This window comes from Garra rufa, chromosome 4, assembly GCF_049309525.1.
Source record: "Garra rufa chromosome 4, GarRuf1.0, whole genome shotgun sequence".
Taxonomy (NCBI): domain Eukaryota; kingdom Metazoa; phylum Chordata; class Actinopteri; order Cypriniformes; family Cyprinidae; genus Garra; species Garra rufa.
This window is the reverse complement of record NC_133364.1, coordinates 37,748,365-37,820,453: the sequence shown is the minus strand read 5'-3', so window position 1 is coordinate 37,820,453 and position 72,089 is coordinate 37,748,365. Positions and strand designations below refer to the sequence as shown.

The 72,089-nt window shown below is 39.1% G+C and overlaps 2 pseudogenes; both read right to left on the bottom strand.

Moving 5' to 3' along the window:
- Positions 1-61,053: 61,053 nt before the first annotated feature.
- LOC141332928 (NACHT, LRR and PYD domains-containing protein 3-like) lies at positions 61,054-65,589 on the bottom strand (annotated as a pseudogene).
- Positions 65,590-69,969: 4,380 nt separating this feature from the next.
- The window catches only part of LOC141332927 (meprin A subunit beta-like), a 29,511-nt pseudogene continuing 27,391 nt past the window's right edge, over positions 69,970-72,089 (bottom strand).

Genomic DNA, 72,089 nt, shown 5'->3' with positions numbered 1-72,089 from the left:
GTTTAAGAAATATTTTTTTTTTCTAAATTCAAATCAGGCCCATCATAAAGCCCTTGTCTGCATATACAAAACATTCTAACTGTCCATAAAACTAACAGTTCTTAACTACAGCCTAATAATTTTTGGTCACCAGATTTTTTTTGCAAAAAATTTACACCCATTAGCTACGACCAACAGGAAGTCAGCTATTTTGATTTGAATGTGGATTTTTGGAAAAATATAGCTGAATAAATTCATATCACTCATAGCAGAATCAGACACCAAACTTTGTTAACATGGTGCCAAGATACTGAAGATGTTAAAATGTGAACGGCTTTGGGATATCTTGAACGGTGTTGATGTGGTGATTCATGAAAGTAACAGTAAAAAAGATGGAGAGTTATTTCCATATATCTTTAAATTGCATTATTCTAACTCATCAAAACTTTTTACATATAAAGAACAAGAAATTCTTAGGAAATACGTGTAGTTTCAAAATGTTATCATGCTCAGAGGCCCCAAAAACATTAAAAGTGTCATATAAATTGTCAGATTAAAGCTCTAGTACCAGGGATGAACACTAGAGGTCCTCATAAGATAAGGAATCGTTTGAACAATAATGCTATTTAGCTCATTCTCAGTGTATAAGAATGAAAATAATCCATAGAATCAGTTGATATATACTGTTCTGTCAGTGTACTTTTACATAATTACTTTGTATAGGTGCTTAAAGAGCATTAAAATCTTTTTTTTAATCTTTTAAGGAAAAATTATATGATTTATATACATATATAGACTCTCACTGATAGAACAAAAAATCTTATAAGTATGACACTATACTGCTCAGTTCACTTAATTAGAATGAGAAACAAATACATCAACTAAGTTAATATGTATTTATTTTTAATATATTTGTTTATAATTATTTCACAGATGCTTATGGATCATTAAAATAATATTTAAAAATGGTTGTAGATCATAAAACATGGTAACTATTTAAAATAGGGTCTCTTTTGTTAACAATGGTTAATGAACTAACACACGAACGAACAACGAACAATATATTTGTACTCGATTTTCTTCAAACTTCATCAGAATGATGTAAAAACACGGCCGATGAGAGTCTGTAAAGGCGTCTCTGATGCATCAAATGCTGTTGCCATGGCAAATAAATAAAAATACAAAATACATTCAAATATTTGTTTCCTGGGTTTTTGAGGCAGATAGCGTGCCTAGAAGTTCATTTTCCATTTTCAATTTTCAATAATTTATTATATATTTAAAGTGCAGCATCCTAACTCTTTGAAACTTTTTTCATACAAATAACTATTCATTCTGATTAAACACAGTTCATTTCATAATTATACAAAACTCCACGAATGAAAGAAAATAAAAAAACATATCTGATCTCACTCTGCTCTGCACTCTATGTGTGTGTTTGTGTGGTAAGTGGCTGAGTGTAAGGAGGGGGGGATGGGTGGTAAGAGAAAGAGTCAGACAGGAGGAGAGACAGTTAGGGTTAGTCCAAAGGGTTACTGTGAATGCATGTGCCAACTGGGCACCGTTTTCCTGATGCTATCGGGATGGCGACTGCCAGACGGCGAGGGCCCGGTCAACGCTGCTTGCAGCTTTAATTTTTTTTTTTAGGGCCCGAGCCCAAAAGGGCGAAGGCCCTATTGTTTTTCTAAGGATTATTATTATTATTATTATTATTTTTTCAATGTTTTGGGGGATTTCGGGGACCTTAACATACACGAAAACTCTTGAAACTTTGCACACACATTGGAACCTGCGGCCATCAGGGCCGGACAGACTTTGACATGGGGGGATCACCTGGGGGGGGGGCATGGCACAGTGTTAAAAATTGCGACTTTTAAAGGGCTCTGGAGCACACAACGGTTGACCTACAGTCACCAAAATTCATACACATATAGACCTCATCGGGCCGAACAAATTTCACAGTCATAGTTCGTGCTTCGCTAAACAGGAAGTCGGCTGTTCAGGGATGTCTAAAAAGTGCATGCAATGGAATTTGAAATACTCCTACTAGGCCTTTCCACCGATGGCCACCAAACTCGGTCAGCATGATCTCAAGACATTGGGGATGCAAAATTGCCAGGGGATTTTTGATATCTCGAACGGTTTGACCGTGAGGGGGCAACAAATTTATGGCGAGAAATGAGAAACAGGAAGTGCCTAATAACTTTGGCATACTTTGTCTGATTTTGACCAAACTTCAGCAGTTTGTTCGTCGTCTGATGCCGATCACAGAGATGTGACTATTATGAGTCAAAGTTATAGCGCCACCAACTGGCAGCAGAAAGCATGACGTTTTTGAAACGCTTTAAACTCAGCCTCTTAATTTTACTCAATTTGCTTCAAACTTCATCACAATAATGTCAAAACACGACCGATAAGAATCTGTGAAGGGCATTATCCATAACTTTTATCATGTTGCCATGGCAACATGTCAAACTTTAACTTTAGTTTTTTGTGTTTTTGAGACACTTAAAATGCTTAGAATTTCATGAAACACAACACACACATCTGTATTAATGACAGTTAAACACTGATAAAAGCCCATAAATGGGCGTGGAGCAGGCGCTCCATAGCGCCACCTTTTGACAAAAGTTGGGGGGTTACTTTGTCCTACAGTCACCAAACTCGGTACATATATTGGACTCATCAAGCCGGACAACTTTCTAATTTACACCCATTAGCTACGACCAACAGGAAGTCAGCTATTTTTCGTTAAATATGGATTTTTGGAAAAATCAAGCTGTGGAATTTGAAATACTACTCCTAGACCTTTCCACCGATGGCCACCAAACTCGGTCAGCATGATCTCAAGATATTGGGAATGCAAAATTGCCAGGGGATTTTTGGTATCTCGAACGGTTTGGCCGTGGCAGGGCGACAAATTATGGCGAGAAATGAGAAACAGGAAGTGTCTAATAATTTTGACACACTTTATCTGATTTTGACCAAACTTTAGCAGTTTGTTCGTCCTATGATACCGATCACAGAGATGTGACTATTATAAGTCAAAGTTATAGCGCCACCAACTGGCAGCAGGAAGTGTGTTGCTTGCAAAACGCTTTTAAATCAACCTCTTAATTTTACTCAATTTGCTTCAAATTTCATCAGAATAATATCAAAACACGGCCGATGAGAATCTGTGAAGGGGTCCTTGATACATCAAACGCTGTTGCCATGGCAACGTGTCAAACTTTTACATTTGTTTCCTGTGTTTTTAAATATAGCTGTGAATAAATTCATATCACTCATAGCAGAATCAGACATCTCACACCAAACTTTGCCAACATGATGCCAAGATACTGAAGATGCTAAATTGTGAACGGCTTTGGGATATCTTGAATGGTGTTGATGTGGTGATTTATGAAAGTAACAGTAAAAAAGATTAAGAGTAATCTTCATATATCTTTAAATTGCATTATTCTAACTCATCAAAACTTTTTAACTTATAAAGAACAAGACATTCTTAGGGAATCTGAGTAGTTTCAAAATGTTATCATGCTCAGAGGCCCCAAAAACATTATAAAAGTGTAATATAAGTTTGTCATTTTAAGGCTCTAATACCAGGAATGAACACTAGAGGTCCTCATAAGATAAGGAATCATTTGCCTCTAATGCTATTTAGCTCATTATCAGTGTATAAGAATGACAATAATCCATAGAATCAGTTGATATGTACTGTACTGTCAGTGTACTTTTACATAATTATTTTGTATAGGTGCTTAAAGAGCATTAAAATCTTTTTTTTTTATCTTTTAAGGAAAAATTATATGATTTATATACATATATACACTCTCACTGATAGAACAAAAAATCTTATAAGTATGACACTATACTGCTCAGGTCACTTAATTAGAATGAGAAACAAATACATCAACTAAGTTAATATGTATTTATTTTTAATATATTTGTTTATAATTATTTTACAGATGCTTATAGATCATTAAAATAATATTTAAAAATGGTTGTAGATCATAAAACATGGTTACTATTTAAAATAGGGTCTCTTTTAACAATGGTTAATGAACTAACAAACACGAACGAACAACGAACAATTTATTTGTATTCGATTTTCTTCAAACTTCATCAGAATAATGTAAGAACATGGCCGATGAGAGTCTGTAAAGGCGTCCCTTATGCATTAAATACTGTTGCCATGGCAAATAAAAAAAATAAAAATACATTCAAATATTTGTTTCCTGTGTTTTTGAGGCAGATAGTGTGCTTAGAATTTCATTTTCCATTTTCAATTTTCAATGATTTATTATATATTTAAAGTGCAGCATCCTAACTCTTTGAAACTTTTTTCATACAAATAACTATTCATTCTGATCAAACACAGTTAATTTCATACTTATACAAAACTCCACGAATGAAAGAAAATAAAAAAACATATCTGATCTCACTCTGCTCTGCACTCTATGTGTGTGTTTGTGTGGTAAGTGGCTGAGTGTAAGGAGGGGGGATGGGTGGTAAGAGAAAGAGTCAGAGAGGAGGAGAGACAGTAAGGGTTAGTCCAAAGGGTTACTGTGAATGAATGTTCCAACCGGGCACCGTTTTCCTGATGCTATCGGGATGGCGACTGCACAGTCGGCGAGGGCCCGGTCATCGCTGCTTGCAGCTTTAATTTTTAATTTTTTTTTTACACCTTCCGGGCACTTTTGGGGGCCTTAACATACTCAAAAACTCTTGAAAATTTGTACACACGTCGGAATCTGCGGCCATCAGGACGCCACAGAGGCTGGGACCCGGGCGTGGTTCAGGGCCTCTACAGCGCCCCCTGGAACACAGTTTGAAAACTTGATGTACTGCGCACACATACTTGCACGTACTGATATGAAACTCGGTACACATATAGATCTCACTGAGCCAAACAACTTTTGTACTCTATGTCATAGGCTCCACGCAACAGGAAGTGAGATATTTAGGGCTGTTTAAAAAGCGCATGCTCTGGAATTTAACGTACTCCTCCCAGGGTTTCCATAGGATTGTCACCAAACTCGGTCAGCATGATCTCAAGACATTGGGGATGCTAAATTGCGAGGGGATTTTTGATATCTCGAACGGTTTGGCCGTGGCAAGGCGACAAAGTTATGGCGAGAAATGAGAAACAGGAAGTGTCTAATTACTGTTGCACACATTGCCTGATTCTTATGAAACTTCACCAGTTTGTTCGTTGTATGATGCCGATTCCATAAATATGACTATTATGAGTCAAAGTTATAGCGCCACCAACTGGCAGCAGGAAGCGTGTCATTTTCAAAATCCTTTGAAATCAGCCTCTTAATTTTACTTGATTATCTTCAAACTTCATCAAAATAATGTCAAAACACGGCCGATGAGAATATGTAAAGGGGTCGATGATAAATCAAAAGCTGTTGCCATGGCAACATGTCAAACTTTAAAATTAGATTCCTGTCTTTTCGAGGCAGATAACATGCTTAGAATTTCATGAAACTCAACACACACATCAATATTAATGATAGTTAGACACTGGCAAAAGGTCATAAATGGGCGTGGAGCAGGCACTCTATAGCGCCATCTTTTGACAAAAGTTGGGGGGTTAGTTTTTCATACAGTCACCAAACTCTGTACATATATTGTTCTCATCAATCTGGACAACTTTCTAAATTAAACTCATTAGCTAAGACCAACAGGAAGCCAGCTATTTCCATTTGAATGTGTTTTTTTGGAAAAATCAGGCTGTAAACAAATTCACACTCCTTCTAAGAACAACCAGCTATTCACACCAAACTTTTTTAACATGAAGGGAAGATTCTGAAGATGTTAAATTGCGAGCGGATTTTGGATATCTTGAACAGTGTTGACGTGGTGATTTTTTAAAGATATAGTAAAAAAGATGAGCGTAGTTTTTTACATCTTTAAAGTGCAGCATCCAAACTCTTTAAAACTTTTTTCACACAGAGATCTTATCATTCTGAGCAAGTGCTGTCAATATAAATTTTATACAAGCTTCTATGAATTAAAGAAAATTAAAAAATGAAATCAGAAACCTGCTGTCACTCAGCAGGCTGAATGTCTCTATGTGTGTGTGTTCAGTCACCACAGAATGACAGTCTGAGTGAGAGAGTGCAGGGGGGAGGGGTGAAAGGGAGAGAGGGAGAGAGACTGAAACTGTTTTGCAATAGACCATCTTTGAGGAAGAAATACACATATGTAGAGTAATTTACATAAATATGTCTGATCTTTGAGAGTCGGCTATTTTGAGAAAATATAAAGGGTCACTAAGTCTTTCATTGTTTGTATTTTGCAGTTGTTGCAGTTTTTACTGAACTGTACCATGAACTTGTCCTATTCAGTCACATAGCAAAAGATTAAGAAAAATACAACTTTTTAGCATGAGCAATTTATCTTCATTGATAGACATTTATTTTCATTGTTAATTAAAATTTTATATTCAATAAATAAAACTATTTCAAGACAAACTTTGACAACAAAACAAACTTTGCTGTTATCTGTTCAAAACATCTGAAAATTGTACCATTTTAAGATGAGTTTTATATATATATCTATATATATATCTCGCCCCATTACAATACTCAACTTGATTTTTAAAGATATTTTGAATGAATTGAGCACTTTATTGTGTATTGCTGTACACCCACATGAACTGCGTTCATGTTCATGTTAATTCACAGTACATAAACTAATGTTAAAAGATACTAATTTACCTTTAAACAATATATGAATAATTTTTTTAGCTTAATATTAATTAACATTAATAAATGCTATTTAATTATTGTTCATGTTAACTAATATAGTTAATGTTAACAAATAAAACTGGATGGTAACATTTTATATATTGTGTGTATGTGTCTGTGTGTTGATTTTAAAGTGTAACCCTTTCAATTCTGTAAACTTTAAATCCAAACTGGCTGAGGGTTACTGTGAATGCATGTGCCAACTGGGCACCGTCTTCCTTATTGATTCTTAGTTATGTAGCGCTTAAGAGTGATGTCTTATAACAGGAGTCACCAGCAAAGCAATATCCACACACAAATTGTACAGATAGGTAACAATGACATTTAAGCAGAAGTGGTGGACGTAATGCAAGCAATAATAACATTTTGTTATCATCATGAATTGCATGTTCTTATCATCATCATCAGAATATAGGGAAAATGTAGCATATTGGTTCACAGTTGGCATTTATCTGAAGTCCTTGCAGGGGATTAGGTTTATAGCAAACTCCTTCTAGAGATTTAATGAAATCAACATTATATTTGATCAGTCTGTTCTAGAGGCCTTAGAGATGTTAAATTGTGAAGATCTTGAGTTTTCATTAAAATGCGTGTCCGCGGCGGACTGACAAAGTTTGATGATTCGCCATGGACATAGAAGTTGTTATAACTTAGCCATAAAATGTCCGATCTGCCTCAAACTTCACAGGTTTGGTAAGAATCCTGGCCTGAAGACACCTAAAGGCCAATATTCAGATATTATCATAGCACCACCTGTTGGCAGCAGGATATATCATATCTTTCACTAACTCAAACATACCAAGGTCAATCTGCACCAAACTTCATATGTTTGATAATAGTGCTGGCCTGAACACATCTACATGCCAATAATCAGTTATAGGCATCGCGCCACCAGCTGCCAGCGGGAAATTTGGCACATTTAAGTGACTTTGACATATTTCTCCTACATTTACTGTATTAAAAGCATACTGCCCACCGTTTGCCATTTTCCAAAAGCCACCGGTCGGCGGTGAGCCCGGGTGCGAGGGCCCGTTCATCGCTGCTCGCAGCTTTAATTAGGGCCCGAGCCCAAAAGGGCGAAGGCCCTATTGTTCTTCTAAGGATTCTTATTTAGGGCCCGAGCCCAGAATGGGCGAAGGCCCTCTTGTTTTCCTAAGGATTCTTATTAGGGCCCGAGCACTACAGTGCGAGGACCCTATTGGAATTGCTCCGTTTATTAGGGCCCGAGCACCGATGGTGTGAGGACCCTATTGAATCTGCTCCGTTTATTATTATTATTATTATTAGGGCCCGAGCACCGATGGTGTGAGGACCCTATTGAATCTGCTCCGTTTATTATTATTATTATTATTATTAGGGCCCGAGCACCGATGGTGTGAGGACCCTATTGAATCTGCTCCGTTTATTAGGGCCCGAGCACCGATGGTGTGAGGACCCTATTGAATCTGCTCCGTTTATTATTAGGGCCCGAGCACTACAGTGCGAGGACCCTATTGGAATTGCTCCGTTTATTATTATTCTTCTTCTTCTCCAAAATGAAAAGTCTTTTTGAGGGCCTAAACATGCCCGAAAACTCACGAAAGTTTGCACACGCATCAGACCTGGCGAAAATTTACATCTGATATGGTTTTCAAAAGTGGGTGTGGCAAAATGGCTCGATAGCGCCACCTATAAAATTTCAACGGAGTGCGCCTCGAGCTACGTTTCACGTACATGTACGAAACTCGGTACACATATGTAACACACCAATACCTACAAAAAAGTCTCCTGGTGCAACATCCGAAACCCAACAGGAAGTCCGTAATATTGAATTTCCTGTACGATTTTTGTGCAGTTTTTGCCATTTTCAGGCCTCGTACTTTAACGAACTCCTCCTACAGTTTTTATCCGATCATCTTCAAATTTGCTGAGTGTCATCATAAGGCCTTCGCGATGTTAAATTGCGAAGCTTTAGAGTTTTCGTCGATGGGCGTGTCCGTGGCGGCCTGACAAACTTTGATGTTTCGCCATGAAAAAGGAAGTTGCTATAACTCAGGCATACGATGTCCGATCTGCCTCAAACTTCACATGTTTGATGACAGTCCGGTCCTGAACACATGTCAGTGCCCAAATTCAGTTATAGTCATAGCGCCACCTGCTGACAACAGGAAATGACATGTTTAACACTGTTACGGACTCTTAGCAACATATTGAAAAGCGTTAACAAGTCGTAAATAGGCTAGCAACATGCTACAAACATGCTAAAACATGCTAGCAACACTTAGCTAAGAGCTAAAGCATGCTATTAATAAAAATACAAAAGGAAATTGCTGTAACTCATGTATATACTGTTGAATCTGACCCAAACTTAATATTCAACATGCTACAAAAATAATAAAGCATGCTAGCAACACTTAGCTAATATGCTAAAGCATGCTAATAATACAATAAAACAGGAAGTTACTCTAACTCAGGCATACCATGTCCAATCAGCCCCAAACTTAACATGTTTGATAAGAATCCTGGCCTAAACACACGCCCATGCCTGTATTCAGTTATAGTCATAGCGCCACCAGCTGGTAACAGGAAGCCATATGTTTAATACTGTTGTGGATGACTAGCAACATTTAAAAAAAAATCAACAACTGTTAAAAAGGGTAGAAACATGCTAGAAACATGCTATAACATGTTAGCAACATTTAGCTAAGTGCTAAAGCATGCTCTTAATGCAATGAAACAGGAAGTTACTGTAACTCAGGCATGCAATGTCCAATCAGCCCCAAACTTCACATGTTTGATAACAGTCGTGACCTGAAGATGTCTACATGCCAATATTCAGTTATAGTTATAGCGCCACCTACTGTCAACAGGAAGTGACATGTTTAACACTGTGACACACTATTAGCAACACACTAAAAAAGCCATTGAGTGCTAAACTAGTTTAAAACGTACTCAAACATGCTAGCAACACTTACTTAGTGCTAAAGCATGTTGTTAAAGACATAAAACAGGAAGTTACTGTAACTCAGGCATGCAATGTCCAATCAGCCCCAAACTTCACATGTTTGATAAGACTCTTGGCCTGAAGATATATACATGCCCATATTCAGTTATAGTCACAGCGCCACCTGCTGACAACAGGAAGTGATGTTTAATGGTGTTACGGACTCCTAGCAACATATTAAAAAGCTTTAGCGAGTTTTAAATAGGCTAGCATCATGCTAGAATCATGTTAAAACATGCTAGCAACACTTAGCTAAGAGCTAAAGCATGATATTAATACAAAGAAAAATAAGTGTAACTCATGCATACAATGTCCAATCTGACCCAAGCTTAATATGTTTGATAAGAGTGCTGGTCTGAACACAAGCCAATGCCCATATTCAGTTATAGTCATAGTGCCACCTGCTGGCAACAGGAAGTCACATGTTTAATACTGTTGTGGATGCCAAGCAACATTTTAAAAATATCAACAAGTGTTAAATAGGGTAGCAACATGCTAGAAACATGTTAGCAACATTTAGCTAAGTGCTAAAGCATACTCTTAATGCAATGAAACAGGAAGTTACTGTAACTCAGGCATGCAATGTCCAATCAGCCCCAAACTTAATATGTTTGATAAGAGTCCTGGCCTGAATACATTTACATGCCAGTATTTAGTTATAGTCATAGCGCCACCAGCTGGCAACAGCAAATTACTTGTTTTACACTAACATAAGCATGCAATGTACAATTTGCACCAAACTTGACATGTTTGCCAATAGTCCTGGCCTGAAGACATCTAAAAGCCAATATTTCGTAATAGCGCCACCTGTTGGCAGCAGGATATGTCATGACTTACACTCAAGCATGCCATGTTCAAGCTTCACCAAACTTCATATGTTTCATGAAAGCACTGGCCTGAACACATCTGCATGCCAATATTCAGTTATAGGCATAGCGCCACCAGCTGGCAGCAGGAAGATTGGCACATATCAATGACTTTGACATATTCCTCCTACATTTACTGTGTTAATAGCAAAGTGCCCACCATTCGCCACCGATCGGCGGTGAGCCCGAGTGCGAGGGCCCTACCATCGCTGCTTGCAGCTTTAATTATTATTATTATTCTTATCCGGAATGAATCGCATTTTTGAGGGCCTAAACATACCCGAAAACTAACGAAACTTTGCACACACATCAGACCTGGCGAAAATGGACGTCTGATATGGGTTGCAGAAGTGGGTGTGGCAAAATGGCTCAATAGCGCCACCTTTACACGTTCCGCGGTGTGCGCATTCAGCTGTGATTATCATACATGCACAAAAATCGGTACACACATGTAACACACCAATACCTACAAAAAAGCCTCTTGAGATGAAATCCGAAACCCAACAGGAAGTCGGTTATCATTAATTTTCTCAGCAAAATTTGTGTCATTTTTGCCATTTTCAGGTGTCATACTTGAACGAACTCCTCCTAGAGATTTATTCCGATCAACACCAAATTTGGTGAGTCTAATCTAAAGCCCTTTGTGACGTTAAATTGTGAAGATCTAGAGTTTTCATCGGAGGGCGTGTCCGTGGCGGCCTCGCAAATTTCGATGTTTCGCCATGAAAAAGGAAGTTGCTATAACTTAGGCATAAAATGTCCGATCTGTCCCAAACTTCACATGTGTGATAACACTCCTAACCTGAAGACATCTACATGCCCATATTCAGTTATAGTCATAGCGCCACCTGCAGGCAATAGGAAGTGTCATGCTGTACTCTTCAACCAACTCCTCCTAGAGATTTATACAGATCAACTCCAAAATCGGTCAGTCTAATATAAAGGCCTTAGCGATGTTAAATTGTAAAGATCTTAAGTTTTCGGTAAAGGGCGTGTCCGTGGCGGCCTGACAAATTTCGAGGTCTCGCCATGGATATAAAACTTGTTATAACTCAGCCATAAAATGTCCGATTTGCCTCAAACTTCACATATTCGATAAGAGTCCTGGCCTGAACACATCTCAAGGCCAACATTCTATTATAATCACAGCGCCACCTGTAGGCAACAGGAAATGACTTGTATCAAACTCCTCTTAGAGATTTAATGATATTAACATTATATTTGGTCATTCTGATCTAGAGGCCTTAAAGATGTTAAATTGCGAAGATCTTGAGTTTTCGTTAAAGGGCGTGTCTGTGGCGGCCTGACAAAGTTTGATGTTTCGCCATGGACATAGAAGTTGTTATAACTCAGCCATAAAATGTCCGATCTGCCTCAAACTTCACAGGTTTGGTAAGAGTCCTGGCCTGAAGACACCTAAAGGCCAATATTCAGATATTATCATAGCGCCACCTGTTGGCAGCAGGATATATCATATCTTTCACTAACTCAAACATACCAAGGTCAATCTGCACCAAACTTCATATGTTTGATGAAAGTGGTGGCCTGAACACATCTATATGCCAATAATCAGTTATATGCATAGAGCCACCAGCTGGCAGCAGGAAATTTGGCACATTTAAGTGACTTTGACATATTTCTCCTATTTTTACTGTATTAAAAGCATACTACCCATCATTTGCTGTGTTCCTAAAGCCACCGGTCGGCGGTAAGCCCGTGTGCGAGGGCCCGTTCATCGCTGCTTGCAGCTTTAATTAGGGCCCGAGCACCGATGGTGTGAGGACCCTATTGAATCTGCTCCGTTTATTATTAGGGCCCGAGCACCGATGGTGTGAGGACCCTATTGAATCTGCTCCGTTTATTATTATTATTAGGGCCCGAGCACTACAGTGCGAGGACCCTATTGGAATTGCTCCGTTTATTAGGGCCCGAGCACCGATGGTGTGAGGACCCTATTGAATCTGCTCCGTTTATTATTATTATTAGGGCCCGAGCCCAAAAGGGCGAAGGCCCTATTGTTCTTCTAAGGGTTCTTATTTTTTTTTTTTATTTTTTTTTTTCAACCTTCCGGGCACTTTTGGGGGCCTTAACATACTCAAAAACTCTTGAAAATTTGCACACACGTCGGAATCTGCGGCCATCAGGACGCCACAGAGGCTGGGACCCGGGCGTGGTTCAGGGCCTCTACAGCGCCCCCTGGAACACAGTTTGAAAACTTGATGTACTGCGCACACATACTTGCACGTATTGATATGAAACTCGGTACACATATAGATCTCACTGAGCCAAACAACTTTTGTACTCTATGTCATGGGCTGAACGCAACAGGAAGTGAGATATTTAGGGCTGTTTAAAAAGCGCATGCTCTGGAATTTAACGTACTCCTCCCAGGGTTTCCATAGGATTGTCACCAAACTCGGTCAGCATGATCTCAAGACATTGGGGACGCTAAATTGCGAGGGGATTTTTGATATCTCGAACGGTTTGGCCGTGGCAAGGCGACAAAGTTATGGCGAGAAATGAGAAACAGGAAGTGTCTAATAACTGTTGCACACATTGCCTGATTCTGATGAAACTTCACCAGATTGTTCGTTGTATGATGCCGATTCCATAAAGGTGACTATTATGAGTCAAAGTTATAGCGCCACCAACTGGCAGCAGGAAGCGTGTCATTTTCAAAATCCTTTGAAATCAGCCTCTTAATTTTACTTGATTTTCTTCAAACTTCATCAAAATAATGTCAAAACACGGCCGATGAGAATATGAAAAGGGGTCGATGATAAATCAAATGCTGTTGCCATGGCAACGTGTCAAACTTTAAAATTTGATTCCTGTCTTTTCGAGGCAGATAACATGCTTAGAATTTCATGAAACTCAACACACACGTCAATATTAATGATAGTTAGACACTGGCAAAAGGTCATAAATGGGCGTGGAGCAGGCACTCTATAGCGCCATCTTTTGACAAAAGTTGGGGGGTTAGTTTTTCCTACAGTCACCAAACTCTGTACATATATTGTTCTCATCAATCTGGACAACTTTCTAAATCAAACTCATTAGCTAAGACCAACAGGAAGCCGGCTATTTTGATTTGAATGTGGATTTTTGGAAAAATCAGGCTGTAAACAAATTCACACTCCTTCTAAGAAAAATAAGGTATTCACACCAAACTTTTTTAACATGAAGAGAAGATTCTGAAGATGTTAAATTGCGAGCTAATTTGGGATATCTTGAACGGTGTTGACGTGGTGATTTTTTAAAGATGTAGTAAAAAACATAACCGTAATTTTTTTATATCTTTAAAGTGCAGCATCCAAACTCTTTACAACTTTTTTCACACAGAGATCTTATCATTCTGAGCAAGTGGTGTAAATATCAATTTTATACAAGCTTCTATGAATTAAAGAAAATTAAAAAAAGAAATTAGAAACCTGCTGTCACTCTGCCTGTGCCTGTCTGTGTTCAGTCACCATTGAGTCACTGAAGAGTGACTGAAGGGGGGAGGGGTGTAAGGGAGAGAGACCAGTGGAACATGCTGTTTTGCTTAAGACCATCTTTGAGGAAGATGCACATTGCTGTAGCGTAATCGACATAAATATGTCTGATATTTTGAGAAAATATAAAGGGTCATTGAATCTTTCATTGTTTGTATTTTGCAGTTGTTGTTTTTTATTTATTTTTACTGAACTGTACCATGAACTTGTCCTATTCAGTCACATAGCAAAAGATTAAGAAAAATACAACTTTTAAGCATGAGTGAATAATCTTCATTGTAGACAATATTTTCATAGTGTTATTTATTGAATATAAAATTATAATAATTAAAAATTTCAAGACAAACTTTGACAACAAAACAAACTTTGCTGTTATCTGTTCAAAACATCCGAAAACCATCATTTTAAGATCAGTTATATATATATCGCCCCATTAAAACACTCAACTTGATTTTTAAAGATATTTTGAAAGAATTAAGTGTTTATAGAGCACTTTATTGTGTATTGCTGTACACCCACATGAACTGTGTTCATGTTCATGTTAATTCACAGTACATAAACTAATTTACCTTTAAACAATATATGAATACTTTTTTTAGCTTAATATTAATTAACATTAATAAATGCTATTTAATTATTGTTCATGTTAACTAATATAGTTAATGTTAACAAATGAAACTGGATGGCAACATTTTATATATTGTGTGTATGTGTCTCTGTGTTGATTTTAAAGTGTAACCCTTTCAATTCAGTAAACTTAAAATCCAAACTAGCAGAGGGTTACTGTGAATGCATTTGCCAACTGGGCACCGTTTTCCTTATTGATTCTTAGTTATGTAGCGCTTAAGAGTGATGTCTTATAACAGGAGTCACCAGCAAAGCAATATCCACATACAAATTGTACAGATAGGTAACGATTTAAGCAGAAGTGGTGAATGTAATGCAAGCAATAATAACATTTTGTTATCATCATGAATCATGTTCTTACCATCATCATCAGAATATAGGGAAAATGTTCACATTTGGTTCACAGTTGGCATTATCTGAAGTCCTTGCAGGGGATTAGGTTATAGCAAACTCCTCCTAGACATTTAATGAAATCAACATTATATTTGGTCAGTCTGATCTAGAGGCCTTAGAGATGTTAAATTGTGAAGATCTTGAGTTTCAGTAAAGGGCGTGTCCGTGGCGGCCTGACAAAGTTTGATGTTTTGCCATGGACATAGGTGTAATAACTCAGCCATAAAATGTCTGATCTGCCACAAAATTCACAGGTTTGGTAAAAGTCCTGGCCTGAAGACACCTAAAGACCAATATTCAGATATTATCATAGCGCCACTTGTTGGCAGCAGGATATATCATATCTTTCACTAACTCAAACATACCAAGGTCAATCTGCACCAAACTTCATATGTTTGATAATAGTGATGGCCTGAACACATCTACATGCCAATAATTAGTTACAGGCATAGCGCCACCATCTTTCAGCGGCAAGTTTGGCACATTTAAATGACTTATGACAGATTTTTTCTATATTTACTGTATTAAATGCATACTGCCCACCGTTTGCTGATTTCCTGAAGCCACCGATATGCGGTGAGCCCGGGTGCGAGGGCCCGTTCATCGCTGCTCGCAGCTTTAATTAGGGCCCGAGCCCAAAAGGGCGAAGGCCCTATTGTTCTTCTAAGGATTCTTATTTTTTTTTTTTTTTTTTTTTTTTGTTAACCTTCCGGGCACTTAAGGGGGTCTTAACATACTCAAAAACTCTTGAAAATTTGCACACATGTCAGAATCTGCGGCCATCAGGACGCCACAGAGGCTGGTACCGGGGCGTGGCAAGGGGACTCTACAGCGCCCCCTGGAATTTTGAGGGCCATATAGCACACATACTTGAACGTACACATATGAAACTCGGTACACATATAGAACTCATTGAGCTGAACAACTTTTGTACTCTATGTCATTTTCTCAATGCAACAGGAAGTGAGATATTTAGGGCTGTATAAAAAGCGCATGCTCTGGAATTTAACGTACTCCTCCCAGGATTTCCATACGATTGTCACCAAACTCGGTCAGCATGATCTCAAGACATTGGGGACGCTAAATTGCGAGGGGATTTTTGATATCTCGAACGGTTTGGCCGTGGCAAGGCGACAAAGTTATGGCGAGAAATGAGAAACAGGAAGTGTCTAATAACTGTTGCACACATTGCCTGATTCTGATGAAACTTCACCAGATTGTTCGTTGTATGATGCCGATTCCATAAAGGTGACTATTATGAGTCAAAGTTATAGCGCCACCAACTGGCAGCAGGAAGCGTGTCATTTTCAAAATGCTTTGAAATCAGCCTCTTAATTTTACTTGATTTTCTTTAAACTTCATTAAAATCATGTCAAAACACGGCCGATAAGAATATGTAAAGGGGTCGATGATAAATCAAATGCTGTTGCCATGGCAACGTCTCAAACTTTAAAATTAGATTCCTGTCTTTTCGAGGCAGATAACATGCTTAGAATTTCATGAAACTCAACACACACATCAATATTAATGATAGTTAGACACTGGCAAAAGATCATAAATGGGCGTGGAGCAGGCACTCTATAGCGCCATCTTTTGACAAAAGTTGGGGGGTTAGTTTTTCCTACAGTCACCAAACTCTGTACATATATTGTTCTCATCAATCTGGACAACTTTCTAAATTAAACTAATTAGCTAACACCAACAGGAAGCCGGCTATTTTGATTTGAATGTGGATTTTTGGAAAAATCAGGCTGTAAACAAATTTATACTCCTCCTAAGAAGAACAAGCTGTTCACACCAAACTTTTTTAACATGGAGAGAAGATTCTGAAGATGTTAAATTGCGAGCGGTTTTGGGATATCTTGAACGGTGTTGACGTGGTGATTTTTTAAACATGTATAACCGTCATTTTCTATATCTTTAAAGTGCAGCATCTTAACTATTTAAAACTTTTTTCACACAGAGATCTTATCATTCTGAGCAAGTGCTGTAAATATCAATTTAATTCAAGCTTCTACGAATTAAAGAAAATTAAAAAAAGAAATCAGAAGCCTGCTGTCACTCTGCCTTGAGTGTCTGTGTTCAGTCACCATTAAGTGACTGAAGAGAGACTGAAGGGGGAGGGGTGAAAGGGAGAGAGGGAGAGAGAGTAGAACATGCTGTCTTGCTAAAGACCATCTTTGAGGAAAAAATGCACATTGATGTTACATAAATATGTTTGATCTTTGAGAGTCTGATATTTTGAGAAAATATAAAGGGTCACTAAGTCTTTCATTGTTTGTATTTTGCAGTTGTTGTTTTTTTATTTATTTTTTACTAAACTGTACCATGAACTTGTCCTATTCAGTCACATAGCAAAAGATTAAGAAAAATACAACTTTTTAGCATGAGCGGTTTATCTTCATTGATAGACATTTATTTTCATAGTGTTATTTATTGAATATAACATTTTAATTAACAGTTTCAAGACAAACTTTGTCAACAAAACAAACTTTGCTGTTATCTGTTCAAAACATCTGAAAATTTTACCATTTTAAGATCAGTTATATATATATATATATATATCGCCCCATTACAATACTCAACTTGATTTTTAAAGATATTTTGAAAGAAAGAAGCGTTTATAGAGCACTTTGTGTATTGCTGTACACCCACATGAACTGTGTTCATGTTCATGTTAATTCACAGTACATAAACTAATGTTAAAATATACTATTTTACCATTAAACAATATATGAATACTTTTTTTTAGCTTAATATTAATTAACATTAATAAATACTATTTAATTATTGTTCATGTTAACTAATATAGTTAATGTTAACAAATGAAACTGGTTGGCAATTTTATATATTGTGTGTATGTGTCTGTGTGTTGATTTTAAAGTTTAACCCTTTCAATTCAGTAAACTTTAAATCCAACTGACTAAGGGTTACTGTGAATGCATGTGCCAACTGGGCACCGTTTTCCTAATTGATTCTTTCTTAGTTATGTAGCGCTTAAAAGTGATGTCTTATAACAGGAGTCACCTGCAAAGCAATATCCACACACAAATTGTACAGATAGGTAACGATGACATTTAAGCAGAAGTGGTGGACGTAAAGCAAGCAATAATAACATTTTGTTATCATCATGAATTACATGTTCTTATCATCATCATCATCAGAATATAGGGAAAATGTTCCCTATATTGTGAATGGCTTTGGGATATCTTGAACAGTGTTGATGTGGTGATTTATGAAAGTAACAATAAAAAAGATGAAGAGTTATTTTCATATATCTTTAAATTGCATTATTCTAACTCATCAAAACTTTTTACATATAAAGAACAAGAAATTCTTAGGAAATACGTGTAGTTTCAAAATGTTATCATGCTCAGAGGCCCCCAAAACATTAAAAGTGTCACATAAATTTGTCAGATTAAAGCTCTAATACCAGGGATGAACACTAGAGGTCCTCATAAGATAAGGAATCGTTTGACCTCTAATGCTATTTAGCTCATTCTCAGTGTATAAGAATGACAATAATCCATAGAATCAGTTGATATATACTGTACTGTCAGTGTAATTTTACATAATTATTTTGTATAGGTGCTTAAAGAGCATTAAAATCTTTTTTTTTTATCTTTTAAGGAAAAATTATATGATTTAAATACATATATACACTCTCACTGGTAGAACAAAAAATCTTATAAGTATGAAACTATACTGCTCAGTTCACTTAATTAGAATGAGAAACAAATACAAAAAGGCCAAAAAAAATCAACTAAGTTAATATGTATTTATTTTTAATATATTTGTTTATAATTATTTCACAGATGCTTATAGATTATTAAAATAATATTTAAAAATGCTTGTAGACCATAAAACATGGTAACTATTTAAAATAGGGTCTCTTTTGTTAACAATGGTTAATGAACTAACAAACACGAACAAACAACGAACAATATATTTGTACTCGATTTTCTTCAAACTTCATCAGAATAATGTAAAAGCCCTGATGCATCAAATGCTGTTGCCATGGCAAATAAATAAAAATAAAAAAATACATTCAAATATTTGTTTCCTGTGATATTTAAGGCAGATAGCGTGCTTAGAATTTCATTTTCCATTTTCAATTTTCAATGATTTATTATATATTTAAAGTGCAGCATCCTAACTCTTTGAAACTTTTTTCATACAAATAACTATTCATTCTGATCAAACACAGTTCATTTCATAATTATACAAAACTCCACGAATGAAAGAAAATAAAAAAACATATCTGATCTCACTCTGCTCTGCACTCAATGTGTGTGTTTGTGTGGTAAGTGGTTGAGTGTAAGGAGGGGGGATGGGTGGTAAGAGAAAGAGTCAGAGAGGAGGAGAGACAGTTAGGGTTAGTCCAAAGGGTTACTGTGAATGCATGTGCCAACTGGGCACCGTTTTCCTGATGCTATTGGGATGGCGACTGCGCAGACGGCGAGGGCCCGGTCATCGCTGCTTGCAGCTTTAATTAGGGCCCGAGCACTACAGTGCGAGGACCCTATTGGAATTGCTCCGTTTATTATTCTTCTTCTTCTTCTTCTTCTTCTCCAAAATGAAAAGTCTTTTTGAGGGCCTAAACATGCCCGAAAACTCACGAAACTTTGCACACGCATCAGACCTGGTGAAAATTTACATCTGATATGGTTTTCAAAAGTGGGTGTGGCAAAATGGCTCGATAGCGCCACCTATAAAATTTCAACGGAGTGCCCCTCGAGCTACGTTTCACGTACATGTACGAAACTCGGTACACATATGTAACACACCAATACCTACAAAAAAGTCTCCTGGTGCAACATCCGAAACCCAACAGGAAGTCCGTTATATTGAATTTCCTGTACGATTTTTGTGCAGTTTTTGCCATTTTCAGGCCTCATACTTTAACGAACTCCTCCTACAGTTTTTATCCGATCATCTTCAAATTTGCTGAGTGTCATCATAAGGCCTTTGCGATGTTAAATTGCGAAGCTTTAGAGTTTTCGTCGAAGGGCGTGTCCGTGGCGGCCGGACAAACTTTGATGTTTCGCCATGAAAAAGGAAGTTGCTATAACTCAGGCATACGATGTCCGATCTGCCTCAAACTTCACATGTTTGATGACAGTCCGGTCCTGAACACACGGCAGTGCCCATAATCAGTTATAGTCATAGCGCCACCTGCTGACAACAGGAAATGACATGTTTAACACTGTTACGGACTCCTAGAAACATATTGAAAAGCGTTAACAAGTCTTAAATAGGCTAGCAACATGCTACAAACATGCTAAAACATGCTAGCAACACTTAGCTAAGAGCTAAAGCATGCTATTAATACAAATACAAAAGGAAATTGCTGTAACTCATGTATATAATGTTGAATCTGACCCAAAATTAATATTCAACATGCTACAAAAATAATAAAGCATGCTAGCAACACTTAGCTAATATGCTAAAGCATGCTAATAATACAATGAAACAGGAAGTTACTCTAACTCTGGCATACAATGTCCAATCAGCCCCAAACTTAACTTGTTTGATAAGAATCCTGGCCTAAACACACGCCCATGCCCGTATTCAGTTATAGTCATAGCGCCACCAGCTGGTAACAGGAAGCCACATGTTTAATACTGTTGTGGATGCCTAGCAACATTTAAAAAAAAATTCAACAACTGTTAAACAGGGTAGCAATATGCTAGAAACATGCTATAACATATTAGCAACATTTAGCTAAGTGCTAAAGCATACTCTTAATGCAATGAAACAGGAAGTTACTGTAACTCAGGCATGCAATGTCCAATCAGCCCCAAACTTCACATGTTTGATAACAGTCCTGGCCTGAAGATATCTACATGCCAATATTCAGTTATAGTTATAGCGCCACCTACTGTCAACAGGAAGTGACATGTTTAACACTGTGACACACTATTAGCAACACACTAAAAAAGCCATTGAGTGCTAAACTAGTTTAAAACGTACTCAAACATGCTAGCAACACTTACTTAGTGCTAAAGCATGTTGTTAAAGACATAAAACAGGAAGTTACTGTAACTCAGACATGCAATGTCCAATCAGCCCCAAACTTCACGTTTGATAAGAGTCCTGGCCTGAAGAGATATACATGCCCATATTCAGTTATAGTCACAGCGCCACCTGCTGACAGCAGGAAGTGACGTTTAGCAACATAATAAAAAGCGTCAGCAAGTTTTAAATAGGCTAGCATCATGCTAGAATCATGTTAAAACATGATAGCAACACTTAGCTAAGAGCTAAAGCATGATATTAATACAAAGAAAAATAAGTGTAACTCATGCATACAATGTCCAATCTGACCCAAGCTTAATATGTTTGATAAGAGTCCTGGTCTGAACACAAGCCCATGCCCATATTCAGTTATAGTCATAGTGCCACCTGCTGGCAACAGGAAGTCACATGTTTAATACTGTTGTGGATGCCCAGCAACATTTTAAAAATATCAACAAGTGTTAAATAGGGTAGCAACATGATAGAAACATGTTAGCAACATTTAGCTAAGTGCTAAAGCATACTCTTAATGCAATGAAACAGGAAGTTACTGTAACTCAGGCATGCAATGTCCAATCAGCCCCAAACTTAATATGTTTGATAAGAGTCCTGGCCTGAATACATTTACATGCCAATATTTAGTTATAGTCATAGCGCCACCAGCTGGCAACAGCAAATTACTTGTTTTACACTAACTTAAGCATGCAATGTACAATTTGCAACAAACTTGACATGTTTGCCAATAGTTCTGGCCTGAAGACATCTAAAAGCCAATATTTCGTAATAGCGCCACCTGTTGGCAGCAGGATATGTCATGACTTACACTCAAGCATGCCATGTTCAAGCTTCACCAAACTTCATATGTTTCATGAAAGCACTGGCCTGAACACATCTGCATGCCAATATTCAGTTATAGGCATAGCGCCACCAGCTGGCAGCAGGAAGATTGGAACATATCAATGACTTTGACATATTCCTCCTACATTTACTGTGTTAATAGCATAGTGCCCACCATTCGCCACCGATCGGCGGTGAGCCCGAGTGCGAGGGCCCTACCATCGCTGCTTGCAGCTTTAATTAGGGCCCGAGCACCGATGGTGTGAGGACCCTATTGAATCTGCTCCGTTTATTATTATTATTATTATTATTATTATTATTATTATTATTATTATTCTTCTCCAAAATGAATCGCATTTTTGAGGGCTTAGACATACCCGAAAACTCATGAAACTTTGCACACACATCAAACCTGGCGAAAATTTACGTCTGATATGGGTTTCAGAAGTGGGTGTGGCAAAATGGCTCGACAGCGCCACCTTTAGACGTTCAGCGGTGTGCGCTTTCAGCTGTGATTCACGTACATGCACGGAAATCGGTACACACATGTAACACACCAATACCTACAAAAAAGCCTCTTGGAGCAAAATCCGGAACCCAACAGGAAGTCGGTTAATATTAATATTCTCAACAAAATTTGTGTCATTTTTGCCATTTTCAGGCGTCGTACTTGAACGAACTCCTCCTAGAGATTTATTCGGATCAACGCCAAATTTGCAGAGTCTAGTTTAAAGCCCTTTGTGACGTTAAATTGTGAAGATCTAGAGTTTTCATCGGAGGGCGTGTCCGTGGCGGCCTCGCAAATTTCGATGTTTCGCCATGAAAAAGGAAGTTGCTATAACTCAGGCATACAATGTCCGATCTGTCCCAAACTTCTCATGTGTGATAACACTCCTGACCTGATGACATCTACATGCCCATATTCAGTTTTACTCATAGCGCCACCTGCTGGCAACAGGAAGTGTCATGCTGTACTCTGCAACAAACTCCTCCAAGAGATTTAATCAGATCAACACCAAAATCGGTCAGTCTAATAAAAAGGCTTTAGTGATGTTAAATTGCGAAGATCTTGAGTTTTTGTTGAAGGGCGTGTCCGTGGCGGCCTGACAAATTTCGAGGTCTCGCCATGGATATAAAACTTGTTATAACTCAGCCATAAACTGTCCGATTTGCCTCAAACTTCACATGTTCGATAAGAGTCCTGGCCTGAAAACATCTGAAGGCCAATATTCTATTATAATTGCAGCGCCACCTGTTGGCAACAGGAAATGACTTGTAGCAAACTCCTCCTAGAGATTTAATGATATCAACATTATATTTGGTCAGTCTGATCTAGAGGCCTTAGAGATGTTAAATTGCGAAGATCTTGAGTTTTCGTTATAGGGCGTGTCTGTGGCGGCGTGACAAAGTTTGATGTTTCGCCATGGACATAGAAGTTGTTATAACTCAGCCATAAAATGTCTGATCTGCCTCAAACTTCACAGGTTTGGTAAGAGTCCTGGCCTGAAGACACCTAAAGGCCAATATTCAGATATCATCATAGCGCCACCTGTTGGCAGCAGGATATATCATATCTTTCACTAACTCAAACATACCAAAGCCAATCTGCACCAAACTTCATATGTTTGATAAAAGTGCTGGCCTGAACACATCTACATGCCAATGATCAGTTATAGGCATAGCGCCACCAGCTGGCAGCAGGAAATTTGGCACTTTTAAGTGACTTTCATATATTTGTCCTATTTTTACTGTATTAAAAGCATACTGCCCACCATTAGCTGTGTTCCTAAAGCCACCGGTCGGCGGTGAGCCCGTGTGCGAGGGCCCGTTCATCGCTGCTTGCAGCTTTAATTATTATTATTCTTCTTCTTCTCCAAAGTGAATCGCATTTTAGAGGACCTAAACATTCCCGAAAACTCACAAAACTTTGCACACACATCAAACCTGGCGAAAATTTACGTCTGATTTGGGTTTCAGAAGTGGGAGTGGCAAAATGGCTCGACAGCGCCACCTTTAGACGTTCAGCGGTGTGCGCTTTCAGCTGTGATTCACGTACATGCACGGAAATCGGTACACACATGTAACACACCAAAACCTACAAAAAAGCCTCTTGGAGCAAAATCCGGAACCCAACAGGAAGTCAGTTAATATTAATATTCTCAACAAAATTTGTGTCATTTTTGCCTTTTTCAGGTGTCGTACTTGAACGAACTCCTCCTACAGATTTATTCGGATCAACGCCAAATTTGCCGAGTCTAGTCTAAAGCCCTTTGTGACGTTAAATTGTGAAGATCTAGAGTTTTCATCGGAGGGCGTGTCCGTGGCGGCCTAGCAAATTTCGATGTTTCGCCATGAAAAAGGAAGTTGCTATAACTCAGGCATACAATGTCCGATCTGTCCCAAACTTCACATGTGTGATAACACTCCTGACCTGATGACATCTACATGTCCATATTCAGTTTTACTCATAGCGCCACCTGCTGGCAACAGGAAGTGTCATGCTGTACTCTGCAACAAACTCCTCCAAGAGATTTAATCAGATCAACACCAAAATCGGTCAGTCTAATAAAAAGGCTTTAGCGATGTTAAATTACGAAGATCTTAAGTTTTCATTGAAGGGCGTGTTCGTGGCGGCCTGACAAATTTTGAGGTCTCGCCATAGATCTAAAACTTGTTATAACTCAGCCATAAAATGTCCGATTTGCCTCAAACTTCACATGTTCGATAAGAGTCCTGGCCTGAACCAATCTGAAGGCCAATATTCTATTATAATCACAGCGCCACCTGTTGGCAACAGGAAATGACTTGTAGCAAACTCCTCCTACAGATTTAAGGATATCAACATTATATTTGGTCAGTCTGATTTAGAGGCCTTAGTGATGTTAAATTGTGAAGATCTTGAGTTTTCGTTAAAGGGCGTGTCCGTGGCGGCGTGACAAAGTTGGATGTTTCACCATGGACATAGAAGTTGTTATAACTCAGCCATTAAATGTCCGATCTGCCTCAAACTTCACAGGTTTGGTAAGAGTCTTGGCCTGAAGACACCTAAAGGCCAATATTCAGATATTATCATAGCGCCACCTGTTGGCAGCAGGATATATCATATCTTTCACTAACTCAAACATACTAAGGTCAATCTGCACCAAACTTCATATGTTTGATAATAGTGCTGGCATGAACACATCTACATGCCAATAATCAGTTATAGGCATAGCGCCACCAGCTGGCAGCAGGAAATTTGGCACATTTAAGTGACTTTGACATATTTCTCCTATTTTTACTGTATTAAAAGCATACTGCCCACCATTAGCTGTTTTCCTAAAGCCACCGGTCGGCGGTGAGCCCGTGTGCGAGGGCCCGTTCATCGCTGCTTGCAGCTTTAATTATTATTCTTCTTCTTCTTCTTCTTCTTCTTCTTCTCCAAAATGAAAAGTCTTTTTGAGGGCCTAAACATGCCCGAAAACTCACGAAACTTTGCACACGCATCAGACCTGGCGAAAATTTACATCTGATATGGTTTTCAAAAGTGGGTGTGGCAAAATGGCTCGATAGCGCCACCTATAAAATTTCAACGGAGTGCCCCTCGAGCTACGTTTCACGTACATGTACGAAACTCGGTACACATATGTAACACACCAATACCTACAAAAAAGTCTCCTGGTGCAACATCCGAAACCCAACAGGAAGTCCGTTATATTGAATTTCCTGTACGATTTTTGTGCAGTTTTTGCCATTTTCAGGCCTCATACTTTAACGAACTCCTCCTACAGTTTTTATCCGATCATCTTCAAATTTGCTGAGTGTCATCATAAGGCCTTTGCGATGTTAAATTGCGAAGCTTTAGAGTTTTCGTCGAAGGGCGTGTCCGTGGCGGCCGGACAAACTTTGATGTTTCGCCATGAAAAAGGAAGTTGCTATAACTCAGGCATACGATGTCCGATCTGCCTCAAACTTCACATGTTTGATGACAGTCCGGTCCTGAACACACGTCAGTGCCCATATTCAGTTATAGTCATAGCGCCACCTGCTGACAACAGGAAATGACATGTTTAACACTGTTACGGACTCCTAGAAACATATTGAAAAGCGTTAACAAGTCTTAAATAGGCTAGCAACATGCTACAAACATGCTAAAACATGCTAGCAACACTTAGCTAAGAGCTAAAGCATGCTATTAATACAAATACAAAAGGAAATTGCTGTAACTCATGTATATAATGTTGAATCTGACCCAAACTTAATATTCAACATGCTACAAAAATAATAAAGCATGCTAGCAACACTTAGCTAATATGCTAAAGCATGCTAATAATACAATGAAACAGGAAGTTACTCTAACTCAGACATACAATGTCCAATCAGCCCCAAACTTAACATGTTTGATAAGAATCCTGGCCTAAACACACGCCCATGCCCGTATTCAGTTATAGTCATAGCGCCACCAGCTGGTAACAGGAAGCCACATGTTTAATACTGTTGTGGATGCCTAGCAACATTTTAAAAAAATTCAACTACTGTTAAACAGCGTAGCAACATGCTAGAAACATGCTATAACATGTTAGCAACATTTAGCTAAGTGCTAAAGCATACTCTTAATGCAATGAAACAGGAAGTTACTCTAACTCAGGCATGCAATGTCCAATCAGTCCCAAACTTCACATGTTTGATAACAGTCCTGGCCTGAAGATATCTACATGCCAATATTCAGTTATAGTTATAGCGCCACCTACTGTCAACAGGAAGTGACATGTTTAACACTGTGACACACTATTAGCAACACACTAAAAAAGCCATTGAGTGCTAATCTAGTTTAAAACGTACTCAAACATGCTAGCAACACTTACTTAGTGCTAAAGCATGTTGTTAAAGACATAAAACAGGAAGTTACTGTAACTCAGACATGCAATATCCAATCAGCCCCAAACTTCACGTTTGATAAGACTCCTGGCCTGAAGATATATACATGCAGTTATAGTCACAGCGCCACCTGCTGACAACAGGAAGTGACGTTTAATGGTGTTACGGACTCCTAGCAACATAATAAAAAGCGTCAGCAAGTTTTAAATAGGTTAGCATCATGCTAGAATCATGTTAAAACATGCTAGCAACACTTAGCTGAGAGTTAAAGCATGATATTAATACAAAGAAAAATAAGTGTAACTCATGCATACAATGTCCAATCTGACCCAAGCTTAATATGTTTGATAAGAGTCCTGGTCTGAACACAAGCCCATGCCCATATTCAGTTATAGTGATAGTGCCACCTGCTGGCAACAGGAAGTCACATGTTTAATACTGTTGTGGATGCCAAGCAACATTTTAAAAATATCAACAAGTGTTAAATAGGGTAGCAACATGCTAGAAACATGCTATAACATGTTAGCAACATTTAGCTAAGTGCTAAAGCATGCTCTTAATGCAATGAAACAGGAAGTTACTGTAACTCAGGCATGCAATGTCCAATCAGCCCCAAACTTCACATGTTTGATAAGAGTCCTGGCCTGAAGATATATACATGCCCATATTCAGCTATAGTCATAGCGCCACCAGCTGGTAATAGGAAGCCACATGTTTAATACTGTTGTGGATGCCTAGCAACATTTTAAAAATATCAACAAGTGTTAAAATAGGGTAGCAACATGTTAGAAACATGTTAGCAACATTTAGCTACGTGCTAAAGCATACTCTTAATGCAATGAAACAGGAAGTTACTGTAACTCAGGCATGCAATGTCCAATCAGCCCCAAACTTCACATGTTTGATAACAGTCCTGGCCTGAAGATATCTACATGCCAATATTCAGTTATAGTTATAGCGCCACCTACTGTCAACAGGAAGTGACATGTTTAACACTGTGACACACTATTAGCAACACACTAAAAAAGCCATTGAGTGCTAAACTAGTTTAAAACGTACTCAAACATGCTAGCAACACTTACTTAGTGCTAAAGCATGTTGTTAAAGACATAAAACAGGAAGTTACTGTAACTCAGACATGCAATGTCCAATCAGCCCCAAACTTCACGTTTGATAAGACTCCTGGCCTGAAGATATATACATGCAGTTATAGTCACAGCGCCACCTGCTGACAACAGGAAGTGACGTTTAATGGTGTTACGGACTCCTAGCAACATAATAAAAAGCGTCAGCAAGTTTTAAATAGGCTAGCATCATGCTAGAATCATGTTAAAACATGCTAGCAACACTTAGCTGAGAGCTAAAGCATGATATTAATACAAAGAAAAATAAGTGTAACTCATGCATACAATGTCCAATCTGACCCAAGCTTAATATGTTTGATAAGAGTCCTGGTCTGAACACAAGCCCATGCCCATATTCAGTTATAGTGATAGTGCCAGCTGCTGGCAACAGGAATTCACATGTTTAATACTGTTGTGGATGCCAAGCAACATTTTAAAAATATCAACAAGTGTTAAATAGGGTAGCAACATGCTAGAAACATGCTATAACATGTTAGCAACATTTAGCTAAGTGCTAAAGCATGCTCTTAATGCAATGAAACAGGAAGTTACTGTAACTCAGGCATGCAATGTCCAATCAGCCCCAAACTTCACATGTTTGATAAGAGTCCTGGCCTGAAGATATATACATGCCCATATTCAGCTATAGTCATAGTGCCACCTGCTGACAACAGGAAGTCACATGTTTAATACTGTTGTGGATGCCAAGCAACATTTTAAAAATATCAACAAGTGTTAAATAGGGTAGCAACATGCTAGAAACATGTTAGCAACATTTAGCTAAGTGCTAAAGCATACTCTTAATGCATTGAAACAGGAAGTTACTGTAACTCAGGCATGCAATGTCCAATCAGCCCCAAACTTAATATGTTTGATAAGAGTCCTGGCCTGAATACATTTACATGCCAGTATTTAGTTATAGTCATAGCGCCACCAGCTGGCAACAGCAAATTACTTGTTTTACACTAACATAAGCATGCAATGTACAATTTGCACCAAACTTGACATGTTTGCCAATAGTCCTGGGCTGAAGACATCTAAAAGCCAATATTTCGTAATAGCGCCACCTGTTGGCAGCAGGATATGTCATGACTTACACTCAAGCATGCCATGTTCAAGCTTCACCAAACTTCATATGTTTCATGAAAGCACTGGCCTGAACACATCTGCATGCCAATATTCAGTTATAGGCATAGCGCCACCAGCTGGCAGCAGGAAGATTGGCACATATCAATGACTTTGACATATTCCTCCTACATTTACTGTGTTAATAGCATAGTGCCCACCATTCGCCACCGATCGGCGGTGAGCCCGAGTGCGAGGGCCCTACCATCGCTGCTTGCAGCTTTAATTATTATTATTATTATTCTTATCCGGAATGAATCGCATTTTTGAGGGCCTAAACATACCCGAAAACTAACAAAACTTTGCACACACATCAGACCTGGCGAAAATGGACATCTGATATGGGTTGCAGAAGTGGGTGTGGCAAAATGGCTCAATAGCGCCACCTTTACACGTTCCGCGGTGTGCGCATTCAGCTGTGATTATCGTACATGCACAAAAAACGGTACACATATGTAACACACCAATACCTACAAAAAAGCCTCTTGAGATAAAATCCGAAACCCAACAGGAAGTCGGTTATTATTAATTTTCTCTGCAAAATTTGTGTCATTTTTGCCATTTTCAGGTGTCATACTTGAACGAACTCCTCCTAGAGATTTATTCCGATCAACACCAAATTTGGTGAGTCTAATCTAAAGCCCTTTGTGACGTTAAATTGTGAAGATCTAGAGTTTTCATCGGAGGGCGTGTCCGTGGCGGCCTCGCAAATTTCGATGTTTCGCCATGAAAAAGGAAGTTGCTATAACTTAGGCATAAAATGTCCGATCTGTCCCAAACTTCACATGTGTGATAACACTCCTGACCTGAAGACATCTACATGCCCATATTCAGTTATAGTCATAGTGCCACCTGCTGGCAACAGGAAGTGTCATGTTGTACTCTGCAACCAACTCCTCCTAGAAATTTATACAGATTAACACCAAAATCGGTCAGTCTAATATAAAGGCTTTAGTGATGTTAAATTGTGAAGATCTTGAGTTTTCGTTGAAGGGCGTGTCCGTGGCGGCCTGACAAATTTCGAGTTCTCGCCATGGATATAAAACTTGTTATAACTCAGCCATAAAATGTCCAATTAGCCTCAAACTTCACATATTCGATAAGAGTCTTGGCCTGAACACATCTGAAGGCCAATATTCTATTATAATCACAGCGCCACCTGTTGGCAACAGGAAATGACTTGTATCAAACTCCTCCTAGAGATTTAATGATATCAACATTATATTTGGTCAGTCTGATCTAGAGGCCTTAGAGATGTTAAATTGCGAAGATCTTGAGTTTTCGTCAAAGGGCGTGTCCGTGGTGGCCTGACAAAGTTTGACGTTTCGCCATGGACATATAAGTTGTTATAACTCAGCCTTAAAATATCCGATCTGCCTCAAACTTCACAGGTTTGGTAAGAGTCCTGGCCTGAAGACCTCTAAAGGCCAATATTCAAATATTATCATAGCGCCACCTGTTGGCAGCAGGATATATCATATCTTTCACTAACTGAAACATACCAAGGTCGATCTGCACCAAACGTCATACGTTTGATGAAAGTGCTGGCCTGAACACATCTACATGACAATAATCAGTTATAGGCATAGCGCCACCAGCTGGCAGCAGGAAGTTTGGCACATTTAAGTGACTTTGATCTATTTTTCCTACATTTACTGTATTAAAAGCATACTGCCCACCGTTTGATGTTTTCCTAAAGCCACCGGTCGGCGGTGAGCCCTTGTGCGAGGGCCCGTTCATCGCTGCTTGCAGCTTTAATTATTATTATTATTCTTATCCGGAATGAATCGCATTTTTGAGGGCCTAAACATACCCGAAAACTAACGAAACTTTGCACACACATCAGACCTGGCGAAAATGGACGTCTGATATGGGTTGCAGAAGTGGGTGTGGCAAAATGGCTCAATAGCGCCACCTTTACACGTTCCGCGGTGTGCGCATTCAGCTGTGATTATCATACATGCACAAAAATCGGTACACACATGTAACACACCAATACCTACAAAAAAGCCTCTTGAGATAAAATCCGAAACCCAACAGGAAGTCGGTTATCATTAATTTTCTCAGCAAAATTTGTGTCATTTTTGCCATTTTCAGGTGTCATACTTGAACGAACTCCTCCTAGAGATTTATTCCGATCAACACCAAATTTGGTGAGTCTAATCTAAAGCCCTTTGTGACGTTAAATTGTGAAGATCTAGAGTTTTCATCGGAGGGCGTGTCCGTGGCGGCCTCGCAAATTTCGATGTTTCGCCATGAAAAAGGAAGTTGCTATAACTTAGGCATAAAATGTCCGATCTGTCCCAAACTTCACATGTGTGATAACACTCCTGACCTGAAGACATCTACATGCCCATATTCAGTTATAGTCATAGCGCCACCTGCAGGCAACAGGAAGTGTCATGCTGTACTCTTCAACCAACTCCTCCTAGAGATTTATACAGATCAACTCCAAAATCGGTCAGTCTAATATAAAGGCCTTAGCGATGTTAAATTGTAAAGATCTTAAGTTTTCGGTAAAGGGCGTGTCCGTGGCGGCCTGACAAATTTCGAGGTCTCGCCATGGATATAAAACTTGTTATAACTCAGCCATAAAATGTCCGATTTGCCTCAAACTTCACATATTCGATAAGAGTTCTGGCCTGAACACATCTCAAGGCCAACATTCTATTATAATCACAGCGCCACCTGTTGGCAACAGGAAATGACTTGTATCAAACTCCTCTTAGAGATTTAATGATATTAACATTATATTTGGTCATTCTGATCTAGAGGCCTTAAAGATGTTAAATTGCGAAGATCTTGAGTTTTCGTTAAAGGGCGTGTCTGTGGCGGCCTGACAAAGTTTGATGTTTCGCCATGGACATAGAAGTTGTTATAACTCAGCCATAAAATGTCCGATCTGCCTCAAACTTCACAGGTTTGGTAAGAGTCCTGGCCTGAAGACACCTAAAGGCCAATATTCAGATATTATCATAGCGCCACCTGTTGGCAGCAGGATATATCATATCTTTCACTAACTCAAACATACCAAGGTCAATCTGCACCAAACTTCATATGTTTGATGAAAGTGGTGGCCTGAACACATCTACATGCCAATAATCAGTTATATGCATAGCGCCACCAGCTGGCAGCAGGAAATTTGGCACATTTAAGTGACTTTGACATATTTCTCCTATTTTTACTGTATTAAAAGCATACTACCCACCATTTGCTGTTTTCCTAAAGCCACCGGTCGGCGGTGAGCCCGGGTGCGAGGCCCGTTCATCGCTGCTTGCAGCTTTAATTAGGGCCCGAGCACCGATGGTGTGAGGACCCTATTGGATCTGCTCCGTTTCTTATTATTATTCTTCTTCTCCGGAATGAATCGCATTTTTGAGGGCCTAAACATACCCGAAAACTCATGAAACTTTGCACACACATCAAACCTGGCGAAAATGTACGTCTGATATGGGGTTTAGAGATGGGTGTGGCAAAATGGCTCGATAGCGCCACCTTTACACGTTCCGCGGTGTGCGCTTTCAGTTGTGATTCACGTACATGCACGAAAATCGGTACACACATGTAACTCAACAATACCTACAAAAAAGCCTCTTGGAGCAAAATTTGACACCCAACAGGAAGTCGGTTATTTTTTATTTTCTCAGCAAATTTTGTGTCATTTTTGCCATTTTCAGGCGTCATACTTGAACGAACTCCTCCTAGAGATTTATTCGGATCAACGCCAAATTTGCTGAGTCTAATCTAAAGCCCTTTGTGACGTTAAATTGCGAAGATCTAGAGTTTTCATCGGAGGGCGTGTCCGTGGCGGCCTGGCAAATTTCGATGCTTCGCCATGAAAAAGAAAGTTGTTATAACTCAGGCATAAAATGTACGATCTGCCCCAAACTTCACATGTGTGATAACACTCCTGACCTGATGACATCTATATGTCCACATTCAGTTATAGTCATAGCGCCACCTGCTGGCAACAGGAAGTGTCATGCTGTACTCTGCAACAAACTCCTCCTAGAGATTTATACAGATCAACACCAAAATCGGTCAGTCTAATATAAAGGCTTTAGTGATGTTTAATTGCGAAGATCTTGAGTTTTCGTTGAAGGGCGTGTCCGTGGCGGCCTGACAAATTTCGAGGTCTCGCCATGGATATAAAACTTGTTATAACTCAGCCATAAAATGTCCGATTTGCCTCAAACTTCACATATTCGATAAGAGTCCTGGCCTGAACAAATCTGAAGGCCAATATTCTATTATAATCACAGCGCCAACTGTTGGTAACAGGAAATGACTTGTAGCAAACTCCTCCTAGAGATTTAATGATATCAACTTTATATTTGCTCAGTCTGATCTAGAGGCCTTAGAGATGTTAAATTGTGAAGATCTTGAGTTTTCGTTAAAGGGCGTGTCCGTGGCGGCGTCACAAAGTTTGATGTTTCGCCATGGACATAGAAGTTGTTATAACTCAGCCATAAAATGTCCGATCTGCCTCAAACTTCACAGGTTTTGTAAGAGTCCTGTCCTGAAGACACCTAAAGGACAATATTCAGATATTATCATAGCGCCACCTGTTGGGAGCAGGATATATCATATCTTTCACTAACTCAAACATACCAAGGTCAATCTGCACCAAACTTCATATGTTTGATGAAAGTGCCAGCCTGAACACATCTACATGCCAATAATCAGTTATAGGCATAGCGCCACCAGCTGGCAGCAGGAAATTTGGCACATTTAAGTGACTTTGACATAATTTTTCCTATTTTTTCTGGATTAAAAGCATACTGCCCACCATTAGCTGTGTTCCAAAAGCCACCGGTCGGCGGTGAGCCCGTGTGCGAGGGCCCGTTCATCGCTGCTTGCAGATTTAATTATTATTATTATTATTATTATTCTTATCCGGAATGAATCGCATTTTTGAGGGCCTAAACATACCCGAAAACTAACGAAACTTTGCACACACATCAGACCTGGCGAAAATGGACGTCTGATATGGGTTGCAGAAGTGGGTGTGGCAAAATGGCTCAATAGCGCCACCTTTACACGTTCCGCGGTGTGCGCATTCAGCTGTGATTATCGTACATGCACAAAAATCGGTACACATATGTAACACACCAATACCTACAAAAAAGCCTCTTGAGATAAAATCCGAAACCCAACAGGAAGTCGGTTATTATTAATTTTCTCAGCAAAATTTGTGTCATTTTTGCCATTATCAGGTGTCATACTTGAACGAACTCCTCCTAGAGATTTATTCCGATCAACAGCAAATTTGGTGAGTCTAATCTAAAGCCCTTTGTGACGTTAAATTGTGAAGATCTAGAGTTTTCATCGGAGGGCGTGTCCGTGGCGGCCTCGCAAATTTCGATGTTTCGCCATGAAAAAGGAAGTTGCTATAACTCAGGCATAAAATGTCCGATCTGTCCCAAACTTCACATGTGTGATAACACTCCTGACCTAAAGACATCTACATGCCCATATTCAGTTATAGTCATAGCGCTACCTGCAGGCAACAGGAAGTGTCATGCTGTACTCTACAACCAAGTCCTCCTAGAGATTTATACAGATCAACCGCAAAATCGGTCAGTCTAATATAAAGGCCTTAGCGATGTTAAATTGTAAAGATCTTGAGTTTCCGGTAAAGGGCGTGTCCGTGGCGGCCTGACAAATTTCGAGGTCTCGCCATGGATATAAAACTTGTTATAACTCAGCCATAAAATGTCCGATTTGCCTCAAACTTCACATATTCGATGAGTCCTGGCCTGAACACATCTCAAGGCCAACATTCTATTATAATCACAGCGCCACCTGTTGGCAACAGGAAATGACTTGTATAAAATTCCTCTTAGAGATTTAATGATATCAACATTATATTTGGTCAGTCTGATCTAGAGGCCTAAGAGATGTTAAATTGCGAAGAACTTGAGTTTTCGTTAAAGGGTGTGTCCGTGGCGGCGTGACAAAATTTGATGTTTCGCCATGGACATAGAAGTTGTTATAACTCAGCCATAAAATGTCCGATCTGCCTCAAACTTCACAGGTTTGGTAAGAGTCCTGGCCTGAAGATACCTAAAGGCCAATATTCAGATATTATCATAGCGCCACCTGTTGGCAGCAGGATATATCATATATTTCACTAACTCAAACATACTAAGGTCAATCTGCACCAAACTTCATATGTTTGATAATAGTGCTGGCCTGAACACATCTACATGCCAATAATCAGTTATAGGCATAGCACCACCAGCTGGCAGCAGGAAATTTGGCACATTTAAGTGACTTTGACATATTTCTCCTATTTTTACTGTATTAAAAGCATATATTGCCCACCATTAGCTGTTTTCCTAAAGCCATCGGTCAGCGGTGAGCCCGTGTGCGAGGGCCCGTTCATCGCTGCTTGCAGCTTTAATTATTATTATTATTCTTATCCGGAATGAATCGCATTTTTGAGGGCCTAAACATACCCGAAAACTAACGAAACTTTGCACACACATCAGACCTGGCGAAAATGTACGTCTGATATGGGTTGCAGAAGTGGGTGTGGCAAAATGGCTCAATAGCGCCACCTTTACACGTTCCGCGGTGTGCGCATTCAGCTGTGATTATCGTACATGCACAACAATCGGTACACACATGTAACACACCAATACCTACAAAAAAGCCTCTTGAGATAAAATCCGAAACCCAACAGGAAGTCGGTTATTATTAATTTTCTCAGAAAAATTTGTGTCATTTTTGCCATTTTCAGGTGTCATACTTGAACGAACTCCTCCTAGAGATTTATTCCGATCAACACCAAATTTGGTGAGTCTAATCTAAAGCCCTTTGTGACGTTAAATTGTGAAGATCTAGAGTTTTCATTGGAGGGCGTGTCCGTGGCGGCCTCGCAAATTTCGATGTTTCGCCATGAAAAAGGAAGTTGCTATAACTTAGGCATAAAATGCCCGATCTGTCCCAAACTTCACATGTGTGATAACACTTCTGACCTGAAGACATCTACATGCCCATATTCAGTTATAGTCATAGCGCCACCTGCAGGCAACAGGAAGTGTCATGCTGTACTCTACAACCAACTCCTCCTAGAGATTTATACAGATCAACTCCAAAATCGGTCAGTCTAATATAAAGGCCTTTAGCGATGTTAAATTGTGAAGATCTTGAGTTTTCGGTAAAGGGCGTGTCCGTGGCGGCCTGACAAATTTTGAGGTCTCGCCATGGATATAAAACTTGTTATAACTCAGCCATAAAATGTCCGATTTGTCTTAAACTTCACATATTCGATAAGAGTCCTGGCCTGAACACATCTCAAGGCCAATATTCTATTATAATCACAGCGCCACCTGTTGGCAACAGGAAATGACTTGTATCAAACTCCTCTTAGAGATTTAATGATATCAACATTATATTTGGTCATTCTGATCTAGAGGCCTTAAAGATGTTAAATTGCGAAGATCTTGAGTTTTCGTTAAAGGGCGTGTCTGTGGGGGCCTGACAAAGTTTGATGTTTCGCCATGGACATAGAAGTTGTTATAACTCAGCCATAAAATGTCTGATCTGCCTCAAACTTCACAGGTTTGGTAAGAGTCCTGGCCTGAAGACACCTAAAGGCCAATATTCAGATATTATCATAGCGCCACCTGTTGGCAGCAGGATATATCATATCTTTAACTAACTCAAATATACCAAGGTCAATCTGCACCAAACGTCATATGTTTGATGAAAGTGGTGGCCTGAACACATCTAAATGCCAATAATCAGTTATATGCATAGCGCCACCAGCTGGCAGCAGGAAATTTGGCACATTTAAGTGACTTTGACATATTTCTCCTATTTTCACTGTATTAAAAGCATACTACCCACCATTTGCTGTGTTCCTAAAGCCACCGGTCGGCGGTGAGCCCGTGTGCGAGGGCCCGTTCATCGCTGCTTGCAGCTTTAATTAGGGCCCGAGCCCAAAAGGGCGAAGGCCCTATTGTTCTTCTAAGGATTCTTATTTGTTTTTTTTTTTTGTTTTTTTTTTTTTATTTTTATTTTTTTTCAACCGTTGGGGCACTTTTGGGGGCCTTAACATACTCAAAAACTCTTGAAAATTTGCACACACGTCGGAATCTGCCGTCGTCCGGACGCCACAGAGGCTGGGACCCGGGCGTGGTTCAGGGCCTCTACAGCGCCCCCTGGAACACAGTTTGAAAACTTGATGTACTGCGCACACATACTTGCACGTACTCATATGAAACTCGGTACACATATAGAACTCATCGAGCTGAACAACTTTTGTACTCTATGTCATGGGCTCCACGCAACAGGAAGTGGGATATTTAGGGCTGTTTAAAAAGCGCATGCTCTGGAATTTAACGTACTCCTCCCAGGAATTCCATGGGATTGTCACCAAACTCGGTCAGCATGATCTCAAGACATTGGGGACGCTAAATTGCGAGGAGATTTTTGATATCTCGAACGGTTTGGCCGTGGCAAGGCGACAAAGTTATGGCGAGAAATGAGAAACAGGAAGTGTCTAATAACTGTTGCACACATTGCCTGATTCTGATGAAACTTCACCAGTTTGTTCCTTGTATGATGCCGATTCCATAAATGTGACTATTATGAGTCAAAGTTATAGCGCCACCAACTGGCAGCAGGAAACGTGTCATTTTCAAAATGCTTTGAAATCAGCCTCTTAATTTTACTCGATTTTCTTTAAACTTCATCAAAATCATGTCAAAACACGGCCGATAAGAATATGTAAAGGGGTCGATGATAAATCAAATGCTGTTGCCATGGCAACGTGTCAAACTTTAAAATTACATTCCTGTCTTTTCGAGGCAGATAACATGCTTAGAATTTCATGAAACTCAACACACACATCAATATTAATGATAGTTAGACACTGGCAAAAGGTCATAAATGGGCGTGGAGCAGGCACTCTATAGCGCCATCTTTTGACAAAAGTTGGGGGGTTAGTTTTTCCTACAGTCACCAAACTCTGTACATATATTGTTCTCATCAATCTGGACAACTTTCTAAATCAAACTCATTAGCTAAGACCAACAGAAAGCCGGCTATTTTGATTTGAATGTGGATTTTTTTAAAAATCAGGTAGTAAACAAATTCACACTACTCCTAAGAACAACCAGCTGTTCACACCAAACTTTTTTAACATGAAGAGAAGATTCTGAAGATGTTAAATTGCGAGCGGATTTTGGATATCTCGAACGGTGTTGACGTGGTGATTTTTTAAAGATGTAGTAAAAAACATAACCCTAATTTTTTATATCTTTAAAGTGCAGTATCCAAACTCTTTAAAACTTTTTTCACACAGAGATCTAATCATTCTGAGCAAGTGCTGGAAATATTAATTTTATACAAGCTTCAATGAATTAAAGAAAATTAAAAAAATAACTCAGAAACCTGCTGTCACTCTGGTGAATGTCTCTACAGTATGTGTGTGCGTTCAGTCAGGCACAGAGAAGCTCATTATTGCAGGGGGGAGGGGTGAGAGGCAGAGAGGGTGACAGAGTAGAGAGCCATCCTACAGACCATCTTTGAACAAAAAATGCACATATGTATTGTAATTACATAAATATGTCTGATCTTTGAGAGTCTGATATTTTGAGAAAATATAAAGGGTCACTTAGTCTTTCATTGTTCGTATTTTGCAGTTGTTGTTTTTTATTTATATTTTACTTAACTGTACTATGAACTTGTCCTATTCAGTCACATAGCAAAAGATTTAAAAAAAATACAACTTTTTAGCATGATCAATTTATCTTCATTGATAGACAATATTTACATAGTGTTATTTATTGAATATAAAATAATAATAATAAAAAATTAAGACAAACTTTGACAACAAAACAAACGTTACTGTTATCTCTTCAAAACATCTGAAAACCATAATTTTAAGATCAGTTATATATATATGTATCACCCCGTTAAAATACTCAACTTGATTTTTAAAGATATTTTGAAAGAATGAAGCGTTTATAGAGCACTTTATTGTGTATTGCTGTACACCCACATGAACTGTGTTCATGTTCATGTTAATTCACAGTACATAAACTTTATATGAATACTTTTTTTAGCTTAATATTAATTAACATTAATAAATGCTATTTATTTATTGGTCATGTTAACTAATATAGTTAATTTTAACAAATGAAACTGGATGGCAACATTTTATATTTTGTGTGTATGTGTCTGTGTGTTGATTTTAAAGTGTAACCCTTTCAATTCTGTAAACTTAAAATCCAAACTAGCAGAGGGTTACTGTGAATGCATGTGCCAACTGGGCACCGTCTTCCTTATTGATTCTTAGTTATGTAGCGCTTAAGAGTGATGTCTTATAACAGGAGTCACCAGCAAAGCAATATCCACACAAAAATTGTACAGATAGGTAACAATGACATTTAAGCAGAAGTGGTGGATGTAAAGGAAGCAAAAATAACATTTTGCTATCATCATGAATCATGTTCTTATCATCATTTGTAGCATACTGGTTCACAGTTGGCATCTATCTGAAGTCCTTGCATTGATTGCATTTAATTAAATCAACATTATATTTGGTCAGTCTGATCTTGAGGCCTTAGAGATGTTAAATTGTGAAGATCTTGAGTTTTCATTAAAGGGCATGTCCGTGGTGGCCTGACAAAGTTTGATGTTTCTGCATAGACATAGAAGTGGTTATAAGTTAGCCTGAAAATGTCTGATCTGCCACAAAATTCACAGGTTTGGTAAGAGTCCTGGCCTGAAGACACCTAAAGACCAATATTCAGATATTATCATAGCGCCACCTGTTGGCAGCAGGATATCTCATATATTTCACTAACTCAAACATACCAAGGTCAATCTGCACCAAACTTCATATGTTTGATAATAGTGCTGGCCTGAACACATCTACATGCCAATAATCAGTTATAGGCATAGCGCCACCAGCTGGCAGCGGCAAGTTTGGCACATTTAAGTGACTTTGACATATTTCTCCTACATTTACTGTATTAAAAGCATACTGCCCACCGTTTGCTGTTTTCCTGAAGCCACCGGTCGGCGGTGAGCCCGGGTGCGAGGGCCCGTTCATCGCTGCTCGCAGCTTTAATTAGGGCCCGAGCACCGATGGTGTGAGGACCCTATTGAATCTGCTCCGTTTATTATTATTATTATTATTATTATTATTATTATTATTATTATTCTCCAAAATGAATCGCATTTTAGAGGACCTAAACATGCCCGAAAACTCACAAAACTTTGCACACACATCAAACCTGGCGAAAATTTACGTCTGATATGGGTTTCAGAAGTGGGTGTGGCAAAATGGCTCGACAGCGCCACCTTTAGATGTTCAGCGGTGTGCGCTTTCAGCTGTGATTCACGTACATGTACGGAAATCGGAACACACATGTAACACACCAATACCTACAAAAAAGCCTCTTGGAGCAAAATCCGGAACCCAACAGGAAGTCGGTTAATATTAATATTCTCAACAAAATTTGTGTCATTTTTGCCATTTTCAGGCGTCGTACTTGAACGAACTCCTCCTAGAGATTTATTCCAATCAACAGCAAATTTGGTGAGTCTAATCTAAAGCCCTTTGTGACGTTAAATTGTGAAGATCTAGAGTTTTCATCAGAGGGCGTGTCCGTGGCGGCCTCGCAAATTTCGATGTTTCGCCATGAAAAAGGAAGTTGCTATAACTTAGCCATAAAATGTCCGATCTGTCCCAAACTTCACATGTGTGATAACACTCCTGACCTGAAGACATCTACATGCCCATATTCAGTTATAGTCATAGCGCCACCTGCAGGCAACAGGAAGTGTCATGCTGTACTCTTCAACCAACTCCTCCTAGAGATTTATACAGATCAATACCAAAATAGGCCAGTCTAATATAAAGGCCTTAGCGATGTTAAATTGTGAAGATCTTGAGTTTTCGGTAAAGGGCGTGTCCGTGGCAGCCTGACAAATTTCGAGGTCTCGCCATGGATATAAAACTTGTTATAACTCAGCCATAAAATGTCCGATTTGCCTCAAACTTCACATATTCGATAAGAGTCCTGGCCTGAACACATCTGAAGGCCAATATTCTATTATAATCACAGCGCTCCTGTTGGCAACAGGAAATGACTTGTATCAAACTCCTCCTAGAGATTTAATGATATCAACATTATATTTGGTCAGTCTGATCTAGAGGCCTTAGAGATGTTAAATTGCGAAGATCTTGAGTTTTCGTTAAAGGGCGTGTCTGTGGCGGCGTGACAAAGTTTGATGTTTCGCCATGGACATAGAAGTTGTTATAACTCAGCCATAAAATGTCTGATCTGCCTCAAACTTCACGAGTCCTGGCCTGAAGACACCTAAAGACAAATATTCAGATATTATCATAGCGCCACCTGTTGGCAGCAAGATATATCATATCTTTCACTAACTCAAACATACCAAGGTCAATCTGCACCAAACTTCATATGTTTGATGAAAGTGGTGGCCTGAACACATCTACATGCCAATAATCAGTTATAGGCATAGCGCCACCAGCTGGCAGCAGGAAATTTGGCACATTTAAGTGACTTTGACATATTTCTCCTATTTTTACTGTATTAAAAGCATACTACCCACCATTTGCTGTGTTCCTAAAGCCACCGGTCGGCGGTGAGCCCGTGTGCGAGGGCCCGTTCATCGCTGCTTGCAGCTTTAATTATTATTATTCTTCTCCGGAATGAATCGCATTTTTGAGGGCCTAAACATACCCGAAAACTCATGAAACTTTGCACACACATCAAACCTGGCGAAAATGGACGTCTGATATGGGTTGCAGAAGTGGGTGTGGCAAAATGGCTCAATAGCGCCACCTTTACACGTTCCGCGGTGTGCGCATTCAGCTGTGATTCACGTACATGCACGCAAATCGGTACACACATGTAACTCACCAATACCTACAAAAAAGCCTCCTGGGACAAAATCCGAAACCCAACAGGAAGTCGGTTATTATTAATTTTCTTAGCAAAATTTGTGTCATTTTTGCCATTTTCAGGCGTCATACTTGAACGAACTCCTCCTAGAGATTTATTCGGATCAACACCAAATTTGGTGAGTCTAATCTAAAGCCCTTTGTGACGTTAAATTGCGAAGATCTAGAGTTTTCATCAGAGGGCGTGTCCGTGGCGGCCTCGCAAATTTCGATGTTTCGCCATGAAAAAGGAAGTTGCTATAACTCAGGCATACAATGTCCGATCTGTCCCAAACTTCACATGTGTGATAACACTCCTGACCTGATGACATATACATGTCCATATTCAGTTATAGTCATAGCGCCACCTGTTGGCAACAGGAAGTGACATCTTCACGCTGCAACAAACTTCTCCTAGAGATTTATACTGTAGTGCATGGAGCCAATCAGACATGAAATAACTAGTTATATTCCTTAAATGACTTCTCCCCCATGATTAACACCTATGTGCTATGAGCCAGTCCTTTGTTCACTATCCAGCTCATCCCCCCACCATCAAGATAAGACTCCTACCAGAAATGCAGGGAAAGATAGACTTTCCTTATTCAGACATGCAGTCCCACATACAGTTATATAGAAATGTACACGTATCAATCTGTTACCTTTTCTTATATTGTTGTTTCTGTTATGTATGTCAGCCTCAAACATTAATCCGCAATAGGTGAATTATTGTGCATGCTAAGACTCACGTTTAGAATCACTCAGTCAACCGAGAAGATTCATAGATCATGTTTGGTGTCTATGAGCAGCATTTATTATTCCCTTAATGTTAATGTTTGTGGCATATTAATAACTCCTTGCTTTATATGTATTATTGAACTTTTGAAAGTTTTGTGGCCAAACAACCAATCAGCTTCCACATGCGAAACAACATTTTGAGAGACAAAGACTTTCAATCTTCCCTCCAAAACTCAGATCAACCGGATTGGACAAGGTCCAACTGTGGGCGTGAATGACCTACAGGTTTATAAACCTTCCCTCATCTCTCTCACTCGCTTGCTTTTGCCTTCGGGACACAAAGACACGTCACCCGCACCTCCCCCCAGATCCATGGGGGGGGGGGGGGGTCTCACCTAGCGGAGGAGATGATGAGGCCTGCAATACTGGAAAGGACTTTCTGAACTGAACACAAACGGAACAATGCACAACAACAACAAGCTTGCAAGTATCCGTCCTTTCTACAAACGTAGATAGCTGCGTTTAAGGCGTTTTATAAAAGAAACGATTTCAGGATGTTCAGAACCGTTTCATTCCTGTCCCTTTGCAAACTCACTTTCTCTCTCTCTCTCTCTCTCTCTCTTACTCTCTCTCTCTCTCTCTCTCTCTCTCTCTCTCTCTCTCTCTCTTACTCTCTCTCTCTCGCGCGTTCTCTGTCTATTTGTGTTTTATGTACGTTTGTCTATGTGCGATCGTTTGTAAGTAGAATAGTTTAATAAACAACCATATATTCACATATAATGATTCTCTGTGCTGAATGCTTACATTACAAAGTCACTTAAACTGTTTCGATCTCATATTGCTACCTTAAGCCCTATTCTGTTCAATTGTTTTAACTCCGTTCTGGTTAGTAAAAACGCGTTGCCGTGACGACGGGCCAACGTCAGAGTAATGGGTATCGCTGAATAATTTGCTGGACAAAGAAACCAGTCGATATCGTTATTACTGTTACTGATCAGAAACTGGAAATTGCGTATATTTAATGACGATTATTATACACGATTTCCTGTGAGTTAAACTACTTTCCCTGACTGAAATGTATGTTTTAAATAACTCATTTCATCCTATTCATTGGTCGTAAGACCTGGTGGAGTTTGCAGTGTATATGTGATGAGAGGAACAGTCTCATACATATACACACATATATTGATCATCTTAAATTCTTTGAGCTAACCAAAATTCTCTACATTTAATTGGTGGAGAATGCGGGCAGTTTTAAACTATGTGATGTGAGCAGCTCAGGAATAATTTGTGTGTCTGCATGCTTGTGTATTCAAACTCGGCTCGCGACTCGCGTCTCTTTTGTTTGTGTGTGTGTGTGTTAGAACGGTGTGGCCAAGCCCACCTTTAACACCTTCACAGATGTTTGAGCCTCTCGCACAGAGAGACTAAACCGCTGTTGAAGATGTAACTTAACTGCAGTTTATATATTGACCCTATAAAACGAAGAAATCTTTTATAGAGCGTCCTAAAGCCACCCTAAATTGAGCGAAGAAAACCTCTATTTTTGCGTGAAGAAGCTGATTGAGCGATGTTCCTCTTTCACCTTACAATGGCCATATCTTTATATTTTGAGTGTAGATAGATTAGCCATTGATGTGCACTCCAATGCTAATCAGCTATCTTGCTCCTTTGGGTTAAAACCTCAGCTTAGCTAACTGATTTGGTTGACCCCGTTTGCTCGTCGAATAGATTTAATATAGTAAACAACTTCGCGTTATTACTGTACAAATCTTGATCGAGTGTTATTTATTTGTTTTGTGCAAAGCACATACAAGTCTTGTGTCAGCAGGCTGACTCAAGATCAAGGTGCACGCATCGTAACTAAGCAACCTTTTAATAGTGTAAGCATCCTATTAAGTTAAAGTTTGCAAAACATGTACCTGTGTTCAGTAAAACGGACACAAGAAAGATACACCCGCGATCACGCATCGCCATGGTAACTGCGCTTAGATGTGCGTTCAAATCCACACAAGGTGGAATCTGAAATCCCGCATAAAAGGTATTTCCTTCTATTAAAAGATAGAAGTCTGTCTAAAACCTCTTCCAATACCTATGCCTGATTTCATATTATTTTTATTTTTTTTTATTTTTATTTATTTTTCTTTGAGCAACAACGCTTATAGATAGTCCCAGTCAGTCTCTCCCTTCTCTTTTCCTTTTGATGTTACATTATTAATTATTGTTATTTAAACCATAATGATAATTAACATAATGTATGTTTTTTCTCTTGTGTGTGTGATTTAATTTTAATTATTTCACCGCCTTAGATTCAACTCTCCCTTTAGCAATTATAATCGTATTTGCTCATTTTAAATTTTTGATTAAACAGTCTTGATTTAAATTTAAACTTTGACCAAATCGATCAAGTTGCACTCTCACTACCCCGGGTAATTCGGCCCATCCCAGGGGGGCCTTTCTCTCTTTTGCTCTCTCAGCTCTGCCATTTCCCAGGTGTGACGACTCCATAGCGCCCCCACCCGGTGGGCCCCGTCACTGACCTCAGGGCTGGCAGTCAGCTCACTTTCTCTCTTTTGCTTTAACCCTTTATACCTCTCTTTCTGATGGATTTTGTTTTTATTTTTCTCCCTATTAGAGACTGAACCTGTCTGAACATCAGTGAAATCTTTTGGTAACTACACCGATGAACTGAATAGCTCCAAAGTTAATCGCTCATCATTAAGTTTACTCATAGTTTCCTGTGTTTACCCACACAAACTATCTGACCCCTTCTTTACAGCTAGGATAATAAGCGTTTAGTTTGCGTCACCATCTGATGACATCAGTTAAGTACGCAACACATAGCAACATTTTAGCTCATTAGTTCTGTACGGACTTGCATTGGCTCGTTGTGCTTTGTCTCTCCCTCTCTATTTGTGTCAACATGTCACCATCCAGTCTCGCCATCCAGTCCAGACAAGGCAAAGAGGCCATCCTGCCCTGGGTCTAGTGACTACAGCCCCTGAGCGGAGAACAGCCAGACGACCACGCACACAGGCGAATGGATCACGATCCAGTCAAGAGCTACGGCTGCAGAGAACCAATCAACTCATCTACAGCCCGGACCATCAGTGACCACGCCCTCAACAAGATCGTCTGACTAAAGCCGCAGCGGAGAAAGCTTCACCCACGACGGAACCAGGACAGCGCGCAGAACCGCCTAGACCATCTGGATGTTCAGAGATAGCGGATGAAGAGGACAAGGACCTACACGAGGAGAGAGGAGAAAAGCTTCAAGACATGCCTGCAACACCCCCACAGACTGAGCGCAGAGAGCAGTACAGGAGAACACTCCTAAACAGCGGAAGCTCTCTTTACAATGAACCCAGCACACCTTAAAGAACTCAAATTCTTGCAGATAACAATATGAACAAACAGGAGAGCTCAACACAAAATCTCTCCCGGGCCTAACAGCCCACCGTTCACACCTCACACGCCAGCAAGCTGGCCGGGAATCTGACAGCTGTCACCACAAAACGCTGTCTTCCTGAACACTGCAGTAGGCCACAACACACGCCTGTCTGCAAAACATTGACTTTTAAGCAAGAACATTTGCCCAGTGTGACCACGAGACAGATCTGCTTAGCTCCACCTCCAGCTAACAGGACCCCAGCCATTTGTACCAGCAGTCAAAACTGTCAAAACTGAATACACCAGCTAAGAACACGACTGCTACGACCAGCATCTGAGCCTACGTGAGACAACGCGACAGGCACCAAGGGAAGATGGCATCAACGCCAGAAAATCTTTCCCCTCAGATATCCACATCACACTGTGAGTCACCACCCAAATGCTACAGCCTTCTTCCGTACAGCGATTGCTCGATTCAGCGGACTCTACAGACCGCCGGAAAACAGCCAAGCACCAGAAGGCAATAAAGATTAGCAAAGTGATTGTCCAGCTGCCCCATGCCAAGGGGGGACGTCTGACTGACCAAGGTGAACAAACATACAGTGGTGTATGGGAGCTGAACACGCAGCGACATCACTGTGTGGGAGTGATCTGAGATCAGTGCAGGCCAACACTGAGGACACCTGTGCTCTGAACTTAACCTGGAATAGACAATGCAAAACCTGCTACGTCCTGTTTCTCACAGCCCTACGATACTCCCTCAACTGCGAGAAAGCCTTGCTAGATAAGATTACTCCCAGATGTTTACACTCTGGCGAACGAACTACCTGCATTCACCAAAAGGGGTCACTGTTCGGCTCAAAACACAGTGTGGCTAAAACCCTAACGCTGCACACACATTCAATGGAATACGTGAAGCAGTGCCCACTCTAGAAGCCACACCCCCTTTCTGAAAAGTAATCTTTGCAGTGTACATACCATTCAGGTATTTCAAAGACTTTAAACAATTCCGTCATGAAGAGCCTAAAGGAAAATGGCCACTCAGAAATGGTGCCAAGCTGCTCTCCACATATGACGATGATGCAGAACTAATGTCATGTACAAGGCTCTCAGCAGAGCCCAGCACCCAGATGACAATAGCTGCGCTGCACAAGCCATCCAGCGATGTGCCAAGCACACCAGAAGACAAAGGGAATCACAGAGACCTGCCACCACTGTGTGATGTTTATAACTGTCAATGCCTGCAGACCAAGGATCCCACGCACACAAACCCATGTGCTCATAGACCCAAGAGCGAGGCAAGACACGCCCAGAGCAGGTACCTAGTGGAAAACGACAAGCCTGTCCCACTGCAACACCTTAAGCCGGGCCACCTGACATCACAGCACGAGTGACGGCAATCGGATCAACCCTTGTGTCACAGCAAGTCGCAAGAACTCCCTCTGAAAATTACTAACCTGCATAGACTCAAAGTAGGCTAAGCTCAGTTTCAAACAACACCACTCAGTTTGAAACAGACGAGCATCAACAACTGTTCCAGACAAGCAGTGCCATCACAATAAGAACATTTACATGCTATTCGTGGAAAAACAGTGAAAGGCCCAGAAAAAAAAAAAACTGAGGGATTTTGTGACTGCCTAAGGTTTTCAACAACAAAAAACCCACCCACCCAACCCAAGCATCGCTTCTAAGCCACAAGCAAACCCCTCACGCTGCTACGCCGCCTGCATCACACCCATGCACACTGGCTCCACCTACAAAATAGCTCTGCTAAAGCAGCCTCCACTGCTCCCAAGCAATGCTGACACTTTGCACTGTCCGACCACACTAAGGCACTAAGCCGAAAACAACTCAGTGATGTCACACACATGCCGCATCTAGATGACACATCCTCACATTTGTTCCTGATAACCAAACACCGCCACAGCTCCCAGCTTTCCAGGAACAAAGGGGGGTCATTGCTGATGTATGCCCAAGATGCACCGTGCAGAATACACCAGAGTACCAAAGCCACTACCAATGCAAAAGTGGCGCACTGCCAAGCATGCAGTGACAGAGGACATCAGAATATGCTAAGTTTGATGCCAGCTCGAAACCAGCGGATTTCAAACGACACAGCCTCTCTACGATGCAAAGCAGTCAGTCGACGAGAAACATCTGTGAACGTTTACCACCAGATGGCACCAGAAACGACACCCGTGTCAACTAAGAGACCACCCGTGTCACCACCTACACTGCTCACCAGTACTTCAGTGAAACATGCCCGAGTGCGACACCTGCATCCAAAGAGCGCAGGAAGCCAAAAGCATGCCGCAGCCAGCGAGATTCACAATAGGAACTGTGAACCAGCGTGTCTCGGACATCCAGCCCTGCCACTCACCAGGACCAACTGGAGACTCAGCAGAGTACAGAGAACGGCATCCTTCAGCCTAAAGCAGCCAACGGCCTGCAATGGCAGAGAAAGGAACAGCAGGACCGCGACAAATGGACAACTCACATCCAGCCTGGACAACCAGGAGCTGAGCAGCATCGTCTTCTCCTTGGCCCACACCCTCAAGGGCCTCAGACAGGAGGTAAATGAACTGAACCTGCAAGTCTCCGAGTACCAAAATTAACCGACACCCACAAGGACAGCTGGACACGCCTGCTTTTCCAGAACAGAGTTTCTGATGCTAACAAAGAGCTCCTTGAATGAAACTCCACTGAGAAGTACTGAAAGGTAAACTTCTGACTCCTTGCCCAACGCAACACCGCATTAGACTTCCTAAAAGGAAAAAGCATCCCATGAGACTAGCCGACACCTCAGGAGCAGCCAGACAATGTTGAATGGAGCAACGGGCCCACAGGCCCAACAGCAAAACCCCTACAAACACAACTCAGACCCGCTCAAGTCAGTGTCGACACCCCCAACATCAGACGCCTGATGACATTTGAGCAAAACAGCGGGATAACAGACACCTGCTGCCCTCCTGCACCCTAACCGGGTCCATCGGAAACTTCTTTACACTACAAAATCTTTACGACAATTCTCTGCGAACCCTGGAACTACCTGCCCTCTCACAAGTGAGAGTCCAACCAGCGATTCCAGACTGCAGGGACCACAGATACTAGATAACAACCACCTGACACAGACCAACCTGGGTCAGGATGACAAGTGACAGTGCCTCGACACCTGCTGCACAAAGCTCGAGGACCCATACCTTGCCACTGTCTATATTATCACACCTGATAACGTCGACCACGGCACCACAGCCACTCCTTGAAGCACCAACCTCCAGAGAGCCACCTCTCTCTTCTAGCCAGGAGTGCCGGGTGCATGCCTGATTGTTCCGCACCTTTGACGTCGCTCGCTGTTGTCTGTTGGACGGACAACAACGTTCGAAAGAGGGGATATGTAGTGCATGGAGCCAATCAGACATGAAATAACTAGTTATATTCCTTAAATGACTTCTCCCCCATGATTAACACCTATGTGCTATGAGCCAGTCCTTTGTTCACTATCCAGCTCATCCCCCCACCATCAAGATAAGACTCCTACCAGAAATGCAGGGAAAGATAGACTTTCCTTATTCAGACATGCAGTCCCACATACAGTTATATAGAAATGTACACGTATCAATCTGTTACCTTTTCTTATATTGTTGTTTCTGTTATGTATGTCAGCCTCAAACATTAATCCGCAATAGGTGAATTATTGTGCATGCTAAGACTCACGTTTAGAATCACTCAGTCAACCGAGAAGATTCATAGATCATGTTTGGTGTCTATGAGCAGCATTTATTATTCCCTTAATGTTAATGTTTGTGGCATATTAATAACTCCTTGCTTTATATGTATTATTGAACTTTTGAAAGTTTTGTGGCCAAACAACCAATCAGCTTCCACATGCGAAACAACATTTTGAGAGACAAAGACTTTCAATCTTCCCTCCAAAACTCAGATCAACCGGATTGGACAAGGTCCAACTGTGGGCGTGAATGACCTACAGGTTTATAAACCTTCCCTCATCTCTCTCACTCGCTTGCTTTTGCCTTCGGGACACAAAGACACGTCACCCGCACCTCCCCCCAGATCCATGGGGGGGGGGGGGGTCTCACCTAGCGGAGGAGATGATGAGGCCTGCAATACTGGAAAGGACTTTCTGAACTGAACACAAACGGAACAATGCACAACAACAACAAGCTTGCAAGTATCCGTCCTTTCTACAAACGTAGATAGCTGCGTTTAAGGCGTTTTATAAAAGAAACGATTTCAGGATGTTCAGAACCGTTTCATTCCTGTCCCTTTGCAAACTCACTTTCTCTCTCTCTCTCTCTCTCTTACTCTCTCTCTCTCTCTCTCTCTCTCTCTCTCTCTCTCTCTCTCTCTCTTACTCTCTCTCTCTCGCGCGTTCTCTGTCTATTTGTGTTTTATGTACGTTTGTCTATGTGCGATCGTTTGTAAGTAGAATAGTTTAATAAACAACCATATATTCACATATAATGATTCTCTGTGCTGAATGCTTACATTACAAAGTCACTTAAACTGTTTCGATCTCATATTGCTACCTTAAGCCCTATTCTGTTCAATTGTTTTAACTCCGTTCTGGTTAGTAAAAACGCGTTGCCGTGACGACGGGCCAACGTCAGAGTAATGGGTATCGCTGAATAATTTGCTGGACAAAGAAACCAGTCGATATCGTTATTACTGTTACTGATCAGAAACTGGAAATTGCGTATATTTAATGACGATTATTATACACGATTTCCTGTGAGTTAAACTACTTTCCCTGACTGAAATGTATGTTTTAAATAACTCATTTCATCCTATTCATTGGTCGTAAGACCTGGTGGAGTTTGCAGTGTATATGTGATGAGAGGAACAGTCTCATACATATACACACATATATTGATCATCTTAAATTCTTTGAGCTAACCAAAATTCTCTACAATACAGATCAACACCAAAATCGGTAAGTCTAATCTAAAGGCCTTAGTGATGTTAAACTGCGAAGATCTTGAGTTTTCGGTGAAGGGCGTATCTGTGGCGGCCTGACAAAATTTGATGTTTCGCCATGGAAATAGAAGTTGTTATAACTCAGCCAAAAAATGTCCAATCTGCCTCAGACTTCACATGTTTGATAAGAATCCGGGCCTGAACACATCTGAATGCCAATATTCTCTCATAATCATAGCACCACCTTTTGGCAACAGGAAATGACTTAAACTCCTCCTAGAGATTTAATGATATCAACATTATATTTGGTCAGTCTAATCTAAAGGCCTTAGGGATGTTAATTTGTAAAGATCTTGAGTTTTCGTTATAGGGTGTGTCCGTGGCGGCGTGACAAATTTTGATGTTTCGCCATGGACATAGAAGTTGTTATAACTCAGCCATAAAATGTCTGATCTGCCTCAAACTTCACAGGTTTGGTAAGAGTCCTGGCCTGAAGACACCTAAAGGCCAATATTCAGATATTATCATAGCGCCACCTGTTGGCAGCAGGATATATCATATCTTTCACTAACTCAAACATACCAAGGTCAATCTGCACCAAACTTTATATGTTTGATAAAAGTGCTGGCCTGAACACATCTACGTGCCAATAATCAGTTATAGGCATAGCGCCACCAGCTGGCAGCAGGAAGTTTGGCACATTTAAATGACTTTGACATATTTCTCCTATATTTACTGTATTAAAAGCCTACTGCCCACCGTTCAATGTTTTCCTGAAGCCACCAGTCGGCGGTGAGCCTGGGTGCGAGGGCCCTTTCATCGCTGCTTGCAGCTTTAATTAATGTTTTTACTGGAAAAGCAAAAATGGCTATTTATTTGACAAAAAAGACAAGTAGAACGTGAAGTCTTGAATTTCTAAGAGTCTAATAAAAGTAAGAATAATTTTTGATTTTCTATTTTAGAAAAATATAGAAGAATTTGAAAATGTATGGAATTATAAACAAATGTTATGCTCTGTTAAATATGTAGTAATTTTTGTATGTTAAGTTAACCCTTTAGGCGCCAGGGTTTTTTTTTGAAAAATGCTGGATTTTGACATCAAGATTTCAAAAGCTTGTGGCTTGAAAGGGCTTAAAGATAGAGATCTACTGTAAATTAGAAAAATGTTGGGCATCACCAAAAGTTGATGTGGGGTGTAAATATTCTCATCTAATTTGCATATTATGACGTCATCATGGGGGCGGCATTATTGAAATTCATAATATTCAGGAAATAGTAGATATTGAATTGATGTTTTTTAGTTTTTTGTCTTTTTATCCACATTACAAATGATCAGAAAAGAGAAAACCAACAATAAAACAGGAAAAATTACTCAATTATTACTATATTACTATACTATATAGTAAAATGCACGTGAACAGTAGCCTAATGTTTGATTAGTTCATCAGCAATACTCAGGAAATAACAGATATTGAATGGATGTTTGAACTTATTTGCACATTTTTTGTCTTTTATCCTCATTCCAAATTATCAGAAAAGAGGATACCAACAATATAACAGGAAAAAGTACTAAATTATTACTATTCTATATAGTAAAATGCATGTGAACAGTAGCCAACTGTTTGATCAGTTCATAATAATATTCAGGAAATAATAAATAATGAATGGATGTTTGAAGTTATTTGCTCATTTTTTTGTCTTTTATCCTTATTTCAAATAATCAGAAAGAGGAAACCAACAATAAAACAGGAAAAAGTACTAAATTATTACTATATTACTATTCGATGTAGTAATAAAATGCATGTGAACAGTAGCCAACTGTGTGATCATTTCACAAGTAATATTCAGGAAATAAAATATAATAAATGGATGTTTAAACTTATTTGCATGTTTTTATTTTTTTTATCCTCATTCCAAATGATCAAAAAAGAGAACACCAACAATAAAACAAAAATATTACATATTACACTACTATACAGTAGTAAAATGATCAAATGGATGAGAATAGAGGAAACCAACAATAAAACAGAAGAAATTACTAAATTATTAGAATATTACTATACCCCTGTGTACACTATGACCATATTCACCCCTGCCACCCCCATTCCTTTTGGGCAAAGGGACGAAATGATCGCTGGTTATGCTTTGTAAACACTTTCTCGTGGTGCGCGGCGGCACCACTGCGAGGCAAAGATGTACCGGGAGACGCGCGTCTATTAGACGGCCGATCGTCACTTCCAAAAGGCAAACATTCCCCTTCAGAGTGAGAATCGGCAAATAACATTTGCAACATTTGTTTGTGCTTTATTTGTTTGTGCTTCATGAACAATCTCTTCTTAAACAGCGGCACAACTGCTCCGCAAAGATGTACCGCGAGATGCGCGTCTATTAGACGGCCGATCGTCATTTCCAAAAGACAAATATTCCCCTTTAGAGTCACAATCAGCAAATAACATTTGCAACACATCTTCACGGTACAACTTTTTATCAGCCGTTTGGTGCTTTTCTCCTCACAAATCTGACAATTTACTCTATTTACACTATGAACTGTACTGCTTCCGCATCAATGAAGATCGCTCGCTTTCTCTATGATTTCCGCCAATACTTTGAACAGGAACAAGACGTAATTTTGGTCTAGAATCGAAGTACTACATGTCTGCCATCTAGTGGTTAGGAATACAAATGAGAAATTACACCGTATTAGGAACTACAGTCTATTTCAATGGGTATGACGTCTTGTCGCAATTCTGCGACTTTGGCGCTTAGAGGGTTAAAGTAATAAATGTATGTTTTTTTATGTATGTTTTTTTTAATGGGGTAGAATGAAGTGTTATAAACTCTCTCACACACAGACAAACATATACAGGTATGTGCCAAAAAATTAGAATATCGAGGGAAAGTCCATTTATTTCAATAATTGTTTCAAAAAGTGAAACTTGTATTTTATATTAGTTCACTACACACAAAGTTAAATATTTCAAGCCTTTATTTGTTTCAATTTTAATGATTATGGATTAAATATTAAAAAATCCCAAATCCAGTATTTCAAAAAATTAGAGTATCATGACAAAATTCAACATTGTAGGCTCCCTGTGTCTCCCTGTGTCTCAGCTAATTAACGCAAAACACTTGCAAATGTTTCTTTAAATTGTCTCAGTCTGTCAATTTCAGTCAGTGATGGTCAGAAGACCATCATTGACACCCTCCATAAGGAGGAAAAGTCTCAAAAGGCAATTGCAAAAGAAGCTGGATGCTCACAGAGTGCAGTATCGAAGTATATTAACAGAGTGTTATGAGGAAGGGAAAAATGTGGCCAGAAAAGGTGCACACAAAGCTGTGTGTTTCCACAGTCAGTGGTGGTTTGGGGAGCCATGTCACCTGCTGGTGTGGGTCCATTGTCTTTTATCAAGTCCACAGTCAACGCAGCTGTCTACCAGGACATTTTAGAGCACTTTATGCTTCCTGCTGCCGACAAGCTTTTTGAAGATGATGATTTTATTTTCCAGCAGGATTTGGCACCTGCCCACAAAGTCAAAACTACCAGTACCTGGTTTAATAGCCATGGAATAACTGTACTTGATTGGCCAGCAAACTCGCCTGACTTAAAGGGATAGTTCGGGCATTTAAGACATAAAGTTGTATGCAATCCTTATCAGCACTATAGTGTATACACACTGACCCACACTGCGTTCACCTCCCTGGTCAGAGTTCTGGCCGCTGGAAGTTTTTCAAGAAAGTAGTCACGGTTAGTTTCCGGGGCCTCAAAACTGTGCGTTTTTACGTGAAAAAAAGATATGCGTTTCAAAGCTTGATTAATTTACATCACAAAAAACACTCCTAACAAAAATCATACCTCAGTTTTAATCGGCACTATATTCTTTCCATTTCCATCAATCCGCGCTGCTGTCAGTTCGCACGTTCCGATCAGCTGTTCCATTACACACTCGAATGACAACGACGTAAAAAGTAGAAAATTAACAATGGTGCGAACTTGTAAATTCCCAGGTTGTGACCACAAGAATGTGCAGGGATCGCCGTTCAGATTCCATCGTTTTTCTGTTTCTGATATAGTTATGAGACAGCTTTGGCTGGTTGCCATCGGCTACTCTGCGGGAGCTAAAATATCCAGTATCAAGGATTTTCGTGTGTGCAGTGCTTACTTCAGCGAAGACGATTACATCCCCAACCAAGGAGGAAAAATCAAAAAATGGATTTTAAAGAGTTCTGCTGTACCAGTACCACGGGTAAGCTCTATTTACTAACTTTATGTCTCATACGACAGGTTTATTTTGAAGCTAACGTCGGTTTTTAGGCTAACGTCACATTGAGAATTTTCTAACCGGGGCAGTGATAGCATCGACAATAATCGACTGTCTATGTGGTGAGAAAATCGGCAAATGTCATAACTAATGAATTAAATTGAATCTATATAACACAACAAAATATGATGCTTTGCTATATTTGTTATTGTCTGTAACTATGCGGAACGTGCGTCGGTATCATCGTGTTTATAAGTGTGCTTGAAGTCACATACATACAGGTAGGTCTAAACCAGGTATCTCCAACTCCGGTCATCGTGAGCTACATTCCTGCAGCGCGATGTTTTCCTATGACAGGACACCTTTCTCAAATGAGACATTCTGTACAAGCCTGCTAATAACCCGTTGATTTGAGTCAGGTGTGTGTTGCATCAGAGAAAAACTAAAACCAGCAAGACAGTAGCTCACGAGGACTGGAGATCCCATGTCTAAACTGTACAGTAAACAATCTGATGTTTAGACTCCTGTGGAAATCACGTGAAACGAGGTCTAATATAAATATATATAGGCCTATATCGTCTGTTCCGTCTGACATTGTGCTAAAATTGGTTTCATCATCAGAAGTTTCGTAGTCAGACATGTTGTCAGTGAGTCGCGCTATCAACAGCTGATAGGAACGTGCGAACTGACAGCAGCGCGGATTGATGGAAACGGAAAGAATATAGTGCCGATTAAAACTGAGGTATGATTTTTGTTAGGAGTGTTTTTTGTGATGTAAATTAATCAAGCTTTGAAACACATATATTTTTTTCACGTAAAAACGCACAGTTTTGAGGCCCCGGAAACTAACCGTGACTACTTTCTTGAAAAACTTCCAGCGGCCAGAACTCTGACCAGGGAGGTGAACGCAGTGTGGGTCAGTGTGTATACACTATAGTGCTGATAAGGATTGCATACAACTTCATGTCTTAAATGCTCGAACTATCCCTTTAAACCCAATTGAAAATCTATGGGGTATTGTCAAAAGGAAGATGAGCAACTTGGGCTACCATAACACCTCAACTGTGTCAAAGGCTGATCGCCTCCATGCCACGCTGCCTTGATGCTGGAATTAGTGCAAAAGGAGGCCCAACCAAGTACTGAGGACATAATACAGTACATTAACACACTTTTCAGAAGGCCAACATGTGTTTAAGATCCTGTTTTATTGGTCACATGAAATATTCAAATTTTGTGAAATACTGGATTTTTTTTTATCTTTAATTCATAATCATCAAAATTGAAACAAATAAAGGCTTGAAATATTTAACTTTGTGTGTAGTGAACTAATATAACATACAAGTTTCACTATTTGAAACAAATTATTGAAATAAATGGACTTTCCCTCCATAGGAACCCATTCAAATAGCCTCCATCTGTTTTTAATGTAGCTTACGTCCGCAGCTCTGTTAAACACATTCATTAAAGTGAAGCACTGAAAAATGACGGTCAGTGACATTGCAAAGTGATGGCGCTATGGAGCCATGAATATACTTTAATTGGACTAGAAACAATTGAGACCGGAAATGCAAAGCATTCTTTCAGTTAAGAGTTGGACTTACTTCCGCGATTTGGTCCATCATTTATCCAATTGTTTTATAAATTACAATAATAAAAAAGGTTTGAACTCGTGGTTAGGGATTTCTATGAAGGGGCTTAGAAACCTTGTTAAAAATTAAATTACATTACCTGAGATTGATCAATACTTAATTTGAATAGTTAAAGATCCACTGAAGTGCCTTAAAACACGCAGCATTATTCTATGTGGTGACGTAATTTTAACTGAAACAGGAACATATTGCCAATAGCGTTCCAATAACATCTGCTTGGGCCATAGCCGTTGAGCTCGGTAAAGCTTCATTTATAAGCTTATGACACCCACAGTCTAATAAATTACTCCCTAGATTCAATATCAAACTCTTACTAAAACAAACTAGTGATCACTATCATGCTGAGGCTGTGTAGTTTAATACATGCACTCGCGCATATGATCTGCTCCGTGCTATCGCGTCTCTGGACCGGAGCCAAAGTCCAGATTAGACTGTGTGCACTGCCGCGGTTTGCATGACACAATGTAAAACCAGACCTCATTTGCCCCAATGGAAAGCACATTCACACTGTCTGAATCGTTCTCTATAGCCTGCATTGTGCACTACATGCCATTCACCATACAGAAAACACTAACACTGTGAACAAGTGAACGATCTCAGGCGCAGATTCAGCTTCTATTTATAGTGTAGGGGGCGGGGCGCTATGGACTCTAGAGAGCATTTGATTGGACAGAACGTTTGATGAGAAGCTGAAGTGCATCGTGATGTCATCAAAATCGTTGATTCATACTGGCGGAAGTGACGAGACTGTAAGTTTTGAATGCTCATATCTTGTAAATGCGAATTTTGTCGTTGTTTTGAAGCACACTAGATAGATAACCTTAAGGCTAACATATTCATACTAAAAGCCCAAAAACTTTAATTTTGATTTTATGGGGACTATATACAGTCAAGCCAGAAATGATTCATACCCCTGGCAAATTCTGACTTAAAGTTACTTTTATTCAACCAGCAAGTTTTTTTGATTGGAAATGACACAGGCTTCTCCCAAAAGATAATAAGACGATGTACAAGAGGCATCATTGTGGAAAAAAATATTACTCATCTTTTATTTACATTTGAACAAAAAGTGGCATGTCCAAAAATGATTCATCATCTTTAACGATGAGCTCCAACTCTTTCAGGTTGGAGGGTCTCCTGGCATCACCCTCATCCTTAGCTCCCTCCACAGATTCTCAATTGGATTTAAGTCTTTTGCTGTGTTTTAGGTCACTGTTGTGCTGAAATGTCCACTGGCCAAGTTTCTCTGCAGACTGCCTGATGTTGTTGTTGAGAATTTTGATGTATTGCTCCTTTTTCATGGTGCCGTTTACTGTGATTATGTTTCCTGGTCCACCGGCTGAAAAACACCCCCAAAACATTAGGTTCCCACCACCATGTTTGACAGTGGGGATGGTGTTCTTAGGGTTGAAGGCTTCTCCTTTTTTTACGCCAAATGAAGGCTACATCATTGTGGTCAAACAATTCCATTTTTGTTTCATCTGAACATAAAACAAAAGACCAGAAGTCTTCTTCTTTGTCCAGATGAGCATTTGCAAAGGCCAAGCAGGCTTTTGTGTGCCTTATCTGGAGAATTGGTGTTCTCCTTGGTCTGTGGAACCCAGCGGTGTTCAGTGTCTGTGGAACCCAGCGGTGTGCAGTGTCTGTGGACTGTCTCCCTTAAAATGTTGCCACCAGCAGAGCCCAGATTCATCAGAATGGCCTTGGTGGTGATCCTTGGATTCATTTTTACCTCTCTCACTATCCTCCTGGCCAGCACAGGTGTCACTTTAGGCTTCCGACCACGTCCTCTGAGATTTTTCACAGTGCGGAATGTCTTGTATTTTTTAATAATACTTTGCACTGTAGCCACTGGAGCTTCAAAACAATTAGATCTGGTCTTATAGCCCTTTCGTGACTTGTGAGCAGGCACAATGTGCAGCCGCAGGTCCTCAGTAAGCTCCTTTGTCTTAGCCATGACTGTCCACAAACCAACAGCAGAGAGCTTCTGTTTTCCACCTGTTGAGTTGATTAAAACAGCTGTCCCCAATGAATCAGGGTAATTAGGACGCTTTAGAACAGCTTGGACTATTTGGAATGGTATAGAACTTTGGATTTTCCCGTAGACTGTGAAAGTTTGCAAAGGGTATGAATAATTTTGGACATGCCACTTTTTGTTTAAATGTAAATAAAAGCCGAAAAATATTTTTTTACACGATGCCTCTTGTACATCGTCTTATCTTTTGGGAGAAGCCTGTGTCATTTGCGGTAAAACAAATAAAACACTTGCTGGTTGAATAAAAGTAACTGAATTTGGTATGAATAATTTCGGGCTTGACTGTGTATGTGTGTGTTATTTGATTCATTGTTAGAAAAAGTAAAGAAGAAGAAGAAAACACTTTCATTTAAAAGATTTACAAGCAAATGGCACCCATACGGCCCAAATAAATATGGGTTTTGCAAGATCTTCAGTTAACTCAGAGAGGAATTTTGGCCAGGAGCTTCATCAGAGTGATGATTTTCCTTCTATCACAGTACCAAAAATAAATCTGCTAATCTGAATTTGATGCTAATCTGAAATCTGCTTTTCTATTATACTCACAACTACCTCAAATTTGTCATCATGAAGGTTCTTATGTAAAAAAAAGAAAAAAAAAAGAAAAGAAAAACTGCAGGTCTGGACTCTGGAGGACCTCATACTTCCTTGGTCATCCACATATCGCTCTGATTCAAGTAAGTTTTAAGAGATACTATTGAGAGATTCCTTTCCGTTTTCAGCTGTACTGTACTCTCTGTAGGTCTAATCTTTCTCTGTCTTGCATCTCTATTTTAGGATGTCAAGTCCCTCAGTGATGTCAGAGATGTCATAAATGTCTGTTTGCTGGAGGTCTCTTTTTTTGAGACATGTGGACTTATTAATTTTAATTATTGCACTATGAATTACTCTGTGTTATATACTGCTGTCACTGACAATATAGTAAACAATAGGGCACATCTCTTTTGCTCACTGATAGAAATGTCAGATTTTTACCATTTTGTTGCTTTGGTAACAAAACACAAGCTTAAATTATAAATATGATCAAGTTTTGAAAGTGAAGTGATTGTTTTCAGTGTTACTTACTGAACTGATCTGGATTCTTTAACCACAGGCAGCAGATTCTGGAGAACTTCATCTGCTGGATGTTGTGCTCCAATAAACTGTTTCAGATCAAACACATCCATCTTCTGCTCTGATGTCAGCAACACATAAACCAGAGCTGACCACTGTGAAGAGGAGAGTTTGGCTTTTTTTATTTCTCCAGATTTCAGATAATCTTGGATCTCCTTCATCAGTGAATCATCACCCAGTTCATTCAGACAGTGGAACAGATTGATGAACTTCTCTGGAGACACATTTTCCTTGATCTTCTGTTTGATGTACCGAACTGTTTCCTCTTTGTTGTAAGAGCAGCTTCCTGTCTGTGTCAGTAGTTCTCGTAAAAGAGTCTGATTGGAATCCAGTGAGAGACCCACAAGAAAACGCAGAAAAAGATCAAGATGTCCATTCTTACTCTGTAAAGCCTCATTTACAGCACTCTGATGCAGACTAGGAATCATCCAGTTTATGGTTTGGTCAAACACATTTCTTTTCTTGATTGTAAAGGAGAGATGTGCATATAGAGCTGCTAGATGTTCCTGAATGCTCAGATGAACAAAGCAGAAGACTTTCCCCTGATACAAGCCCAACTCCTCTCTGAAGATCTGAGTGCACAATCCTGAGTACACTGATGCTTCTGTCACATCAATGCCACACTCTCTCAGGTCTTCCTCATAAAAGATCAGGTTTCCTTTCACAAGCTGCTGGAAAGCCAGTTTCCCCAGTTTGAGGATCATGTCTTCTTCCTTTAATTTCTTCTTATAGTCCTTTTTACGTTTAATGTTGGTCTGAAGGATCAGGAAGTGTGTGTACATTTGAGTGAGAGTCTTGGGAATCTCTCCACTCTCTGCTGGACTCAACATCTTCTCTAGAACAGCGGCTGAGATCCAGCAGAACACTGGGATGTGGCACATGATGTAGAGGCTCCTCGATGACTTCAGGTGTGAGATGATCCTGTTGGCCAGACTCTGATCACTGATTCTCTTCCTGAAGTATTCCTCCTTCTGTGGCTCATTGAATCCTCGTACCTCTGTCACTCGATGGACACACTCAGAGGGGATGAGATCAGCTGCTGCTGGTCTGGAGGTGATCCAGATGAGAGCAGAGGGAAGCAGATTCCCCACAATGAGGTTCCTCAGCAGCACATCCACTGAGGCTAATTTAGATATATTACACAGTTTAATATCACTCTGAAAATCCAGAGACAGGCGACACTCATCCAGACCATCAAAGATGAACAACAATTTATATTCATCACTGGATATTTCCATTTCTTTAGTTTCAGGAAAAAAGACATGAAGAAGATCTGAAAGACTGAGTATTTTGTCCTTCCTCAAGTTGATTTCTCTGAAAGGAAGTGGAAATATGAGCTGGACGTCCTGATTCTCTTTCCCTTCAGCCCAGTCCAGGATGAACTTCTGCACAGAGACTGTTTTTCCAATGCCAGCGACTCCCTTTGTCAGCACAGTTCTGATGGCTTTGTCTTGTCCAGGTAAAGGTCTAAAGATGTCATTGCATTTGATGGCTGTGTCCTCTGTTGCTGCTCTCCTGGATTGTGTCTCAATCTGTCTCACCTCATGCTCATTATTGATCTCTCCACTGTCACTCTCTGTGATGTAGAGCTCTGTGTAGATCTCATTCAGGAGTGTTGGCTTTCCCTGCGTCACTGTTCCCTCATACAGACGCTCAAACTTCTTCAGCAGATTTGATCTAAATGTGTTGAGGACCTCACTGCTGTAAAACAAAAACAGTTATTAGGCAAACTGTCTTATATCTGAATCATATCTTCAGATCATATCTTTTACAGAATTGTTTTATACCTGAGACCAGGCCTTGTATCTCCACTCTTGAATTGTTCTTGACAAACCATAGACTCGTCACTCTTCATAGTCACACAGCTGGACTCTGGTTCTGATGTCTTTTTCTGAACTGGACTATAAGAGATATACAAAATAAACAAAGTCTTTTAATAAACATCCACGGGTAAAACAGGTCAGGAACGAGGGAGACATCCACACACGGAGATAAATTACATCAAAGACCGACAGAGAACTAAACACTGGGACAGAATTATAAAGGGTGAATGATAATTGAACACATGTGAAGGGGATGACGATGACGAGGACTAAACCAAGGCAAACAGATGAACAGGGGGAGACAATGGGAGAAACCAAATTATAAACAGACAGAACTGTGACAATGTCATGCTGTAGGCTAATGATATTTTTATACAAACATTATACCTGAGACCAGGTTGTGTATCTCCACTTTTAAACATAATTGGTGGATCCATAGACGCGTCACTCTTCATAGACACACAGCTGGGCTCTGCTTCTGATCTCTTCTGATGAACTGAACTAAAACAGAACATATTGAATCATTTTTGATGAGATTCATTTTAATATACTTCAAAAAGTATTTTTATGAAAAAAAACCAACCCTCAAGAACATGTGTTATTCAAGTACCTGCATCCTGTGAAAAAGTCTTCATCTCCAGATGTTTGAGTTTCATCCATGATGGATCCGAACAGTTTGACCTCCACTGACTCTAGATTAAAGAGACAAACAGCCACAAAACTACAGTTATTAAACAACCTTCTTTCTTCGTTCTTTTGTAAATCATTCTATTAAACATGTACAGATATTCTGTATTGTATAGAGTCAGTTCTGTTTAAAATGGCAAAACATCTACATTTACTTTTAAACCATTCTTATCACTTCATTCTACTGGATCTCAAACCAAATTCTCACATCAGTGATTACATTTCTGCAGTTTATTAGTTAATAATAGCCACTATTTAATTGGTTTAGCAAGATACTGATGACAGATACTGATGGACTCGTTCAGTGGTTGAAAAGTCCATTGGTGAGTTTGAATAGCTCTGATGACTCTACTGTTCATCTGCTGTCAGACAATTAGCCGAATGAAAATCCTTTCTGTGGTCTTTTTCGGCTCACACTGATGCCAGATAATTGTATGGGAATATATGGAAAGGAATGCAAATTAGGTCATGGATAGTAACCTAGGCATTGTAAGCTCCATTTCTGGATATTTTGAAGAGGATACAGGGTGCAGATGCATGAAGAAGCACAATCTTCTGCTGACTAGGATTTCTAAAGTGAATTTTCCACAAGTTCTGGTGAACATAGTTTGCAAAATCTGCCTTTTCTGTGTATGCACATTTAGGATGAAATCTATGCAAATTTTTAAACATGAAGCCCCTGATGTGCCTATTAATATATTTATGTTGATTTATTGAATGGGCACAAACTCTACACTATTTTTAATGAGCTTGATGATATGGTCAACTGAGGGATACAGTACATTACACAATGTCAAGTTCAACATAAACTATAAAACTGATATATTACAGTCCTTTAAATGAAATTTCCCTTAGAAAATGAACTATTTTATAGTGTCATCAACTACAGGAAATCCACTGTTACAGTTTCAAACAACATCATGGGTTTATCTATTGTTATTATTTTATGAAATGCACAATGTTTTTAAAGGTTTCTGGAAGCAGACATTAAGGTGAGACACTGCAGGCAAAAATGCTGTTTTTTCATGCACCTATCAAGTGTTTTTTCAGACTAGTGGAAAGAAAACATCCATTAAAAAAAACTGTTAAGTGTTTCTTTTATAGCACTTTATCTATCTACTTAGAAACACCATTTTTTAAAATTGTTATTCCTGTCTATATCCTGAAGGTTTTTACAGAGAGATTTGTTTATATATAATTTTCAAATTATTCCCAAAAAAAGGGTAAAAAAATAGTTTCCTGTCTGTTCTTCGGGTTTTTTTTTCTGAATTATGTTGTAACGAAACGAGATACCCAAAATCCCTCCGTAAAAACATTTGAATCTAATATGTCAAAAAAATTAAACAATAATTTTGAAACTGACTTAATCCAGTGTTTAGATTTTTGTTCTAGACATTTATGCAAATTAGCACATATTTCATTAAACACTGCCTCATTTGCATGTTTAAACCTAACATTTTAGAAAATTTGTAATACAAAATATGTTTGCAATTATGAAAGTAATCAATCAACTGGGTAAGTAAGGTCATAAATATGAGTTTTTTTTACCGTATTCACCTGCAGTGTCTCGTCTTAAGACAGCATATTTATTACATTTCATATCACTTACAGTGTAAAACAACCTTCTTACAACCTTTAAAAACTACTTTCTACTTTAAACAACAGTAGCTACTTTCATTTACACTGATCATTATATCAATGATATAAAATGTAAAAAGGTCTTTACAGAACATTTGAGGCAAACATGTTACAATCTTGTCATCTCTGTTTGTCATAATTAATCATGTTTCTTGAGTGATTCATGGTTAAGTCAGTATTTTCTGTTAACTTACAACAATCAGGAAGTGCCTTTGTGCTCCACACCTGAAGACTTGCTTGTTCAGCTACTAAACAAGTTCTCAAAATATCCTCAGTTTCCCATTATGTACATATAAAATCCCACATAAGCAAATAAAAACACAGTTTGATTATCAGTTTTTCAAACTAATCACCTGTGGTCAGGTGTAAACGTCGAATGTAAAACAATCTGCTTTCACTTTGTCAGCAAGGTTGCCAAATATGTTTGGAAAAACTAAAACAAAAAGTTTTTACACAGTTTGTTTGCGAGAGTGACTAGAGACTTTGATAACACTTTATAATCTAATTTTTGGTGACACTTTATAATAATTAATTATATGTAATTTAAAAGTGTTGCTAATGGTTAACTAGCCATTTAAACATTAATTTACATTTATAGACGATTAATAAGTGATTTTTTAAGTCATCCAAAAATGTTTTGTATGTGAAGAAATGATCAAATCATTAGCTAAATAATTATTGATGTATTATAAATCGCTTATTAATAAATATTAACTGTTATTACATTACATTGCTCTAACATTTAATTGTGAAGCTTTTCGATGTTGTTCACAAATAGTTTTTAATCAATGTTAACATTAACAATGAAGAACAGACTTATGGGCTCACAATTTATGTGAATAAAAAATAACATCCAATCTGCACTACAGACTTTACTACAGATCTTATTGAGTTTGTGGCAAAAAAAAAAAAATCATTATTATTAATTTAATCTCAAATTAATCAAATTAATTATCATCACTTCTATTGTCAGAAAGATTACTATGTTTTTATAACTGACACTTATAAACAGTTAAAAAGCAGCTTCATACCAAAATGCTGTGTGAAAATAGCCATCTATCTTTGTAAAAAAAGATCCATATTTATTACTGAATGTGAAATGACTAAATTATGATGTAGCAGGTAGTTTCTGCTTCTGTAACTTGTTTTCTCAGAGTGTCTGTCTGACTCTGACATCTAGAGGACATTTCATTATCTGTGACTTTACAGACAAACCTGTTTTACTCACATCACTCAAACACAGAACCAGGAACAGTGTTGCCAGATTGGGCAGAATTCCCCCACAGTTGGGCTTCTTCTGATCAGGTTGAACCAGAGAAAAATGCATTGGGTGGACAACATTTGGGCTGTTTCTTTTTAATAACAAGTGGGATTTTATTCACTTTTTTGTTTGGTCATGTCGTTTGAATACATTTGAACACATGTTTGTGCTTATTCAAGTGATCCCTTATAAGTTGTTTCAAATATAAGTTGGGTCAATATCACTATGAAGTGCCTTTGAGACTTTACTATTACCAAAATAAAAATATGAGATTTTGGTAACACTTTATTTTAAGGATCAGGAATTAGACAGTAATTAATGACTAATAACTGCATTTGTAAATGACTAGTTATGGACTTGTATGCCATTACAAGCTATTTATAAGGCCTTTATTGGCTGTTGTATTATGTTGGTCTTATAGACCCTTTATATTTGTTTCTGTCCTAACAGTGTACTAATTAGCTAAACATAAAACAAACTAATAGCTTGTATTGTGCGAATTACAAACTTTATAAGTTCTCAGTACACTATGCGAATGTGTAACTTATAAGTATGAAATAAATATAGAATAGGAATTTTATCAGACATTTGAATTAGCTGAAAAACAGTTACACAAAACAGTTACACAAAAGCAATCTTCTAGCAGTTGTTCCATACTAATAAATGATTAATAAACAAAATATTCCCCGTTCTCTTAATTTATTAACAGCTAACAAGCACATTTCTCACTAATAAATGCTGTATTATTTCAGATTATGCTCCCTATTCTAAAGTAGAAAAGAGACATGATTGCAGTGAAGAATTCTGTCTTTATTGTTTGATGGTTCAACAAGAGAACAATCTACAGATGAGACACATCTGCAACTTTTCATGTCTCTTTTCTAATTAAATAAGACAACAACCAATAACGGCCTTATAAATAGCTTGTAAAGTCCATAACTAGTCACTTACAAATGCAGTTCTTAGTCATTAATTAGACATTACCCTGAACTTCAGCGTCTCATCAAACTTTCTGTCCAAACCATAGACTGTAAAAATGATGGACGACGCATCTGTTTCATTCCACTATAGAAAAGTGAAGCCAAAGCATCTTAATATGATGTTTAAGTTACACTTATTAGGTTAGCCAGCGACTAAAGATGTTGGATGTCAGTGCAGCCTTGCTGAACACTGGAGGTTCCCCAAGACCAAAATTGAGATCCACTGATCCATAAGTAACATAACTCCTGTTTCTATATATATATATATATATATATATATTTTTTTTTTTTTTTTGGTCGAAATATATTATATAGTTCTTTATTAATAGTTCTTGTTTTATGTTTACTTTTTATTAGGATTCAAGTTTCCCTGCTGAAAAAATGGAAGTAGATGGGTTTTAGTAGGTCTTTCCCAGCCTGACCAGCTAAGACCAGCCTGGCCAGGCTGAGAAAAGTGGCCAAAACCCCTCTATCTATGACTAGATAAAACCTAAGCTGGTTTTAGCTGTTTTTATTTTTTTCACTCGAGATATTAAATAAATTTAGTTTTTCATTCAATTTGCAACGGCAATCCAAGTGCATCCTCCAGTCAGTTATCATCCATCAAATGAAGCTTGATCAGGCAGAGCTCATTGACAGAATCAGGCAGAATCTTTGCAGGTGACATAAGAGCTGACTCACCAGGTTGCAATATTTAATGTTTTGAGTGAATTAACATTTATTTATGTATTCATTTAGTCACTTTTATTGACTATTATATTTGACCATAGGTCACAGTGCTAAGTATGGCTCATACACCATGATGAGTTTGGATATTCCCCTGGTTTTAATATTTAGCGCTTTTTTCATTTCTGTAAATAAGATTGTGTGAAAGACTGAATGATGAATGAATGACTCTACCTGATGCTTTGGTCTTTGTCATCACTTGCTGGTTATGTGACTAATGGCACACTGCATAAAATGCCTTTCTTACTTAGTTTTTTTGCCTCGTTTCCAGTCAAAATGATCTACAAGCTCTTAAATCAAGATGCATTTACTAGATAATAAAATAAGATATGTCTTGTTTTCTGTAAAACTTATAAGAAGAAAAATTATGTTTTCTGGAGTTACCCCATTGGCAGATATTTTTGCTTTATTTTCAACAAAAACTGACTTCAATTAGATTTGTTTTTCTTTAGAAAGCAAGACATAATATCTTGCATTATTTTACTTATTTAGTAAATGCATCTTGAATTTTTAGATAATTTTGGACTCGAAACATGACAACAGAAGAAAGTACGTTTTTGCAGTTTAGATGCTGCAGTTCCTGAATATTAAACCACTGAATTTGTAAAGCAAAACAAAATGGACTGAAAATTGCCTGTTTAATATTATTTTATGTTTTTAAACAAATGAAATACTGGAAGGTGAATATGGATTACTGAACTTTAAAAAAATGAACTTGTGTTTTAAATATTTTCATTTATTTTCATACAAACATGAATTTCAGCCCCAAAAATGCAAGCCCTGAAAATACAATGCATTAAAATGCCAGCAGTGTTAATGCACTTCATTTTATTTAATCAGTAAAATTTAATCAGTTAACATGTTTTTTTTTTTTTTTTTTTTTTTCAAAGACATGTTTCACACACTTACATATTTAGGCCCGGTTTCACAGACAGGGCTTATCTTAAGATAGAATGAGGTCATAGTTCAATCAGGATTTTAAACCCATTTTTATAAACATGCCTTAGCAAAAAAAAAAAAAAAAAAAAAAAAAAAAAACACAGGTGTTCATCTTAAGACAAAACAAGGGCACTGACATATTTCAAAATCAATCGGTGCAAGTTTCTTTCATCTAAAACAGCTCAGACTCACATTTTAGTCTGGGACTAGGCTATGTCATAGTTATAAAATTGATTACTTTTGTGATTTACTCTATCAATAGTGTTCAGACAGTGATTTATCACATTGAAAAGACACAAATACTGTAAATATTTATCTTAATCTTTACAAAGAATGTGTGAATCATTCATTACAATTACATTAAGCTCTTAACATTACAACATACTGATAACTATTATGATTAATCATCAGATTAAGATTGATTATACATAAATGAATACAGACAGGCCCGTAATCCATGTAAGAGTCACAGTTAATTAGCACAAACAGATAGATGTAGCTTTCTGCCATTGAGCAGTCAGACATAGAGCAGTGATAATAGTGATTCGTCATGATTAATTGATTAATAGCAAAAGAAAGCAAAGCACCAAGATGATCAGAGAGGAAGCAGACGTGGCACTGGAACTGCAGAATATGTCCACACACTCACTGAAAGAGCAGAGGAACAAATGGGAAGATAAACATTATTAATGCAACATATTTTACATGCACATATTTTATTAATGTACATCTCTAAGGTGCATGCAATAAATCATTTCACAAACTGACAAGGCTGATTGGTTTGAGGCAGAAAAACTCATGAGCTCTGCTTCATCCAGAAGGACCGTTTTGGATTTTTGTGTTTCAGGATTGTAAAATATGGTGATGGTGTGGGTGTGTGCAGATGCATTCAGAGGTGATTTTTTGCTTTTGGCCCATATATTTTTCACCAATCAGCTTTCTTTAGCTTGAAATCGCTCTCATTGTTTAGTGCAGTAACACTTTAGTAAGGAGAAAGCATTCACTATTAACTCTGACATGTGCCTCAATAAACTCCCAATTTAATCATTATTAATACGAAGTTACCTCGGAGGCCACGTTATGACTTAAAAGATATATATTTAAAGAAATGACAGTAATTTTAAAATAACGTTGTATTCTTACCCCTCAGTGGGCTTTGCTGGAGGTGTTGTGGGAATTGTTGTTGTTGTAGTTGTTGAGTTCGTCTGAGGTGACAGTTTTTATCATCAAATAATTTTTTTTTCTCTGACCACCTTCTAACCGGTGTTTTACAGCATCATTTAAAAGAGGTTTAGACATCAGACTTTAAGAGACTTTGGCTGTTTACTGTGCGTGTACTGCGTATATGTGATAAAATATTCATGAATATGTCTTGTAAGTATGAATCCTCTTTGGATTCATTTTCTGTTCCTTTGCTACGGTTGGGATTGGTCTGCTTCCTGTTTTCAGGTTTCCTTTTGACCTTCTGCTGACGGGATTCCTGGTTAATCTTGGTTCAGACGACCTACTATCTCACCATCATCTAAAGCTAGGCACTTCAGGTGTATTTCTTGATTGCTGTTTTCATCACACCCCTCCACCATAGCTTCTATCAAGGTAACATCAGTTGTCTTTATATTTATTCTGTTGTTTTCTGTAACATGGGGACAGAACGACTTTCTGCTTTTCCCAGACTGACCTGAGGGTCAGTAGCTCCTAGATTGGACCTGTGGATCTAGCACAAATGTTGGTTACCCGAAAGCCCCCCTGTTGGTGTTGGCCCACTCTATGCTCGTCTCAGGACAATGCAGTGCTCTCCTCGTCAAAGCGGAGTTTTGTAGCACACTGTCTTAAGGCTGTTTTTGTAGGTTCTCCCCTCTATGGAGGGCAAGACACCTACCCTATGACTGCTGATCACTCCTTCAGGATCCCATCGGATTCCCCAGCCGCTGACTGCCACCTGATGGGTTTCCTCTAACCTCGGAGCTTGTACCTTCAGCAGCCCATGTATCCAGCCCTTACTATATCTTCTGACATCAGATGAACCTGTTAGTGCTATACATCACGGATAGTGCTCCCCTTGCTGAGGTGGGGTCCTGAGCCCTGCCTTTAGGACAAGCTTCAAGTAGCTTAACCTTTCAGGTAAGTCGAGGCATGGGCTCAGGCCTTTGGCATAAGGGATCAAGTCACTGACAGGCACTAAGATGTCATTGGGGCAGCTTGAATGGTGAGGAGAGCTGGTACTTAGTGCTCACCCTTAGCCTGTACTCCCCTCAGCATGGCAGAGTGGGGTATACCCGTTCCCCAAAGCGACCTCTAGAGGACGCAGTGCGATGTTCCCTCGAAAGGGAACATCTCAGATTACGTATGTAACCATGGTTCCCTGAGAGGGAATGAGACACTGGGTCCTCTAGAACTTGACGCCATGTTTCGTCATTAGCTTGAGACGAAGAAGCGGATGATGTGTTTGTCCGGCGCCCGTTTATACTTTGCAGTCACACCGGCAATGACGCACTGGTCGCACTAGTCGCACTGCCAGTGATGTCATAAGCTATCGCCGGCCAATATTTGTAGTTTTTGGTATGATAAGCTTCAGACACGGGTCACAAAGGTCATGTTCCCCAAAGCGACCTCTAAAGGACGCAGTGCAGTGTTCCCTCTCAGGGGTTACATACGTAACCCGAGACGTTTACTGTGCATGTACTGTGTATGTGATAAAATATTCATGAATATGTTTTTAATAGTTTGTTTCTCATCCAGGTTTGATCACTGGTAAATCATCTCACATTACAAAATAAAATGGACTGAAAATTGCCTGTTTAATATTAAAGTTTTTTTTTTTTATTTAACAAACGAACTACTGAAAGGTGAACATTGGATTATTTTACTACTTTTTAATGTACTATAACTTATATAAATAATGAAATTGTGTATGTTATGTTTTCATTTGCGATACACAAACATGATGAATTTCAGCCCCATAAATGCAAGCCCTAAAACCACAATGCATTAAAATGCCAGCAGTTTTAATGCAATCCATTTTATTTAAAGACATGTTGCACACATTTGAACATTGAGCCACATAATGACTTAAAAGATATATATTTAAAGAAATGAAAGTAATTTTAAAGTAGCGTTGTATTCTTACCCCTCAGTGGGCTTTGCTGTAGGTGTTTTGGGAATTGATGTTGTTGTAGTTGTTGAGTTCGTCTGAGGTGTGGGAACAACTCTAATCACCAAAACAAACAAAGAAAAAACAGTTTTTATCATCAAATATTTTTTTCCTAAATTTTCTCTGAACACCTTCTAACCAGGGTTTTACAGCATCATTTAAAAGAGTTTTAGACATCAGACTTGAAGAGACTATGGCTGTTTACTGTGCGCATACTGTGTAGATGTGATAAAATATCCATGAATATGTCTTGTAAGTACAAACACAAACTTGAACATTCAGGCCCGGTTTCACAGACAGGGCTTAGTTTAAGCCAAGTTTAGGCCATAGTTCATTTAGGATGGATTTTAAAGTAATTTTTATAAAAAATTATAAACCATTCATATGTTTGAAAGATACTGAAAAAAGCACAAATGTCAGGGCATGTCAAAACTTCTTCAGGGCCCCAAAACACCCTCAGACCCCAGAGGGTTAAAAGATATGTATTTAAAGAAATGAAAGTAATTTTAAAGTAGTGTTGTAGTCTTACCCCTCAGTGGGCTTTGCTTTAGGTGTAGTGGGAGTTGTTGTTGTAGTTGTTGAGTTTGTCTGAGGTGTGGGAACAACTCTAAGCATCAACAAAAAAGATAAAACAGTTTTTATTATCAAATACAATTTTTTCCAATTTCTCTCTGAACATCTTCTAACCAGTGTTTTGAAGACACTATGGCTGTTTATTGTGCGTGTAGTGTGTAGGGGAGAGCGGGGCACAACCTAACACTTTTTGAATT